At 38.9% G+C, this 72,089-nt stretch overlaps 4 protein-coding genes across 4 annotated transcripts; all 4 read left to right on the top strand.

Moving 5' to 3' along the window:
* The first annotated feature begins 20,914 nt into the window (after nt 1-20,914).
* On the top strand, nt 20,915-25,173 carry LOC104095933 (putative late blight resistance protein homolog R1C-3). Its single transcript, XM_009602184.4, has 4 exons — nt 20,915-21,166; nt 22,001-23,489; nt 23,581-24,765; nt 24,990-25,173. Exons 2-3 carry the CDS (start codon nt 22,036-22,038, stop codon nt 24,710-24,712), a joined length of 2,586 nt encoding a protein of 861 aa, XP_009600479.1. The 5' UTR covers nt 20,915-21,166; nt 22,001-22,035; the 3' UTR covers nt 24,713-24,765; nt 24,990-25,173.
* Nucleotides 25,174-37,581: 12,408 nt separating this feature from the next.
* LOC138909431 (putative late blight resistance protein homolog R1B-16) lies at nt 37,582-38,644 on the top strand. The gene is made up of 2 exons (XM_070200631.1): nt 37,582-37,613; nt 37,705-38,644. Exons 1-2 carry the CDS (start codon nt 37,582-37,584, stop codon nt 38,642-38,644), a joined length of 972 nt encoding a protein of 323 aa, XP_070056732.1.
* Nucleotides 38,645-57,244: 18,600 nt separating this feature from the next.
* LOC138909430 (uncharacterized) lies at nt 57,245-58,489 on the top strand. The gene is made up of 2 exons (XM_070200630.1): nt 57,245-57,969; nt 58,120-58,489. Exons 1-2 carry the CDS (start codon nt 57,245-57,247, stop codon nt 58,487-58,489), a joined length of 1,095 nt encoding a protein of 364 aa, XP_070056731.1.
* A 39-nt stretch (nt 58,490-58,528) lies between these two features.
* LOC138909429 (uncharacterized) lies at nt 58,529-65,982 on the top strand. The gene is made up of 4 exons (XM_070200629.1): nt 58,529-58,835; nt 64,946-65,033; nt 65,260-65,401; nt 65,563-65,982. Exons 1-4 carry the CDS (start codon nt 58,529-58,531, stop codon nt 65,980-65,982), a joined length of 957 nt encoding a protein of 318 aa, XP_070056730.1.
* The last annotated feature ends 6,107 nt before the right edge of the window (nt 65,983-72,089 follow it).

Raw genomic sequence — 72,089 nt, 5'->3', positions numbered from 1 at the left:
ACAAGTCCTAAATGACACCACGAACCTACTCCAATTCCCAGTAATCAAATCCGACATCGATATCAAATTTTCCACTGCCGGCCAAATTTGCCAATTCAAGCCTAATTCTACTACTAACCTTCAAATCACATTCCGGACTCGCTCCTAAGTCCAAAATCACTCAACAGAGTTAACGAAACTGATGAAACTCCATTTCGGAGTCGTCTTCACATAGCTCCGACTACGGTCCAAATCATAAGGCTTAGGCTTCCATTTTCGGGACTACATGTCCTAAAATACTCTAAAACCAAAAATAAGACCTCTCGGTAAGTTACATAAGTATAAACAGACACGGGGAAAGCAGAAAATAGGGGATCAGGGCTATTACTCTTAAAATGACTGGTCGGGTCGTTACATCTTCCCCCTCTTAAAACAATCGTTTGTCCTTGAACGAGCATAGAGACATACCTGAAATGGTGAAAATATGAAGATAACGGCTGCGCATATCATGCTCGGTCTCCCAAGTCATATCCTCGACCGTCTGACCCCTCCACTGAACCTTCACAGAAATAATATTCTTCGACCTCAGCTTTTGAACCTGCCTATCGAAGATCGCCACCGGCTCCTCAACATAAGATAAATCCTTGTCCAACTGGACTGAGCTAAAATCCAACACGTGAGACAGATCATCGTGATACTTTCGGAGAATAGAAACATGGAATACTGGATGAACTCCTGCTAGACTGGGAGGCAAGGAAAGCTCATAAGCAACCTCCCTAATACGTCATAATACCTCAAATGGACCGATAAATCTGGGGATCAGCTTGCCCTTCTTTTCGAACTTCATAACACCCTTCATGGGTGACACCCAGAGCAAGACCCTCTCTCCAACCATGAATGCAACATCGCGAACCTTTCGATCCGCATAACTCTTCTGTCTTGGACTGGGCCGTGCGTAATTTATCCTGAATCACCTTAGCCTTCTCTAGAGCCTCCTGAACCAAGTTTGTACCCAATAATCTAGCCTCTCCGGGCTCGAACCAGCCCACTGGAGACCTACACTGCCTACCATACATAGCCTCATACGGTTCCATCTAGATGCTCGACTGATAACTGTTGTTGTAGGCAAACTCCTCTAGAGGCAATAACTGATCCCATGAACCCCAAAACACCATCACTCACGCACTGAGCATATCCTCTAATATTTGAATAGTGCGTTCGGACTGTCCGTCCATCTGAGGGTGAAATACTGTACTCAACTCCACTCGAGTACCCAACTCATGTTGTACGGACCTCTAGAACCGTAATGTAAACTGCGTACCCCGGTCAGAGATGATAGACACTGGTATGACATGAAGCCTGACGATCTCGCGGATATACACTCGAGCCAACTGCTCGAAAGAATAGGTAGTCATCACAGGAATAAAATGAGCTGACTTGGTCAGTCGGTCCACAATCACCCAAACTGCATCAAACTTTCGCTGAATCCATGGAAGCCCGACAACGAAATCCATAGTGATCCGCTCCCATATCCACTCCGGAATCTGCAACTTCTGAAGCAACCTACTTAGTCGCTGATGCTTATACTTCACATGCTGGCAATTTAGGCACCGAGCTACATACTCCACTATGTCCTTCTTCATTCTCCTCCACCAGCATCTGTTCGCAGCACCCGGATGAATAGAATACTCGAACTGTAAGCCTCATGGAGAATCAGTTCACGCAAACCATCTATATTGGGTACACATAGCCCGCCCTGCATCCTCAATGCACCATCATCCCCAATAGTGACCTCCTTAGCATCACCGTACTGAACCGTGTCCTTAAGGACAAGCAGATGGGGGTCATCATACTGACACTCCCTGATATGATCATAAAGAGAAGACTGAGAGACCACACAAGCCAATACGCAACTCGGCTAAAAAATATCCAATCTAACAAACTATCTAGCTCCCCTTAAAAATATCCAATGCCAATGGCCTCTCTACTGCTGGAAGATATGCTAAGCTCCCCAAACTCTCCGCCCGGTGACTCAAGGCATCGGCCACCACATTGGTCTTTCAGGGATGGTATAAAATGGTGATATCATAGCCCTTAAGAAGCTCTAACCACCTCCACTGACGGAAGTTAAGATTCTTCTGTTTGAACAGATGCTGCAAACTCCGATGATCACTATAAATATCACAATTGACCGCGTATAAATAGTGCCTCCAAATCTTCAAGGCGTGAACATTAGCTGCTAACTCAAGGTCATAGACATGATAGTTCTTCTCATGAGGCTTCAACTGGAATGAAGCATAAGCAATCACTATACCCTACTGCATCAGAACATACCCAATACCTATCCGTGAGGCATCACAATACACTATGTAAGAGCCAGAAGCTGATGGTAGAATTAGAACTGGAGCCGTGGTCACATCAGTCTTGAGCTTCTGAAAGCTCTCCTCCGACCAACTGAAAGGACACCCTTTTGGGTAAAATTAATCAAGGGCGATGCAATAGATGAGAAGCCCTCCACAAAACGACGGTAATAACCAGCCAAACCCAGAAAACTCCGAATCTCCATGGCTGAGGACGGTCTGGGCCAACTCCGAACTGCCTCTATCTTATTCGGGTCTACCTGTATACCCTCACTGGACACCACATGTCCCAAGAATGCCATTGAACTGAGCCAAAACTCATACTTGGAGAACTTTGCATAAAGCTTCTCCTCCATCAATCGCTGTAACACAATCCTCAGATGTTGGGCATGCTCCTCCTAGCTACGAGAGTACACTAGGATGTCATCAATGAGTACAATAATGAACAAATCAAGATAAGGCTGAAACACGCTGTTCATCAGATGCATGAACGTTACTGGGGCGTTGGTCAGCCCAAAAGATATCATAAGGAACTTATAATGGTCATATCGGGTCCCGAAAGCTGTCATAAGAATATCTGAGTCCCGAATCTTCATCTGGTGATACCCTGACCTCAAATCAATCTTGTAAAACACCATCGCTCCCTGAAGCTGGTAAAATAGAACATCAATACGTGGCAAATGATACTTGTTCTTGATTGTGACCTTGTTCAACTGCCTGTAATCAATGCAGATTCTCATAGTACCATCCTTCTTCTTTATAAATAGATCTGGTGCACTCCAAGGTGACACGCTAAGCTGAATAAACCCTTATCAAGGAATTCCTGAAGTAGCTCCTTCAACTTCTTTAACTCAGTCGGTGTCATGCGGTACAGTGGAATAGAAATGGACTGAGTGCCCGGCCCGAAATCAATATCCCTGTCAGGCGGCTTGCCCGGCACGTCTGTAGGAAACACATCCAGGAAATCTCGTACCACCGAAACAAAATTAATAGCAGGTATCTCTGCACTAACATCCCTCACAAAGGTTAGATAAGATAAACATCCCTTCTCAACCATCTGCTGAGCTTTCAAGTATGAAATCACTATACTAGGAACATAGTCTATAGAGTCATTCCACTCAACCTTCGGCAACCCCGGCATCGCCAATATCATGGTCTTAGCGTGATAATCTAGAACATCATAACATGGAGACAACCAATCCATATCCAAAATCACATCAAAATTGACCATACTAAGCAACAAGAGATCCACTATAATCTCCAGACTCCCAATAATCACCACACATGACTGATATACACGGTCCACAATGATAGTATCGCCCACTAGAGTGGATAAATGAACAGATGAAACTAGAGAGTCACAGGGCATATCTAGATAATGAGCAAAATTTGAGGACACATATGAATAAGTGGAGAGGACACATATGAATAAGTGGAACCAGGGTCAAACAATACAGAGGCATCTCTACGGCAAACTGAGATAATACCTGTAATCACAGCATCCGAAGCAATAACATTTGGTCTAGCAGGAAGAGCATAGAAGCTGGCCTGACTGCCCCCTGATTGGCCTCCCCCTCTAGGGTGACCCCTAGCTAACTGAACCCCACCCCTAGCTGGTTGGACGGGTGGTGAAGCTGTTGGTGCTGGTGCCATCGGCCGAGAACACTACTGTGGAGTCCCACCCAACAACCTAGGGCAATCTCTCTTAATATGACCAAAATCTCCGCACTCGAAACCACCCCTCCTCTGATGGAACTGATGCTCCTGATGCCCCGAAGAACTACCCGTATACACCTGAGCTGATGAGGCAGGGTGAGAACCCTGCGCTGGTAGTGCACTAAATGAAGACTGTCTATGTTGATAGCTGTGTGAACCATGGCCAGATGATGCACCACGGTAAACTGGGTGAGCCGTCTGAGCATGTCTGAAAGGACTACCCCTACCATGGGGGAACTGCCCCCAGAAAAAACACCGCTGAATCCACCCTGGCCCCGATGCCTCTTGGCCTCCCTCTCAACCCGCTCTTGGCTGTGAACCATCTTAATCTGATACAATGTCGACAACCTCATTGAAAGTAGCACCAGACACTCTCTCTAGTCATAAGAAATCGCTGTTGAAAAGTGAGGCCATCTATGAACCTCCTGATCCTCTCCCTGTCTGTGGGAACCAGCCAGATAGCATGACCGGCCTACACCTCTCGTAAGCCTCCCACCAACTGAAGGAAACCCCATAGAACTGAAAAGTAGTGAATGAGACCCCACCGATCTCTAAAATACCTGATGTACGGAGTATCCTCTGACACCTGTCCAAGAAGCCCTATGCATCCTCTCCCTCGGTACAACTTAAAGATGGAGGCTGGAGTCTCCCAAATTTCTCCAATCGACGATGCTCATCATCAGGCATGACAACAACCACATAGTCCTGAGCAGCTACAACCGGTTGTGCATGTGGTGCCCTCGGTGTTTGGAATCCCTGTACCACCTGCTCTGGTGTGCGGGCGGTGGGAGTCTGAGCATCTCCCCCAGCATGAGAAGTGGCTGCTGCGGAGAGACCGCATGAGCAAGACTGGTACACACGGTCAGAATCTGAGCTAAGGCCTCCTGAAGGTTTGGAATCACAATGGTAACGGGTGGTGCCTGAGATGGCCAATAGACTCATCCACAACTGGAGCCTTCTCCTGAGCTAGGGCAACTGGCGGATCTGTAGGTGCTGCCCTAGCTGCGGTGCGAGTCACACCTCTGCCCCTACCGCGACCTCGGCCTCTCACGGCCCTGGCTAGTGGTACCGGTGGTTGTACATCCTGCCTAATAGTACGCGTCCTCACCATATGTGAGAGAATTAGAACAACAAAAATATAATTACCAGAATCAAAAGATTCGCACAACAAGAATTCAAGAATGTGAAATTTCCTAAGGGTTTGACAACCTACTAAACCTACCGATCCGCAAGACTCTACTAAACTTGCACATGACTCATGAGACCTATGTAACCTAGGCTCTGATACCAACTTGTCACGACCCAAAACTAACCCGTTGTGATGGCGCCTATCGTGGAACTAGGCAAGCCACAACTCAACAATTTCAACCTAGTAAAACACCTTTTTAGAAATAACAACGAAACAATTTATATTAAAGTAAAGCCATTTTAAAATATAATTTTTTAACCAAAATACGGCACAATCCATCCCAAAATCGGGGTGTCACTAAGTACATGAGCATCTATACCAGGAGCAGTCTAATACAACATCTAAGGAATAAGAACTTAAATGCGAATAAGATAATGAAGGAGAGCCAAGGCCTGCGAACGCCGTGCAGCTACCTCGATAGTCTCCGGAATTAGCTGCTCAAATATCAACACCCACTATGACCGGGAATACCTGGATATGCACACGAAGTGCAGGGTGTAGCGTGAGTATAACCAACTCAGTAAGTAATAAAAATTAATAAGGAACTGAGAAGGTAGTGACGAGCTATACAAATACAATTCATTTTCAATAATTCCAGCAAAGAATAGACATGCTTTCAAATTCGGAAGTTTAAGTCAAATCAGTTTTAAATGGTTAAAGTGCAGGTAATTCGGATATAGAATCTTTCAGAAATTTCACAACAATGACAGATAATAACTAAGTGCATCAACAAATGAAAAGTAAGTACAACCTCTCAAGGCAACAGTCACTCAACTCGTCACAATAGCTCAATCACTCGGCTTCAGCCCTCAGCACTCACACTCAATAGGTACTTGCGCTCACTGAGGTTGTGCAGACTCCAGAGGGGCTCCTTTCAGCCCAAGCGCTATATCCGCACGGACAACTCACGTGCTGCACTGACAACTTACGTGCTATAGTATCAATACGTGGATCCGCACGGACAACTAACGTGCCATAGTAACAATACCTCACAGATAGGCCCTCGGCCTCACTCAGTCCTCAACCTCTCTAGTCTCTCGGGCTCTCGAAAATCACAAAGATCAGCCCAAACAAAGATAGCATAGTGTATCAACAAGGATCAAGAAGCGACTGAGTATAAGACAACAATTAGCAAGTAATTCAACAAGTGCGCGACCTCTGCGGGTCCCAACAGTACCATCCCATAGCCTAAGCATGATTTTCAAACATGATTTACAGTCAAATTTCTATAATACAGGGAGAGCATATAGTTAACAAGAAGTTATTCAACTTTACAGTTTCACGGAATTGACCAAGTCCCAATCCCTACGGTGAACGCCCACACGCCCGTCACCTAGAATGTGTGTCACCTCCAAAATACTCACATAATCCAATAATATGGGTTTTCATACCCTCAGGACCAGATTTAAAACTATTACTTACCTTAAACCGCGCAAAATCCTACTCCGCAATGCCTTTTCCCCTTGAATCAATCTCCAAACACCCCGAATCTAGCCACAAGCAGTACGATACAATTAATATAGGCTAAAAGAATCAATTCCACAAGAACATGAAATTGTAAGCCAAAATCCGAAATAGGCTCAAACCGGCCCCCAGGCCCACATCTTGAAATCCGACAAAAGTCACAAAATGTGAACACCCATCCACTCACGAGTCTGACCATACCAAATTTATCAAAATCCTACACCAATTATGTGGGGAAATTAGTGGGGAATCAATTCTCCAATTCTCCAATCCACTCTCCAATTCTCAATCCCTAAACCCCCAAATTTCACTTAAAATCTCGCTAATTAAGTGGGGAAATCAGTTGGGAATCATGATAAAAAATGAGTACAAGAAGCTTACCTCAATATTCCCCTCGAAAATTTTCTCCAAAATCTCCTAAGTCCGAGTCCAAAATGTTGAAATAAGGCTAAAATCGCGAACCCTTATTTTTAAACCTTCTACCCAGACTTTTCACAGGTGCAGACATTCATCCGCACCTGCAGGGCCGCTTTTGCGGAAACATTCCTACTCTTGCAGAAGTCACCCATCACACCTCCGCTTCTGCGATCAAAGGACCGCATCTGCGCCTATCGCAGGTGCGGGAAACCCATCGCACCTGCGGCCTCTGCGGTGCCCACTCCGCATGTGCGGTTACACCAGTAGCAGCAGCACTTCAGCTGGTTCATCAACTCAAAATCAACTCCGTTAACCACCCGAAATCAACTCGAGGCCCTCGGGACCTCAACCAAATATGCCAACTACTCATATAAGCCAATGAGAACTTAGTCGAACCTTCAAATCACCTGAAACAACATCGAACGCAGATTACACCCGGATTCAAGCCTAAAGAATTGCTAAACTTATAAATTCCACAAACGACGCTGAAACCTTTCAAACCAGATCCGATTGACCTACTCCAAGTCCTAAATGACACCACGAACCTACTCCAATTCCCGGTAATCAATTCCGACCCCGATATCAAAATTTCGACTTCCGACCAAATTCGGCAAATTTCCAACTTTCGCCAATTCAAGCCTAATTCTACAACTGACCTCCAAATCACATTCCGGACACGCTCTGAAGTCCAAAACCCCCAATGGAGTTAACGGAACTGACAGAAATCCATTCCGGGGTTGTCTTCACACAGTTCTAACTATGGTCCAAATCCTAAGGCTTAAGCTTCCGTTTTAGGGACTACGTGTCTCAAATCACTCTGAAACCAAAAACAATACCTTCCGACAAGTCACATAATCATAAACAGACACGGGGAAAGCAGAAAATAGGGGATCGGGGCTATTACTCTCAAAATGACTTAGTCGGGTCATTACATTACATTCTCTACCTCTTAAATAAATGTTCGTCCTCGAACGGGTCTAGAATCATACCTTGCGTGCCGAATAAGTGTGGTTATCTACTCCGTATGTTGTCCTCAGCCTCCCAAGCTGCCTCCTCGACTGGTTGACCCCTCCACTGAAATGTTACCGCAGAAATCTTCTTGGACGTCAGTTGGCAAACCTTCCTGTCAACAATGGCAATTGGCGCCTTCTCATAACCCATGCTCTCATCTAGCTGAACCGTGCTGAAGTCTAACACATGCGACCTGCCGGCATGACACCTCTGGAGTATAGACACATGAAAAATCGGATGAACTTCAGATAGACTGGGAGGCAAAGCAAGCTCATAAGTAACCTCCCCAACTCGTCTTAACACCTAAAATAAACCTATGAACCTTGGGCTCAATTTTCCCTTCTTCCCAAACCTCATGATCCCCTTCATCGGCGAGAATTTCAAGAAAACCTTCTCGACCACCATAAATTATAAATCAGACACCTTCTGATCACACACCGTCTGGATTGTGCTGTCCGAAGTCGCTCCTGAATCAACTTTACCTTTTCCAAGGCATCCTTCACTAAATCAGTACCATATAACTTAGCCTCACCGGGCTCAAACCATCCGATGGGAAAACGACATCGCCGACCATATAAAGCCTAAAATGGAGTCATCTCGATGCTTGACTAGTAACTGTTGTTGTAAGCAAACTCGGCCAAAGGCAAGAATCAATACCACTACCCTCCGAAGTCAATCACACATGCTTTGAGCATATCCTCCAAGATATAAACCGTCCGCTTCGACTGCCCATCAGTTTGGGGATGAAAGTCTGTGGTGAGCTCTACCCGGGTCCCCAACTCACTCTGTACTGCCCTTCAGAAATGCAAAGTAAATTGAGGGCCTCTATCTGATATAATGGAGACAGGCACACCGTGCAACCGAACAATCTCCTAAATGTAAATCTGGGCCAAATATCTCTAAAGAATACATGGTTAACACGGGAATGAAGTGTGCCGACTTTGTCAACCTGTCAACAATGACCCAAACTGCATCAAACTTCCGCAAGGTCCACGACAACCCAACTATGAAATCCATAGTAATGCACTCCCATTTCCACTCATGTATAACCATCTGCTAGAGTAGGACACTTGGAATGTGATGCTCGTACTTAACCTATTGGAAATTAAGGCACCTTGCTACATACTCAATTATGTCCTTATTCATCCGCCTCCACCAATAATGCTCCCCAGGTCGAGATACATCTTCGTAGAACCAGGATGAATAGAATAACGAGAATTGTGTGCCTCCTCTAGAATCTTTTCCCACAACACATCAATATTAGGGACTAATAGACGACCCTGGAGTCACAGAACACCATCCTCGCAGGTAGTAACCTCATTGGCACCACCCTATAGTACCGTCTCTCTGAGAACCAACAAGCGCGTATTGTCGTACTGGGAGCCTTGATCTGCTCGAGTAGTGAAGACTGGGGAACGACGCATGCAAAAACTCCGTCGGGCTCTGAAATATCCAACCTCACAAGTCTGTTAGCTAAGGACTAAATTTCAAAAGATAGTGGCCTCTCCTCTGCTGAAATGAATGCCAATCTACCCATACTCTCCTCTTTTCTGCTCAAGGCATCCGCAACCACTCTCGCCTTGCCCGAATGATAAAGGATGATAATATCATAATCTTTTAGTAACTCAAGCCACCTGCGCTGTCTCAAATTGAGATCCCTCTACTTGAACAAATGTTGCAAGTTGCAATGGTCGGTGTAAACCTCATAGGACACCCGATAAAGATAATGCCTCAAGATCTTGAGAGCATGAACAATCGCGGCCAACTACAAATCATGTACTGGGTATTTCTTCTTGTGGGGATCTTGAGAGCATGAACAATCGGTCATATCAAGCAACAGAAGATCCACTCAGGTCTCAGAACCACATAAAGTAACAATGCAGGAATGGTAGATCCAATCCACAACAGTAGAATCGCCCACTGGAGTGGTCACATAAACATGAGTACCCAAAGACTCACGAGTAACACCCAGGAAATAAGAAAATAGAGATGAAATATACGAATACGTAGACCCTGGATAAAATAGTACCGAAGCATCCCTACCGCAGACAGAAATAATACATGTGATCACGGCATCTGAGGCCACTGCATCTGGTCTGGCCGGAAAATCATTGAATCTAGATGGATCGCCACCTGACTGGCCTCCACCTATCTGACCTCCACCTCTAGGACGACCCCTACCCACCTTCCCTTCGCCTCTGGGTGGCCGGACGACTAGTCCGACAGCTGGTGCTGTAATCATAGGTTGAAGAACCTGCTGTACTGCCTTGCCCTAAAGTCTGGGACAAAACCTCTTCATGTGGCTAGGATCCCCGCACTCGTAACAACCCCTCGAACCGGAGGACTACTGACCTGAAGTTTGATCCTGATGGCTAGAATACCCACTGGAGGAACCCTAAATAGCTGGTGGCTAGTAGACACTCTATGGCATGGCGCTGAAATAGGGCCGCACTATAGTACCCCGAGGAGGCGGCGGTGTTGGATATGTGGACCTGCTATACTGACGCCTTCTCTCGGCTCCGCTAACAAATACCCTCGATCCTCCGAGCTATCTCCACAACTAGCTCGTAAGAAGTCCCCATCTCAACCTCTCAGGCCATAGTGGCTTGGCTACCAGAGTGCTAACCTACAACAAACCCCTACACTCTCTCTACATCGGACGGAAGTATCATAAGTACATGGCGAGAAAAATCAGAGAATCTCGCCTCATAGTCGGTCACTGACATCTGGCCCTGTTGGAGCTGCTCGAACAGAAATCGCAACTCTTCTCTCTGAGAGGGTGGAATATATCTGTCCAAGAAGAGGCGTGTGAACTGGTCCCAAGTCATGAGTGGAGAACCAGCTGGTCTGCCGAGAAGATACGTTTTCCATCATCTACGGGCCCTGCCCTCCAGCGGAAAGGTGGTAAAGTCCACCCCGTGGGACTCCAATATCCTCATGTTGTGCAGTCTATCCCTGCACCGATCAATAAAGTCCTGGGGGTCCGTATGTCACTCACCTCCAAAGATAGGAGGATGTAGCATGGTCCATCTATCCAATAGCTTATGCGGATCACCGTCCGCAGTTGGTCTGGGCTCAGGTGTAGGTGCTGCAACTGCTGAGCTCCGCCCATAGGTAATGCGCCCGTGGTCTGATACACGGAAGCCGCATGCCCTGGAGCCTGAGCGATAGTGGTCTGTGCTCCCCCTCCCGCCTGAGATGTGGTTGGGTCTGCTAGAAATAAATCAGCCTGAGTCATAGAATCCATGAACCGCAACATACGGCCTATGACCTCCTAGAATCCTAGCGCGGACATGAAATCCGATGGGGCTGGCTCCACTGCAGGCACCTCAGCTCCTCAATAATAGGATCATGTACTGGATCCACTAGTGGCATAGCTAGGGCAACTCTAGGACGCCCTCGTCCTTTACCACGAGTTGGAGCCCCCCCTGGGCCTCTAGCAATAGGGGGAGGAGCCCCTCCATGATCGGGTATATCTGTCGTGCGCGTTCTCACCATCTGTGAGAGAATAAGATAAAGATACTTAGCACAACATCAACTGCACGATAGGAGATGGAGAAAGAGTAGTTTTCTAATACTCTATAGCCACTCGAAGATAAGTACGGACGTCTCCGCACCGATCCACAAGACTCTATTAGGCATGCTTATAACTTGTGAGACCTACGAGAACCTAGTGCTCTGATACCATGTTTTCACGACCTAATTTCCATATAGGACATGATGGCGCCCAGCGTCGCCGCTAGGCAAGCCAACAATGAACTAGCCATGCATTTATTCTTTTAACATTTTAGAAATAGTTTATTTTTAATTATTAAATAAGTAAGAGATGAGAAATTTAATAAAATAAAGTGTGAAATATTTTAAGAACATGTGTAGTGAAATAAATACTCTAAATCATCAAGTGTTTAATAGCAAAATTCCAAGACCTGGTGTCACAAGAATATGAGCTACTAGTAGAATATACAAAATACTGAACTACTGTTTGAAATAAAGTAGACAGAAAGTAAATACAAAACAAAGACTTCAAGTGTTGCAGAATGGACTCAGAAGGCAGCTCACTGCTAAGTCTCGAAGTATCAATAGTGCGCGTCGGGATGACTACCAGATGCACCTGCCTCAGATCCTGCACGGTTAGTGCAGAAGTATAACGTGAATACATAAACAATATGTACCTAGTAAGTATCTAGTCTAACCTCGAAGAAGTAGTGACGAGGGGTCGACATCAACACTCACTATGGGCTAACAATAAAATGCAGGAATTCTAAATAAGCATGGATTATGTGAATAATAAATACAACTCAGTAACAAGCAGTGAATAATAATTCTTTCACTAATAATAAATTTCAAGTCAATTTCTGTCATTAAATAATTATAACCGCTCAAGCCATAAAATAATATCAAATATAATTAGGCTTCGAGTATTATCACACACGATTTATGCCGAGGTCGTACGACCCGATCCAAAAATATACTGTGTGCACTGCCGAGGGTCGAACGATAAGAACTATAGATGCATCTATTAACCTGCCAAGGCGAACGATCCACTCCCATGAGAGTGGAGGAATTTACCTCGCTCGCGAAAATACTTGTGACGCGAGTGAACATGGAAATCCAAACTAGAGACTTTAAATCTTAAAATAGTTAATCTCAGCTCTATTTAAGACAATTAGTATGCATAATCAACATAACAGTGAAAACAAAGCATGATGTAAATCTAAGACTACCCGGACATCACATGGAATTTAGCTACATACGGACTTTCATCACCTAGTGCGTACGTAGCTCCCCACACAAGTAATTCACAACAAATACACCTAATGGGATGAGTTTCCACTTACAAGGTTAGTCAAGAGACTAACCTCATTCTCAAGCTCACTTCCGATCCACAAATATGCTTTAAATCCTCAACTCGGTGCCAAACAACCCGAAACTAGTCAAATATTATATAAATTAATCAATACATGTTCAAAAGTTCATAATGTAACTACTAGAGTAATTACCCCACCCAAATTGGAATATTCCAAAAATTCACCCCCAGGCCTACGTGCCCGGATTTTGAAAATCTTCGAAGATAGTTGTTACCCATAACCTCACGAACTCAAATATATAGTTTTTACCCAATACCATAAACATTTGCATGGTTAAATCCCATTTTGTTTTAATCAAAACCAAAGTTTTTCAACTAAACCCATAATTTGTCACAATTTTTACATGTTAAAATCCCCCTATAATCTATGTTTTAGACTCATATTGTATAGAAATCACTTACCTCAAAGTGCTAGGTAAAATTTCCTCTTCAAAGAGCTCAATATTCGACCAACAAATGAGGAAAATGAGCCTAAATCGTGACTTAAATGCAACCCTTTTGCCCAGCGGGTTTTTCGCTTCTACGGTTTATTGGCTGCATTTGTGTCTCCTCATCTGTGGAAGGTCCATCACATATGCGGTTCTCCCTTAGGTGGCCTAAATCCGCATCTGTGGAAAATGGCTCGCTTCTGCGAGCCCGATTCTGTGGAGCGCTGACCGCTTTTACGGTCGTGCATCTACACCCTCCATGTTAGCATCTGTGGTGCCTCACCTGCAGCCAATCCTTCGCAGGTGCGAACACACCAGAAGCCCTACTACTTCATCAGCTTCTCCAAGTCCAAACTTGGTCCGCACATCTTCCGGTTATCAACCAAGGCCCCCGGGGGCCCGCCCGAACACACAATAAGTTTGTAAACATAAAACAGACTCGCTCGCACCCTCAGAACACGGAAGACAACATTAAAACTAAGAATCGCAATCCAAAACCAATAGAATTAACTTATGAACTTCAAATTCTTCCAACTTACTTTGAACGCACCTAATCATACTTAAACTACTCATAATGACACCAAATTTTGCGTGCAAGTCTTAAATCAGTATACAGAACTATTCCCGGGCTCGAAATCTCAAACAGACCTCGATAACAGCAAAATCTACTCCAAATCAAATTTAAAGAACTTTTAAATTTTCAATAAGCTAACTTTCAACGTTAGGCACTGAAACGCTTGCGGGTCATCCAAAATCCAATCCGAACACACGCCCAAGTCCAAAATTATCATACGAACCTATTAAGACCGTCGAATCCTGATTCCAAGGTCGTCTGCTAGAAATATTGACCCAAGTCAAACTTAACCATTTAAAGCCAATATTGAGGAACTAAGTGTTCCGATTTCAACCCGAACCCTTCCAAATCCCGAACTAAGCATCCCTGCAAGTCTTAAAATAGTAAAAGCACATACGGGGAGTCTTATTTAGGAAAACGGGGATCTAGAAAGTAAAATAATTGGTCGGGCCGTGACATGCATGGTTCATTTTTTCGAACTTTGAATCGCATTTGCGCTTGGGCTCCTGGGTAGGGATTATTGCATTTGCGATTAATTGATCGCTTTTGCGGAAGGGGAGGACTTAACAAATGCAAAGTCTGTTGATTTTGTGACATCCCCTGGGTTCAGCAGGCGTCGCTTTTGCGATGCATTCTTCGCATTTGCAACTCTTGCAGCTGAACATAGGAGCTGGAAAATGGGACTTAACTTCATTTTATCATATTTTAGAACCTTAGACTCGGTAGGAGGCAATTTTGAGGAGGGATTTTCACTTACAACTATTGGGTAAGTGATTTTGATCAATTTTAATTATATTATATGATTATTTATGAGATTTAACCTCTAATCCATAAAATTTGAAGAGAATATTTGGGGAATTTTGTCTATGTTTTGAAAAATACAAATTTGAGATATGAGAGCCGAATTGGACTCGGATTTGTAAACAAAATATATATATGGACTCGTATGATTATGGATAGTCGAGATCTACCCTTGGACTCAAATTTTGACCAGGCGGGCCCAAGATTGATGTTTGTTGACTTTTGGAGAATTGTGTAAAGATCTTAACTTTATTTATTGAAATTGGTTTCTCTTGTATTATTTAATATTATTAAGTCAATTTTGGTTAGATTTGAGCCGAGCGGGGGTGAATTTTAAAGGAAAAGCCATGTTTGAGTGTTGGTTTATCCTAATTGAGGTAAGTACCTTACCTAACTTTGTGTGGAAGAAACTACCTCGTATGATTGAGTTTAATTGCACTATTTTATTTATGTGAAAGACGTGTACATGAGGTGGCGACTGTGTACATGGTCTTATATGAAAAATTGACAAGTTTAGACTCTTAGGTTTCTTATATGCTTTAATTGAAGTTGTTATTATATATTATATCTTTCATTGTCGAGTTTACTCTTATATGCATTTAATTGAGGTTGTTATTACATGTCATATCTTTTCTTGTTCTTATACATTTGATTGGAGTTGTAGTTATTGAGAGATATTAACATGTTTTAATTGAAGTTGTTGGTTTATGGAATATCTTTCATTGTTGAGTTATTTCCGTTTCATTGTGTTGTTGTTGAGACTTGTATACATTGTTTTTAAGTCGTGTTCTGTGTGTTGTTGTGATATTGGTACTGTTGTTTTGACAATATTGTGGCATATGGGCACGTGTGGTGTGAGTTGATATGTTGTGTTAATTGTGACTTTGGCATATGTGAAATTATTGAGAGGATTGTCGGGGTGTTTGCACGAGGTTTGACGTGCTATTGCGATTATTAATATTGCACATGCAGCGAGACAAGGGGGTTATCTATATATATCGGGTTTGCATATGTGGCAAGATAAGGTGGGATAATTATTGGTGCGCGTGTGGCGAAACAAGGTGGACATTGACTATATTATTGTGCACGCGGCGAGACAATGGGGGGCTATGTCAGGGATGATATGTGATGGCCTAGGGGCATATTATTTATGATATCAGTGTGGTGGTGTGACTTCCTTGTGTGTGTCATGCATATTGCGTGATTTATTGTGTTATTTCCAATGTGGTATTCAGTGCCTCTGATATTACTTGTTGACTTGAGTTGTGATCGTACACTTTCACATGCATACATCGTAACAGATCGCCTATACCAGTTCAGGAGTGTGAATCTTGATGTTCATTAATCATGTGAATGTATTCTTGTATATCTGCATTCTGTATGTGGATTAGACTGGTGGCACGTGAGTTGTCCGTGCGAATATGAGATATTATTACTTTTGGCACCTGAGTTGTCTATGCGGATATGATATATTGATATTATTGGCTCGTGAGTTACGTGAGTTGTCTATGCAGATATGAAATATTGATGTTATCGGCACGTAAGTTATCCGTGTAGCACGTGAGTTGTCCGTGCGGTTGTAATAGATAAAAGTGGGCACGTGATACCATGTGGATATGATTCGTGATTTAAGACTCGTGATTTGTGTTAGTCGAGGTGTGGTACCTCGGGGTGATTCTCGTTGTAATTCCTGTGGTGGAACGGTTGATGAATAGAACAGTCATAATATTCCCTTAATTGCTTTAACGTGTTTATTATCTGTGTTTTGATTATTCTGCTGTTTATCATCATGATTACCCTTCATTGTCATTTATTTACTTATTTTTTCGTTGTTAGGTTTATATTAATATTTTGTACACGTTATTTGACTAGTAGGTATCTTAACTTGAATCTCATCACTACTTTACCGAGGTTAGTCTTGATACTTACTAGGTACCGATATGGTATATTTATACTATACTTATGTACTTTTTTGTGCAGATCCAGCTATCTAAGTGTTCCAGACATTAGTTAGGTGCTTGTGATTTGCTGTAGAGACTTCAAGGTATACTTGCCATTGCGTTTGCAGGCCTTAGAGTCACATCCTGTTGTCTTTCATTACTACTGTTTATTTTCATTCCAGAACAATATTGTATTTAGAAATTTGTTCTGCACTCAGTAGAGCTTATGACTCTGTACTATCAGTTGGTGTCGTATGACTAATGTCTGGTTCAACTATGCTATTTCAATTATCAGTTATCATTTTGCAGTTAAATTGGTTAATTATGTTAATTCTCAACATGTGTTAGACTTACCTAGTACTAGGGACTAAGTACCATCATGACCCTTAAGGTGAGATTTTGAGTCGTGACAATTCAATAAATGGGAGAAGTTACAGCCTTGTAAGGGTGGTCAATTGACCACCCTTCTTCAAAACATTACACTATATATAGGTAAAATATTAGATTTTAGAGGTATATAACATATATTGAACACTCTTTGTCGGAGATTTTTTTTTTTACTTCTTTCAAATTTGAACACCCCCTAGAAATTTTTTTGGTTTCGCTACTAATTCAGTACACCGATGAAAAATTCCTACTAAATTGTTTCATGAACAACATAGATCTCATAGGCTTTCAATTAGTAGAGGCCTAAGTCTTGATTCGTACTTTAACTCACTTAGTGCATTTAGTTTCTGCAGCCGCATACTAGATCTAAATGTGTCTGATCTTTGAGATCTATAAGAAAATGATAATTTAATAGTTCAATTGATTGTTATCTTAACTTTTATCTTGTTGGTAAATGTTTGATTTCTCACGTTGTAATCTTTTCCTTCATTTTCCTTTCCCTCCCCTTGTATCTCTATAGAGATCTTTTATATTATTCGATTTTTATTTTGTTTTCTTAGTTAAAAGATTGTATAGTTGTAAAATATTTTATTTTCTAGTTTTACTAGCTTCAATGTATCATAAATACTAGTTAATTGTTATAGAGACAAGTGAATATCAATACAATATTCTTTTCTCTTATTTTCAAGTTGTTGAAAAAATAATTAGGTAAATAAAAATGTGCTTTCTCTAATAGCTTAAACTTTTAGATAAGTTGATCATATACTTCAATATGGTATCAGAGCATGAAAAGGTCATGAGTTCGATGAGTCTCACCGCCACCATTAAATGAATTTCTATGTGTTTGGCCAATGAAAAAAATATTAATGAAGCATGTGTGTGAGTGAGCGTGTTAAAGAAATAATTATGTAAATAAAAGTATACTCTCTCTAACAGTTTAAACTTTTTCAAATGAGATAGTCATACACTTAACTAATATGCAATCAGACAATTTCAAGCCCTCTTTTTGAATAGCAACAATTTGAACATAAACACACTTTTGACATGATAATTAAAAATAGCAACTTCTTTTTTAATGCTTTTATAATTTTTAGTTTGTAAAAGTTTTGACAGGGAAAAGAGATCAATTTAAAAGTAAACACAAATTAAGGAAGGAGTAACAAAACAAGAAATAATTACTCAATTATTTATTGTTTGGTTACATGAAGTTTCCAATTGTTACAGTTTTATTTTAGAAATTAGTATAGTGCATGAACAATTACTAGAAAACAATAATCCTTTTTACTTTTAGGATTCAGACGAAGAAAATTGCGAATTATATGGCGAATGTTGGACTAACCGAGAATATATATTTGCGCATATACATTAAAATATGGGGAAATCTCTTATATCTCAGCTATTCACTGCTATTTTTATGGGATCACAATAAATTAACTAGTTTAACTATCAACTTCGGATCAAAAACCTATATACAACAAATGAGAGGAGCCACCTCAAGTTCATCTCTTCGTTAACATATCAAGCTCGTGCCAATAGTTGAGCTGACTAATGAAAAAATGACTTTTGATTTAATGAAATAACTTTAACGCAATAATTGAGCGGAGTCGATTAATCATAATAAAGTCTACATTAAATAAATGAACTGGTCGACAGCTGGAAACCTTGCTTCCAATTTCTCATATTTTACTAAAAATAGTTGTCTTAAATTATTTGTCATTTTAGAAATTCAAGATAAAATTGATTGTTTTTTTTCGTTTTTACCCTTAGTAATAATTACTTCTGAAGGTAGAAATAACACATAAATAGAATAAATATTCAATGAATAGAGATTATATCTTAAATAAGAGTAAAATAGTCTAATTTTTTTCTTAACTAATACTTCTTAAAGGGCGTGTAAAAGAAAAATACGACACGTGGTATAAGATGAGGGAGTAGCTTCGGAGGGAATAAAAGACCTGAAACATGTGGAATAATGGAGAGAGGAGAGGGCTATATTTCTCATCTAAATTTATTAGTAAAATTAAGGTTTAGATCGAAGCACAAAGCTCTAGAGTCCAGAATCAAAGTGTGGTTCTTTTGGACACAAGAGACCGAAATAGGTGAAAAAAATATTGGTAACCTTCCTATATATAACGCCATTTTAAAGAGTGTTATGCTTTAACGTTAGTTTTGTCCGTTAAGGTATAATGCGGTAAATAACCGTGTTATACCCAATGTTTATTTTAATGCATAGCGCTCTAAACAAAAGTGCTATATGTGTTTGCATTTTCAGTAACACCTGTTATGTGCCCCCTCTCTCTCTCTCGCCATTGATGGCACTAATTTTCTTTTTCTTTTTTCTTTTCTGGTTTTTTAATTCATTTTTTTCTACTATGGCTACCCAAATCTATTTTTCGAGGGATAACTCGTAGAAAAAGGTTTTGAAAACTAAAAAGAAATAAATCTCCGATACAACTTGAAATAAAAGGAATATTATTTCCTCATAGGTGGGGCATGGTAAAAATGAATTAAAAAATATATTTGAGTAGCCATAGCGGAGCAAATGAATTAAAAAAGCCAGAAAAGAAAAAAGAAAAAGAAAATTAGTGCCATTAGGGCTGCTTATTGGGCGGATTGGGCGGTTATTTACTCTTAACAGTTTGACTTATCGGTTATCGACTTTTAAATGTATTAATCCGCTAGCCACCCGATAAGATATCAAGCGGATTGGTATCAGTTTAGCTCTTATCGGGCGGTTATCGGCCTAATTCAATCTATATTGCGTGCATTAATTGTTTGTTGACCGTTGTGACTCAAAATAAAATTCCTATGCTCAGCAGACTACATTCCAGTCTATAGAATATGGCACCTAAGAAGAGAGCTAAATAGAAAGAAATAGAGAGCTACATTCCACCGTATTTCCCAGTAGAATCATCACTGGGGATGAGCCTATTAAGAACTTATAATTATCGGAAGAAATAGAAAAGAACACTAGGTATTATATATGACATCAAAAATATCTAATAATAACTAACTGGAATAGTAAATTATAACTAAATGTCTAATAGTAAATTAGTAATAGAGAATAGAGATAGAGTATTGGAAGTGAAAAAAGGGTTTTTGATTATTTAATATATATATGGATAAAAATAAATTTTATATATATATATATATATATATATATATATATATATATATATATATATATATATATATATATATATATATATATATATATATATATATCTTAACAGGTTAACGAATTATCCGTTAAGAAAATTGAATAATCCGCCCCCAAACCGTTAAGCCGTTAATAAAAAAATTTCAATTCGTTCCCCGTCAGTTAAACCGTTAAACCGATACCAATAAGTCATTAAGCTTCGGTTTCGATTCGGTTTTCAGTTTCGGTTCGATTTTGAACACTCCTAAGTGCCATTAATGGAGAGAAAGAGGGGGCACATAGCAGGCGTTACTGAAAATACAAACAGATATAGTGCTTTTATTTAGAGCGCTATGCATTAAAATAAACAATGAATATAGCGCGATTATTTATCGCGCTATACTTTAACGGATAAAAGTAACAATAAATTATAACGCTCTTTAAAAAGACGTTATATATAGAAAGGTTACCAATTTTGTTTTCCACCTATTTCGGTCACTTATGTGCCCAAAAGAACCGCACTTTGTCAGTAGTAATACGGGCGAATCAATTGCCCGATTCTATATAGGAGTAATTGATACTGAAGAAATAGGCAAGTCGTCTGAGTTGCTCATCTGACAAACTGGACAGCATAGTAGTAAAGTGAATAGAAAAGTCAAAAAATATAAACAAAGAAGACCTCTGAATCAGCAAAGACTAAATAATGGCTCAGATCTAATCAATAAAAAGAAAAAGAAAACAGAAGAAGGTTCTATAAATCAAAGAAATCAGCTCTGTGAAAGCTTTCTTCCATCTTTCTCACATTTTACACTTGTATAAATCTAAGTATAATATATGCTCATGGCATTAATCTTTTAAATAAACTTCGAAGCTGTTCTAAATCGGGAAATTCAGGTAAGAATTAATTCGTATTTTCCTTTACAGTTGATAAGTATTTCTTTCTGCAAGTCAAAGAAAGGCATGCTTTTCACTATGTCGTAAAGCGTACAACTATTCATTGCCTGGAGTCAAATCTGATTTTCTGCCAATTTTTCTTTCATTTTTTTTATAGGTTCCGACTATTATTATGTTTGTTTTATCCGTATGTTTCACAGTTCTCAGATCGATTATCAACATAGATATTCTTCAGTTTACCTAGGATCCTTTGACCTTGTTCCTTCTTACCTTGTTCTTTCTTATCATTATGAATTCATTTCTTTTCTTTAGGGAAGCCGTGAAAATAACGAGAAAGATCAAACATGTGCTCCCTCCGGCCCAATTTATGTAGTGAAATTTCCTGATTACAGAAATTAAGAAAGGAAGAAACACTTTTGAAACTTCTGGTAAAAAACAAGTCATGTGTAACTATTAATAGAAAGTCTAAACTTAAATTATTTCTTAATATAAAGATGTTGGGACTGAAGGAATAATAATACAATTGATATTTGCTTGCTATAAATCATCAGGGTAAAAATTAAATATAGAAGTGTTCAAACAAAAGGGGGATAGTACTCGTCAAAGTAGCTTCTACTTTAAAGTAGTGATGGTAGATTAATTACCATTTTTATCAATTGATGTTATTTAAGTAACTTACAGTGATGTATAAATATTTTCTACAGTACAGTATTTAATTTTTTCAATGAAACACCCGCACCCTACGATCCCACATACATGCAACTTGGTGAACTTTCTTCTAGTGATTTAGTGAAGTTGTGAAGCTAAAGTTCCTTTTTCCCTTGCAATTTCCAGCTCAGGGACGATCTTGAAATCACGTGCAGAGAAATATGTCACTCGACATCCGAGAGTGGGTGCAATCCCATTTGCCTAAGAATGATGCTTTGGGTTTTTCCAGTTTCCTTGTTGACAGCTTGAAGGAGCTCTTGTCTTTCCATTCTGGTTCACTTGCATCTGTAAAGGACCAACTTGAGGTGTTCTATGAGGAGCTTGAGTCTTTGCAACCTTTTCTGAAGGGTGTAGCAGAACAAGGCAATAATGAACATGACGAAATTATTCACAATTTTGCTGAAAGAGTCATTGATAAGGCATATGAGGTTGAGTATATAATTGATTCTTTTGTAGTTGGAGATGTTCCTTTGACTTATCTTACAGAGTGGCTCTCAGAAATCATACGGGAGATTAAGCTTATCAGGGCAGAGTTGACCAGATATAGGGAAAAGAAAATGACATTTGCCTCCCCTGCTAGTAATGAAGAACTGGTGGGTTTTGACGATGTCAGAGAAACTATAATGGGTCGACTGCTTAGAGGATCACGAGAGCTGGATGTTGTTTCCATCGTTGGTATGGCTGGATCTGGTAAAACAACCCTTGCCCGAAGTCTTAAAAATGATCCGATTATTGTTTCTCATTTCGATATCCAGGCAGAGTGTCGTGTTACTCAGGTATACACGCGTAAAGACCTGCTACTTTCTATTTTGAGTAATATTGCTTATTATGAGCCTTCTGAACTTAGTAAAGGAGATGATTATGAATTAGCTGATAGACTAAGAAAAACTTTATTCACAAAGAGATACCTTTTAATCATTGACGATGTGTGGGATGTAAAAGCATGGGATCATTTGTGGTTATGCTTTCGTGATACTAATAATGGTAGCAGAATCATTTTGACCACCAGACTTCAAGAAGTTGTTGATTATGCTAAATGTGTTTCTGAACCCCATCACCTGCGGCTTTTGAGCGAGCAAGAATGTTGGTTGTTACTACAGAAGAAGGTATTCGGGAAAGAAATCTGCTCTCAAGAGCTAAAGGAAGTAGGGCAACAAATAGCCAAAAAGTGTAAAGGACTACCACTTTATGTTGTTTTAGTGGCTGGTCTTCTAGGACGCATAGATAAGACAAAACAATGGTGGAAGCGAGTGGAATTAAGGTTTGGTGAACTTATCCAGGTTGAAGCAAATGCGTTAGTAAAACTAAGTTACAATCATTTACCTGATATACTGAAACCATGCCTTCTATATTTTGGAGCGATTTCGGAGGGCAAGGAGATTTCAGTTGCAAAATTAACAAGCTTATGGATCGCGGAGGGATTCATAAAAAATGACAGAGAGAAGCACTTGGAGGACATTGCAGAACATTACTTAGAGGATTTGATCAGAAGAAGCCTCGTCATGGTAGTTAAGAGATCAAATAGGAAGTTAAAAGCATGTCGTCTGCACGATCAAGTGCTCGAGTTCTGCAAGGCAAAAGCTAAGGAAGATAATTTCCTACTGGGCCTCAAAAGGTATTAGCCTATTTCTATATGCTTATCTCATTTTTGATTAATTCAGACTTTTGCTCTTGTTCCTTATCCTACTTCAAATTTTCATTGCCAGAAACTACATTGCCAATCCTCCACAATTTTTTTCTGAGAAGTCTTCGCACCGCCGCTTATCATTTTGTTCTAATGGAGATGGTGAACTTACTGATTGGAGGCCATCATGCTTGCACGCTCGTACGGTATTATTCGGAGAGGTCAAGAATGGTACCTTACCTTCACTGGAACATGCCTCAATAATCTTTGGCAGCTTCAAGTTTCTTAGGGTGTTGGATTTGGAGTTCGTTGTTGTGGAATCTTTTCCCACTGAACTTAACCATCTAAGGTACCTCGCTGTTCAAACTACTGCGGATTCTATCCCGTCATCTATTGAAAATCTTCCGAATCTTCAGACTTTCATAGCCAAAAGAACTAGAGGACAACAGATACATTTGCCAAATAATTTTTGGAAGTTGATTAAGTTGAGACATGCAAGCATTAGTGATAGAGCTTCATTTAATTTGCACAACGCACAAGAATCTCTTGATGTGAGCACCTCAAAACTGGAGAATTTGGCAACACTTTGCTATCCATATGTTTCCAGTGCGGAAGATATGGAGAGGATAGTGAGCAAAACACCCAATCTTCAAAAGTTAAAATGTGTCTTTGCGGATTCATGGGGTTGGAAAAAGAATGAAAATGGATTCCCTGTATTACACTCCTTACATCGACTTGAAACGCTAAAGGTGCACTTCTTCAATTTTCCAAAAGTAGGTCCTTCAAGATTAAACTTTCCAATGAATCTGAAGAAATTGACATTAAGTAATTTTCCTCTGCCGCATGCTGAAATTTCAACCATTGCCAAACTTCCCAACCTTGAGATACTTAAACTGCAACAAGTTGCTTTTGAAAGGGAGGAATGGGAGGTGAGAGATGAAGATTTCCCTCAGCTCAAGTTGTTGAAGCTAGAAAACCTCAAACTCTCAAAGTGGAGAGCATCTGATGAAGTCTTTCAGAGCCTTAGGCGATTGGTCGTAACAAGATGTTTAAAACTCGAAGCACTCCCTCTTTGTTTCGCGGATTTGTGTAGTTTGGAGTGGATAGAGGTAAAGTCATGCAATCAATCTGTTGCCGACTCAGTCATGGCTATCCGAAATACACAGGTTGAAGATTGTGGGAATGATGATTTCAAAGTTTCTATTGAGCTTTGAAATAATGAGGCTACAGATCCGCAGCCTTAAGTTTATTTCAAGTCCAATGGCAGGTACAATCTTAAGCAACTACTGATATTTCTCTTAATCATATCTACTCTGTTGAATATATATATATATATATATATATATATATATATATATATATATATATATTCCTCTTTGCAAAATTTTCGTGCTATTAATTATAACTGATCAACCTCTTATTCCTTCTTCTTTTGTTTTTATAATGAATGATCGTGTGTGTTGATTAACTTCTTTTTCCTTGTTATTGCAGCTTTTCTTTGTTTTCGCTGTTTACTTGTTTAGTGTTGGCTGTCCCGGTCTCGGGGTTCAGTTGCTGCTGCTTAATGCTACTCAGTTTAACTACTTCGTTGTACTTTTGTAACATGTGAATGTACCTAATCTTATGACCTTTTAAAAAAAAAGATAAATTATGACTTTATTTCCTTTTAACGTAATGGATTGGTAGAACATTGTTGATGGTTCATAAAACATTTCGTTACACTATTTGACAAACTAGTCACTCGATATGTGCGCAGGTGTACGTTAGTACAAGTGTGTATAGAAAATAATGAAAATTTAAAGATGAAAGTTGCACATATCAACCAATATAAAAAATCGATTATTGTTATAATAAATCCAATGCATTTGATAGATGTCTATGTTGGGATATATACTATGTATTAACCATGGATTTGGTTTAGATATAGTATTTATTACGGGTGTACAAAGAAAATCGACAAATCCCACCAAACCGATAATCCGAGTCAAACCGAGAAAAACAAATTCGACTATGGTTTGGTGTTTGGGAAAAAAAACCCGACCATAATTGGTTTGGTTTGGTTTTAACTAAAAAAAGTCAAATCGAAACCAAACCAACCCGACATTACATTTATGTAAGTTTTAAATATATTTAATACATAAAAATATTTATTCTAGTGTAGTTTATCAATATTACTTAAACTTTTTCATTATTTTATCTTTTAACGTATTATTTCAAGTTTGGACTTATAATTTTTGAATGCTCCAATAAGTTTTATGGTCCATAAATGTTAGTAACTCAAACAAATCCCAAACCAAAATCAAATCAATATTAATATTAACAAAAGACATTCAATTCAGTTGCTAGGAATGACATATCGATTTATTTAGTTTTTAGATAAAATGCAAAACTTATTTTTTTTTAGTATTTAGTCATGTAAATAATAGTACTTATTAGTCGTACTTATTTTAGCAACTTAGTAATTTAAGCTTATGTTTATTTTTATTATATATGGCTTATTAATAATATTTATTTTATGCAATTTTATTATCTTTATTGTTGAATTTTTAGTACAATGCTATGACTTTATATCATATTTTATGTTAGTTTCTTGGAAATACCACATATAGTTATGTCTTACTAGGATTAAAGAAATATTTGGAGCACAAATTCTATGTTTTATGCTATGAAAATTATACGAAAAAGGGCCAAAACTACCCCTGAAATATTTAAATTCATACAAAAATGCCTTCCGTCCACTTATTTGAATAAAAATGCCCCTACCATTATTTTTTGGCTCAACATTACCCTTATCACTAACAGAAAATTCTTGAAAAAAAGAAAATTTAATTAATATCCACGTGTCACTGTCCTATTGGCCTAACTTAAACTTCATCCCAAATATAATTAAATTCACTCGTAACCTGTTCGAATATTGATCTGCTCCGATTTTAAAATACACCTCTCTCTCCCTGTCTCTTTATGCCTTCTTCTCCTCGTTGCTGCTTAGGCGGAATCCACCGGCGAATCCGTCGAAAAATAGCAAACAAACACAACAGCCCCATCTAATTGAGAAAATGGAACCCATGATAATAAAATAAAATTCAAAAGAAGAAAACAAATACTAGTGAAGAAATTAAATAAAAAATTGCCAACTATTATTAGTACATCATATGAACCAAGTGTATGTGAAATGTGATAATTGTACAATACCTGTTACACAGAGCAGAAAAGCTTACATATTAATAAAGCAAATAGCGAAATAGATTTAAAATAAAAATACACATTACATAAACAGTAAAAAAAAAACTAGAAAAAAAATCCTTAGATTTTCAAGGAGAAATAACAAAAATTAGTAAAGAAAACCCCCAGAAATTTTGAATAAAAAAACTTACACAATAAAGAATAACCATCAAACAAACAAAAATGAATCTAAACTTTTTGGCATAAAGAAGAATATGACACTTCCTTTTATCGTCCATAAAAATAATTAATAGAGAACTCAATTTTGGGTTTGCTTCATGAATAATCATAGATATATTCATAAAAAACGCTCATTAAAACTAAAATGGGAGAGAGAGAGTTATGCTTTAAAATTGGGACAGGCAAATATCTGAGCGGGTATCAAGTGGGTTTAATTATAATTTGGCTTTGGGTTTACGTTAGGCCCATGAGGCGGTGACATTTGGATATTAATTTTGTTTTTTTTTCCAAATTTTTCTGATAGTATCAAGGGTAATCTTGAGCCCAAAAATAACGGCAAGGGCGTTTTTGTTCAAATAGGTAGATGGGGGGCATTTTTGTTCAAATTCCGATACGTCAGGGACAGTTTTGGCCCTTTTCCGAAAACTATATGAAAAAACCCCGAAACAACCCGAAAACTCAAGAAAAATCGAGATTAAAAAATCCGACTTTTATTAGTTTGGTTTGGTCTTTAGATTTAATAACCCGACGCAATTGGTTTGGTTTGGTAATTAGAAAACCCGAACCAACCTGGTCTATGTACAACCCTAGTATTTATTATGGAATAATTATTTATTCAATTTTGATAAAGGTTTAAGTAGACCATATGTTCGTCTGTGTCCTTTACTTATATAGTAGATGATTTAGTGTATAGAGTTTAGCTTATACACGGAAGATTAAATCATCGGTTCTTATAAGTATAACGATTATATTCACAATCTAATAATGAAATTGGACAAACCATCAGGAATGATTGTATCACAAGATTAAATATAATTTATCTTGATTATAAGAATGGTTTAATTCTTATAATTCCGAGGTCGTTTACACATAAGTCAATATTCGGTCAACTTTTCCAACTTAAGTTTTTCAATTATGAGACTAAGTGTCTCGTTTCACTTCGAATTCCTTTCGGACCCGAACAAACTAACCCGATAAACCATAAAATAACTGTAAAACATAAATTGAGTAGTAAATGGGGGAACGGGGTTATAATACTCAAAATGACTGGCCAGGTTGCTACATCTGGATAAGATTTCAGTTGGTCAATGATGAACCTTAAGGTTCATTGAAAGTAGAGGCGCTACCAACTTGTGGATCCTGTTTAGAAGGAAATATGACTAAAATATATGTATGCTCCAAAGGAAAGAGAGCTGGTGATAAGTTAGAACTAATCCATTTTTTATTGTACTGTCTAATGAATATATAGGCAAGAGGTGATTTTGAGTATTTTATGACATTATAAATGATTACTCAGACTATGAATATATTTATTTGATGCACCGTAATTCTGAATGCTTTGAATAATTTCAGGATTTTAAGGCTTGATACTGAGAAGCATAATGAAAATATATTAAATTACTACGATCTGATCGTAGGTATCTAGGACTTCTCTACAAAGTTCATTAGTTACTTATCAAAATAGAAGTTTGCATCTCAATGTTTATACCAGATACTCCATAATAGAGTGGTGTAGTATAAAGAAAAAATATAACTCTTATGGAGATATTTAGATTAATGATGAGTTATTCTGATTTATTTCTGTTTTCGTTATGGATATGCCTTAGAAACTGCAATTACATTCTTATTTTAGTTCTTTCTAAGTCAGTATCTTGGGCCCCATAGAATTGTGGACTTAACGTAAGTCCGGTTTGGGGCAAGTTCGGATATAGAATTGTCCAATATATATATATATATATATATATATATATATATATATTGAAAGGGAAAATGGATAAGATAAAATCAAGGATGAATGTTTGCGCGTTTATTGGATATCCAAGGGAACGAAAGGAAGTTTATTTTATTTTCCTAAAGAAAAGAAGTTAATTGTTAGCACAAATACCAGTTCTCTATAATAGGATTATTTAATAAACTATGTTCCTAGAAGTAAACTAGATTTACAGGAACCAAGCAAAGAAATAACAAATAAATCATCTGAAAATTCAAACGCTCAAGAACATACAACTCCATATGTCGGAATTGATGTTCCATTGCATTTAAGTAGTGGGAGAAATGTTAATAGACAAAAAGAAATTTACTACCTCCAAGTAGTGGGAGTGATGCTGAGCAGAGAACACTACAGGAAGAAGTCATTAATATTTCAATATCGTAAGATAATGAAGATAATATTAGTAGTACTTCATCGTAGTGGGAGAATAGTAAGGAAATCATAGTTTGGTATGTGCTCTTGGTAGAGTTTCATAACAAGATCCCTAAAGAACTTAATACCAAACTAGTTAGTTACGGCAAAGCACTACTAGACAAAGATTGCATTTGAAACTAACTTGGCAAGTTCTTTTTAGCAAAAGCTTATTGATAGAGACTTTTAATAGTTGTGCAAAAGGATAGCTGTGAAAGTTATAGATACATGGTTATGAGTCTAAGTGGGAGATTATTAGGGCATATACTATTAACCATACATTTAGATATAGTATATTCTAATACTTCATTATCATGATTAAAAGTCTAAGTGGGAGATTGTTGGGATATATACTATTAACTATGGATTTGGTTTGAATATAATATTTATTATGGAACAATTGTTTATTCATTTGTAATAAAGTTTTAAATAGATCATATGTTCGTATGTGTCCTTTACTTATATAGTAGATGATTTAGTGTATAGAGTTTAGTTTATACATGGAAGATTAAATCATCGGTTCTTATAAGTATAAAGATTATGTTCACAATCTAATGATAGAATTGGAAAAACCATCAGGAATAAATCTAGTACAAGATTAAATATAATTTATCTTGATTATGAGAATGGTTTAATTCCGACTTCTTGTGCTAGTATATATTAGATGTATTGAACGAACTAAGTAGAGATAAGTATTTTATACTGACTTAATAAAATAACTTTTCTAGCCATTAAACATACTTATACTCTTAATCTTGATATAATTACTATTAGTTGTGTATATTATTTATTGTTTTGATTTATTAAATTGCAAGATTCTTTTGTGGGTCAATATGCCTGGTAAACTGGACAATGATGATATACATTGGCGAAGTAATAGTTAGTTGTTGGAATCCATGTCTCGGTCTAGAGATTGATGACACACCTTTATGAAAGCTTATAAGTTTTTATGTGTAAACCCTGCAGGTGAATTTTGGATCCGTCACATGAAATAAATTAAGCAAAAGTCTAAAGAAAATAATTAATGAATTAAACTGTCAGTAATTTGATTTATTTGATTAGTATCTGAATCTTAACATGGGGAGTTAAATAGGGTTTAATGTAAGAATTTCGAAATTGAACTGAGGAGTGCAGTTACGAATTTTTAGTGGAATAATTATGATAGTATTAATTCGAATATTTCGAATTAAGTTCATAATAGGAAGCTCCGTTAATTAAATATTGTGGTCCCTGTTGTGCTTGAATAATTAGAAATTAAATGGAATTCTATTTCTTAGTGGAAAAGGAAGACCCAACTGGTTTAGGAAAATGTTTTAAACCCTAAAACCTATGGTTATATAAAGGAGGTCTTTTTCCATAAGGAGGCAATGGTTTTTACCATACGATTTTTCTAGGAGAAATTCGCCCACACGAATTTCGCTAATTCCGGACATTATTGGGTCACACAGCAGAAGACTGTGGAATTAGAGAATGATCTCGTGGACGGTTTCACTCTTACCTGAATGCTCTTTTCTCGATCGTGGTCACGCTTCAATAGATAAGTATCGATTTTATGTTCGATTAAAATATGTGATTATGTGTTGTCTATATTACATGCAAGTGATCTTGGCTATTTGCTTTTCGTTGTATATACATGTTTCCCATCATTCTATTCAATGAACGGTTTACTTATTATGTACCTAATTAATATTAGGCTTAACATTTGTAACGCACGGGTGATTTTTCATCCTATTAAAGGTGTTCTACCTTTTGAATTATAGTACACACTTGAATGTGAAATATTATTACATTATCCCCTCACATTTCTTGTCTAATTTCTTGCTTTATATTATTCTATTTGCTCTCCATTCACAATACGTTATGAGCACGATTCCTTATTGTTATCACAATCTTTCAGCTGTCCGGATACCAAAACTTCAGTAGCTGATGCAAAATTGGCACACCATTAGATTCTGTCACCTTGATGCAGTTTTACGGTATTAGAAGCTTGATATTTTGGTATAGTATTCATCTTATAATTGCATTATGAGCATAGAATGAGGTATGTCCCTTATTTATTTTACTGTGATTTGGCTGGTGGGATACAGTAATATCATTTTGGAACTTTCCTTTATTTACCAGCCTAATTTTTAATCATACGTTGGGTTCTATGGGATAATACATAATTACCCTTGTGGTTGAATTACTTTTCTAGATACACCATTTATCTTTGCGGAGATACTATGCTCTTGGACGATTTTGTATACGGGTAAAACCGAACCCACGAGATGCCTCGTCTTCCGATGAAGCAAATTGAGCAAGAGACATGACGGTAGGGAACCTGAGTCGAGACCAGGAGCTCCTCGAGTCGGGGTCCGGGCAAAGCGCTCGACCTCGAGAAGTATAGGGGTCATAACCCGGAGTTCGGTTCGAAATCCAAGGCCTCGAAAAACACTACCAGGTAAGTGAGCACGACCAACAAAAGGCCGTGATATCCATGACCAGCCGCGTATCACGGCGTGGATATCAGCAAGAATCGTCACAGAACCAGTGATCGGTTAAACAAAAGATTTTTTACCTTTCATAGAATTGTACTTAGGATAAAACTCTCCTACTATATAAAGAGAGGTCTAATTATTTATTAAACACACTGTAACACGCATATCAAGACAATATATTATTATTCTATGTTACTCAAAGTTCTAGTTCTTGTTCATCAGTGCTTGGTAAGGGTAGCAAGTGGGCCGGTCCAGGCCCGGGACCGCGGGCCAAATGGTCTAAACGGGCCAGGACCATTTGGCACAGTTTTAGTGGGCCTGGGCCGGTCTCGTGGGCCGGTTCTATGATTTGGGCCCACAAGGTCCGGGACCATTTAGCCCGCCAGGTAGCGGGACCGGACCGGTCCCTTAGCGGGCCAAACGGTCCCAACGGCTATTTTTTTTTTTTTAAAAAAAACTTTTAAAAAAAATATAGTCTTTGGCTATTTATAAAATAACCATTTAACCCCCTCCAACTTTTTTTTAATCCCAAACTTTTTATACATTTAATATATATACTATACTATATATACATCTTATATATAGTAAATAAGATATATATATATCTTATCGAATATAGGTTTTTTTTATATATATATATATATATATATATATATATATATATATATATATATATATATATATATATATATATATATATATATATATATATACATCTTATATCGATAGTATAGTATCTTAAGATGTATATAGTATAGTGTGTATATATATATAAGAGTTATATTCGATATTAAATATTGAATATTAAAATTTAGGATGTTAAATAAAATTTAGGTCACAATTCTATAATAAAATTTACAAAGTATTGCCTTAGATATTTTTTTTTAATATCCTTTTGTTTCTAATATCTATTTAATTTTTTTTTTAAAAATATGTTAGCCCCACTTAGCCCACTTAGCCCATTTAGCCCGCGGGCTAGAACCGTTTAGTCCGGGACCAAACAGTCTCGGTCCCGGGCCGGTCAATACAAAAAGTCCGTTTAGTCCGGGACCGTTTGGCCCGGCCCACTTGGCCCATTTAGGCCCGGGACCGGCCCACTTGCCACCCCTAGTGCTTGGTCATTGTGAGTCCTCGATCGATGACGTATATTTCATTGAGGTTGTTGTTAAGTCCAGTATCACCCTCCTCAAGTGGTTTGATAATTTATTACCCTTTTATCTGTTTAATTATACGCAATTTATTGTTTGTATCGAATTAACCCACGTATCCTTAAAATCGCAAACAAATTTAATTGTTATCCGTTTTCAAGGATAAACAGTTTGGCACCCACTGTGGGGTTAAGGATAATAGTAAAAATTTGATACGAATTTCCATAACACACCCTGGTTTTCACTTGTTCTTTGAAGTCTTTAGTTTCAGGTAAAGGCTTAAAGTGTCGAACTCCCAATCTGCCCCTTTGAACGTGGATGTTGAGTCTCGATACCATGGCAAGAACAACGATGTGGCACCCAGTAATGAGATGCCCCCTGTTGAACCCAATGGAGTTCCATCCGCTGACCCGATCGATGCTAACTCACATGTGGCTATCAATGTAAACTTGCCTACTGATCCTGAGAACAACATCCGTGGGGGAGTCCGACCGGTAGCCCAAAATACACACGACGGTGAAGGTGATGGGATCAACTTACGAGTAATCTTCGAAATGTTGCAGGTTCAACAAGAGGCAATAGGCTAGTTGCAAAACCAGAGCCGCGCCCCCAACAGAGTCGAGCCAGAACCAACCCGGGAAAACGCTCGCAGAAATGAACCAATTGTAGAAAGGCCGAGTGAAACTGAACCCAGGACCAACCCCGAGATTATAAAAATGCTTGAGAAACTAACAAAACAGGTGGAATCGGGAGAAATAAAGATCGAAGCCAATGACAAAAAAGTAGAAACCTACAATTTCAGGGTCGACCAAATCCCAGGAGCACCACCGATACTGAAGGGCCTGGAATCCAAGAAGTTTGTCCAAAAACTTTCCCTCCGAGCACAACTCCGAAGACGATCCCAGAGAAGTTTCGCATGCCCGAAATTCCTAAGTACAATGGAACAACTGATCCAAATGAACATGTAACCTTCTACATGTGCGCCATCAAGGGGAACGACTTGGAAGATGATGAGATCGAGTCCGTCTTGTTGAAAACATTCAGAAAGACCTTGTCAAAAGGAGATATGATATGGTATCACAGCTTATCCTCTAATTCTATTGACTCATTTGCTATACTTGCAGATGCCTTCATGAATGCACATGTCGGGGCCATCAAGGCCGAGACCATAAAGTCAGACCTTTTCAAAGTTAAACAAATAGATAATGAGATACTCAGGGAATTCGTGTCCCGATTTCAAATGGAACGAACGGACCTGCCTCCGGTCGCGGATGATTGGGCCATCCAAGCCTTCACCCAAGGACTCAATGCTCGAAGCTCATTGGCTTCGCAGCAGTTAAAGCAAAATCTGATAGAATATCCGGCAGTAACTTGGGCCAACGTCCATAACCGGTACCAATCAAAAATCAATGTTGAAGATGATCAGCTTGGGGCCCCTTCCGGGTCCATTTATCCCTTCAGAGCCAGTGATAGATCAAAAAGAGGCGTTGATCGTGAACCAAGATCAAATAGAGACCGGTATCAACCATACAATAGAGATCGAAGAGGTAATGTGCCGGGATGAAACCTTGTGAGAAGTGAAAGGAGAGGCGATAGAGGATAAAATAACCGGGGCCTCATGAGCAAAAGTGGTTTTGATAGGCCCATTGGGCATAAAGAAGCGCTAAGGTTATCGGAATACAGCTTCAACGTCGATGTTGCTGCCATCATATCTGCCATCGGATGCATCAAAGACACCAAGTGACCTCGACCTTTACAGTCTGATCCTGCCCAAAGGGACCCCAACTTAATATGTAAATATCATGGCACTCATGGCCACAAAACTGAAGACTGCCGACAACTGAGAGAGAAAGTAGACCGGTTATTCAACAACAGACACCTCCGATAATTTCTAAGCTATCGAGCCAAAAATCATTTCAGGAATAGAGACTCCAATAAGTAGATCGAACAAGAGGAACCTCAACATACATGATTATCGGTGGGGTCGACGTCCTCCAGGGGTCGATGTTAAAGAGCACCAAAGTGTCCATCACAAGGGAGAAACAGACTCGAGATTACGTGCCAGAAGGAACTGTATCTTTCAACGACGACGACGTTGAAGGCGTCGTACAACCGTACAATGATGCACTGGTAATATATGTACTCATTAATAAATCTCGAGTTAAGCATGTGTTAATTGATCCAGGTAGCTCGACCAATATCATCAGATCAAGGGTCGTGGAACAACTGGGTCTACGAGACCAAATTGTGCCTACAGTCCGCGTTCTAAATAGATTCAACATGGCATGTGAGACCACTAAAGGAGAAATAACCCTACCAGTGAACACCGCCGGAACCATTCAAGAAACAAAGTTCTACGTGATCGAAGGAGATATGAGATACAATGCTCTATTTGGGAGACCATGGATTCATAACATTAGGGCAGTGCCCTCGACACTACACCAGGTGTTGGAATTCCCGACACCGGGGGAGATTAAAATAATTTACGGAGAACAACCGACCGCAAATGAGATGTTTGCGGTCAACAAGATGATCCTGATATCCGCACTCTCGACATTAAAGAATCCGAGTTCGATCACCAAGGAAGGAACCAAATAGCAATCACCGATACCGGTCCCGACCAAGCCAAAAATCAAGTAACGGGCGAGGATGATGACTACGGAGTTCCCAGGTCTTTCATAGCGCCCCACGATAGTGATGCCACCAAATCAACGATCAAGGAGATGGAGCAAGTCATATTGATCGAGCCCCTGCCTGATCGGAAGGTATACCTGGGCATGGGGTTAAGTCCCGAGCTCAAGAAAAAACTGATTGATTTTCTTTTAGCTAACATAGATTGTTTCGCCTGGTCCCACCTTGACATGATAGGGATCCTACCAGAAATAACTACTCATAAGCTGAGCTTAGAAAATGAGGCCTCATTCCTAAGTCAAACATGCATTCATCAATGATGAGGTATCTAAACTCCTTAAAATAGGATCCATTCGGAAGTTAAATACCTGGATTGGTTAGCAAACATAGTAGTAGTCCCTAAAAAGGGGAATAAATTAAGAATATTTGTAGACTATAAAGACTTGAACAAGGCATGCCCCAATTGACTCTTTTTCTTTGCCAATATAGATCGCATGATCAATGCGATGGCCGACCACGAGATCCTCAGCTTTCTCGATGCCTATTCTGGGTACAACCAAATTCGGATGGACCCGCGCGACCAGGAAAAAATATCCTTCATCACTAAATACGGCACCTACTGTTATAACGTAATGCCATTCATATTAAAAAATGCTAGTGCCAATTACCAACGCCTAAAATCGGATGTTCGAAGATCAAATAGGAAAATCAATTGAGGTTTATATTGACGACATGTTAGTTAAGTCTCTACGAGTAGAGGACCATTTGAAACATTTGCAGGAAACCTTCAACATATTGAAGAACTATAATATGAAGCTGAACCCTGCGAGATGTGCATTTAGAGTTGGGTCTGGGAAATTTCTCAGATTCATGGTGTCCAACCAAGGAATCAAGATGAACTCCGATAAGATCAAGGCCATAGAGTACATTACCGTGGTGGACAATGTAAAGACCGTACAAAGATTAACCGGGTGCATATCCGTCTTGGGTTGATTTATTTCAAGATCCTTCGACAAGAGCCATCAGTTCTTCTCATTATTGAAGAAAAAAAATAACTTCTCACGGACCCCAGCCCGTCTTTGCTTCACACTCCGAAAGTAGACGAGCAGTTGTACCTGTACTTGGCGGTATCCGAGATAGCGGTAAGTGGAGTCCTTGTTCGGGAAGAAGAAGGTAAGCAATTTCTTATCTATTATGTTAGCAAGACTCTATGCGAGGCTGAAACTAGGTATCCTCACCTGGAAAAATTGGCGCCCGCTTTGCTAAGCATCTCTAGGAAGTTAAAACCATATTTCCAATGCCATCCCATATGTGTCGTAACTACTTTCCCGTTGAGAAACATAATGCATAAACACGAGTTTCAAGCCTAAATTAGCTACAAACCTCAAATTCACAGTCCGGACACGCTCCTCTACCCAAAATCACCCAACGAAGCTAACGGAACCGACATAACTCCATTCCGAAGTCGTCTTCACACAGTTTCGACTACGGTCAAAATCCTAATACTTAAGCTTCCGTTTTAGGGACTAAGTGTCCCAAAACACTCCGAAACTAAAAATAAGACCTCCCGACAAGTCACATAAGCAGAAACAGATACGGGGAGTAATAAATAAGGGATCGTGGCTACAACTCTCGAGATGACCGATCGGGTCGTCATAGTGGACATATGTGGAAAGTAGAATCATAATCAAGAACCCAAGAATTCTGCCCATGACTAGAACTAACAGCAAAATCTTCCCCTACATAGCCACTATTATCAGAATTATTGCCAACGACAACAATATTTATCGAATTATCTATTTTTTACTTTCCTCTTTTCTCCTTCAGCTTAGGACAATCTCTCTTGTAGTGACCTTGCTCCCCACACTCATAATATTTTTGCTTCCTTGCTCTAGACTTTGATCTGACGGTTGACTTTTTCCTGTTAAGGTCCTTTTGTTGTGTTCTTCCTCTAATCACAAGACCCCCGCCCTCAATTCTGCTGTCTAGAAAGCTCTTTTTTAACTCTTTAGATTTTAGTGCATTACTAGCATCTTCCAGTGAAATGTTGTCTTTCTCATATAGTAGCGTATCAGCAAAAGTATCATAAGACGGTGGTAAAGCACATAACACAATCAAGGCGTGATGCTCACTCTCAATTTTGATGAGAAGAAGCCTCGTCATGGCATGGAAGAAATCATTCGGAAAGATAAAATCATGTCTTCTGTCATGACCACGTGCTCGAGTTCTGCAAGGCAAAAGCTATGGAAGATAATTTCCTACTGAGCCTAAAAAGGTATTTAGCTTTTTTCTTTGTCTTCTCTCAGTTTTTATTAATTCAGACTTTAGCTCTTGTTCCTTGTTTTAGTTAAACTTTTCATTGGCAGAGATTACCGTGCCAATCCTCCACAGTTTTTTTATGAAAATCCTTCACATCGCCGCGTATCATTTTGCTCTAATGGGGATTATCTTGCTGGGTGGAGGCCATCATGCTCACATGCTCGTTCAGTATTATTCAGGGAGGTCAATAGTGGCACATTATCTTCAATGGGACATGCCTCTATCATCTTTGGCAGCTTCAAGTTTCTTAGGGTGTTGGATTTGGAGTTCGTGGTTGTGGATTCTTTTTCCACTGAACTTAATCATCTAAGGTACCTCGCTGTTCAAACTACTGAGAGTTCTATCCCATCATCTATAGAAAATCTTTGGAATTTTCAGACTTTCATAGTCAAAAGAACCGAAGGACAGGAAGTACAGTTGCCAGATACTTTTTGGAGACTGATTAAGTTGAGACATGTATGCATTAGTACTAGAGCTTCATTTAATTTGCATAACGCAGAAGAATCTCTTGATGCGAGCCCCTCAAAACTGGACAATTTGGCAACACTGTCCTCACCTTATGTTTCCAGGGCGGAAGATATGAAGAGAATACTGAGCAAAACACCCAATCTTCGGAAGTTAAAATGTGAATTGGGGGATTCATGGGAAAATAGATTCCCTGTGTTAGTGTCTTTACATCGACTTGAAACGCTAAAGGCGCACTTCTCCAAGTTTCCAAAAGTAGGTCCTTCAAGATTAAATTTCCCATTGAATCTCAAGAAACTGACATTATGCAATTTTTATCTGCCGCCTTCTGAAATTTCAATCATTGCCAAACTTGTCAACCTTGAGATACTTAAACTGCAACAAGTTGTTTTTGAAAGGGAGGAATGGGAAGTGATAGATGAAGAGTTCCCTAAGCTCAAGTTGTTAAAGCTAGAAAATCTCGAACTCTCACAATGGAGTGCATCTGATGAAGCCTTTTATAACCTTAGGCGATTGGTTTGAAGAGGATATTCATATCGCAAAGCAATCCCTTATTGCTTTGAGGACCTTCCTTATTTGAAATACATTGAAGTACAATCATGCAGTGAAGATGTCATCCACTCAGCCAGGGATATCACATAAATGTGAGTTGACATGGGGTTCAAATGTGACATTAAAGTCTTTACTTAGCATTGGAATAATGCTTCAGTTTCTTTGCAGTCCCATTACAGGTACAATATTAAGCAAATACTGGCATTTATATTGCTCACTTATACTCCCTTGATTATATTTCTTTACTGACTAGCTCATTTATTTATTTAAATTGCTTTCACACTTTAATTGTGGTAGTATTTCAATATTTTTGGGGACAAGTGACTACATAAATGGTTATGTGGCTTGATCTCCTTTATGCAATTATGGCCAAGTATGTAGAGCACTTACCAAATGTCTCTTTGCATGGAAATTGTTTGACACGTAGATGAACACTTGTCATTTTCTTACACAATACTTACAACTATAAATACTCACTTCCTATATCCTACGAAAACACACCAAAATATTTTGTTCTCTCATGATTGATAATGATTAGTAATCATCACTACAAGCCTTTTCATTTTCAATTACACCTAGCCTTTTGTGTAATCCAATTTCTTTTATAATCTTTGTTTATTTCCTCAGCCCAAACTTGCTGGTATTATTTAATTTTGCTGATTTTTGTATCCTCTAAATAAATAGAGGTATGCTTGTTTAATCATGGAAAAATATTTTACATTGCTGAAATAGTTTCTTAGGACAGTGCCCAACACGACTCAAGCCAATTCGTGTATTTTCGCTCAAATATATTATTGCAATGTTATTGTTTTTTTTTCTCGTGTCATTTTCCTACAATCTAAGAAACTATGGAAAGTAATACTACTACGGAAATTTTTGATGGTGCTACCAATTTTGGTATTGTCTCCGCCGCAACTGTTCCAGTTTTCCTGTCAGATATCCATGGTGTTGCAAATACGTTATTACATCCATAACTTTGGCAGGCACTAATGTCAAAATAAAGGTATGTGAATAGACATGGTTACATAATTGTTGGGATAAATGATAATCTTGCTAAGTCAAAATTAAATTTGACTAAAGCGGATAATATAATTATTGCGGTCATTTTCCAAATAAATAATGTGGTCAGTGTGAGAGATTGAGTGATAGACTCTGGTGCTACTGGGAACATTTGTACAAACAAAAATGAATTTTGTCTTACACCCAAGTTGAGGAAGGAGAATAAAAATGATGTATCTTTGTGACTCAAGAACAACTTACGTTCTTGGGAAAGAAAGTTTTTTTCTCAAACTCACATCTGATAAAACTCTAGCATTAAGTGATGTGTCGCATGTTCCTAATATCCAAACCAATTTGGTGTCTGTGGGATTATTAGAAAAAGTTAGAGTGAAGGTTTATTTTGAGAATGATGAGGCCGTATTGACCAATAATAATAATTTTGTGGGCAATAGATATTGTAACCATGGTTTATTTATGCTTAATATTTCCAACACTAGCAATAAAAATGCATCTTCATCTGCTTATATGGCTGAGTCAATTTCTTTGTGGCATGCTAGATTAAGACATGTTAATGTCGCGTATATAAAGAAAATGCATTCGCTAGGATTAATATCTGGTTTAGACTTAAATAATATTAACAAGTATGAAATATATGTTGAAGCTAAAAGTACTAGAAAGACTTGTATTTTTTTCTGTAAATAGAGAAACTGAATTGTTTTCTTTGATTCACACTGATTTAGGCGATTTAATGTAGACTATGACTAGAGGTGGTAAAAATATTATGTGACTTTTATTGATGATCATTCTAGATTTACTAAGTTGTATTTGCTTAGAAATAAAGATGATGCATTTAATGCTTTTATTTCTTATAAAACTGAGGTTGAAAATCAACTTAGTAGAAAAATCAAGAGAATTAGATTTGATAGAGATGGAAAATATTTATCTTTAAATAATTTTTGTAAAAAGAATGGAATTATTCATGAAGTAACTCCGTCTTATTCACCCGAGTCAAATGGAGTACCTAAAAGAAAAAACATAACATTGAAAGAAATGATGAAATCTATGTTAGTTAGTTCTAATGCTTCTAATAATTTGTGGGGTGAAGCTATTTTATATGCATGTCACTTAACAAATAGAATACCACATAGAAGAACTGGCAAAACTCCATATGAATATTTAAAAGTGTGGGGGTGCTTTTCTAATATTTTTTTGCGTGAACCTAAAAAGAGAAAAATAGGTTCTAAAACAACTGACTGTATACTTATTGGATATGCTGAACATAGTGCTGCATATAGATTTCTTGTTTTAAAAAGTGATGTGCTTGATTGCAATATTATAATTAAGACAAAGAATGTTGAGTTCTTTGAATATATTTATCCACTATCTGATAAAATTTCTTATACACTCGTTAAAACAAATAATGAAATTACCTCTAACGAGGAACTGAGAAGGAGTAAAAGCTCTAGGAAAGAATATTTTTCTTATGGAAATGATTTTCAAACTTTTCTTGTCGATAAAGAAACATAAAATTATTCTGAAGTTATATCTTCTTCAGAAGCTAATTATTGGAAAGCGGCAATAAAAGTTGAAATCGATTCTATTTTGAAAAATAAAACATGAATTTTAATATATTTACCTCCCGGTGGAAAGCGTATTGGTTGTAAATGGATTTTCAAAAAGAAATTTAATCCTGATGGATCTTTTGATAAATATAAAGTTCGAGTAGTAGAAAAATATTTTTTTCTCAAAAATAAAATATAGATTATTTTGATACATTTGCACGAGTGACTAGAATTTCTTCTATTAGAGTTTTAATTACCTTAGCTTCAATCCGTAAACTTTTTATCCATCAAATGGATGTCAAAACAACTTTTTAAAATGGTGATTTAGAAGAAAAAATTTATATGGTTCAACCTGAAGGCTGTGTCATCCTGGACAAGAAAATAAAGTTTGTAAATTAATTAAATCTCTTTATGGCCTTAAAAAAGCTCCTAAGCAGCGATATGAGAAATTTGAACAAGTCTTACTGAGAGACGATTTTTTTTTTAGTGGAGGTGGATAAATGTGTTTATACTAAAGTGGTAGACAATGATTATGTGATAATATGTCTATATATTGATGACATGCTTATATTTGGTACAAGTTTAAATATTGTGGAAAGTACTAAATCATTTATGTCTGCTAATTTTGATATGGAAGATCTGGATGAAGTAAATATAATATTGGGAGTTAAAGTTATAAGGAGTGAAGATGTCATAATGTTATCACAAGTACATTATGTTGAAAGACTTCTAAAGAAGTTCAAATATTTTAATATCACACTTGTGAGTACTCCTTTTGATGCTAACTCTCAGTTGAAAAAGAATAATGATGACCAAGTTGCTCAGTCTAAATATGCTCACATTATTGGGAGTCTGATGCATTTAATGAATTTTACAAGGCCGGATATAGCCTATGTTGTGTGACTGAGTAGATATACTCATAATCCCAATAAAGAGCATTGGTCTGCATTAGTTAGACTAATGAAATATTTGAGAGGAACCATGAATTACGATATCCTATATAGTGGATTTCCTTCTACTTTAGAAGGGTACAGTGAAGCAAACTGGATCTCTGATTCAGATGAGACCAAATCCACCAGTGGTTATGTACTCACCCTTGGTGGTGGTGCAAAATCGTGGAAATAAGCTAAACAGTCGGTCATTGCTAGATCGACTATGAAATCAGAGTTTGTGGCTCTGGAGTTAGTTGGTTCTGAGATTGAGTGGCTAAGAAACTTCTTAGCTAATATCCCTTTAATAAAGGACGTATTGCCTCCTATGTCTATGCATTGTGATTGTCAATTGACAATAGCTATTACGAAGAATAAATCTTATAATTATAAAAGTAGACACATGAAACTAAGTGTCACGACCTGGAATTTCCACCGTCGGGACCGTGATGGCGCCTAACATTTCACTTGCTAATCAAGCCACATTAGAGAATCATTAAACCAATTATTATTATATTCAGTAAATAACAGCCAATTAGCTAAGGTGAAATATAATGCGTGTAGAATAATATAAAAACTGCATTAATTACTACCACCCAGATCTAGAGTCACAATTCACGAGCATTCTAGAATTCACTACAAGTAATAGTCTGAAAGAAATACAATTGTTTGAATGAAAGAAACAGTAGAACAGAAAAGATAGACGAGCTCTCCAAGGTCTGTGAATGCCAACAGATATACCTTGAGTCTCCGGATAGCGGTCCAATAGCAAAAATCTCGATCAACCCGAGCCGGTACCAATATCTACACAGAAAGTGCAGAGTGCAGTATCAGTACAACCGACCCCATGCATTGGTAAGTGTCGAGCCTAACCTCGACGAAGTAGTGACGAGGCTAAGGAAAGGCACCTACAAATCAACCTGTACAATTTAACAGTGTATATACAAATAACAGTAATGAAGGACTAGATAGAAAATATCGGGAGGGGGAAACATATTGGGGGAAATATGAGATAAGGAACTACAGTAGAATGATAACTGGAACAACCAATATACTCTAAATCAACAGAAACAACGAATACAGTAAAGAAAAAATGCACGACATCACCCTTCGTGCTTTAACACCCAATCTCACCATAAAATCAACAGAAACGGCACGGCATCACCCTTCGTGCATTAACTCTTATATCATGACACGACATCACCCTTCGTGCATTAATACTCATAATATGGCACGATATCACCCTTCGTGCTTTTACACTCACAATATGGAACGACATCAGTATTCGTGTATTAACACTCACAATATGGCACAACATCACCCTTCGTGTATTAACACTCTCCCTTACCATAATGCAATGTATAAATAATAACGGGAAGATAGAATAACAAATACAAGCCTTATTTCAATATTTGGTTCCACAATATCAATCGCAACTTTGAAATAAATACTTAATTATCACTAGAAAATCCGTAAACATGATAAGAACGATCAATTTAACAATACTAGTATAAACACGTAGCAATTATGCATAGGAAAGAGACAATATAAGAAAAATAGGAGAAACAGGGAAAATAGGTAAATTGGCGACGCATAAGTACTCGTAACCTCACATATACACCGCTTACATGAATTACACATAACAAATAGTCTTAGGTTCCTAATTCTCTCAAGTCAAAGTTAGACACAACACTTACCTCTCTCTAAAGGCCACTCAATACTCAATCACAGCTTTTCCTCTAAAATCCACCTCCAAACCACTCGTATCTATGCACAAAAAACTCAATAATATCAAATATTGCTAAAGGAATCAATTACATTGCATAAATTTAGATTTCCCAAATATTCCTCCAAAGAGTAAAAAATCGACCCCGCGCCCGCTTAGTCAAAACCCGAGGTTTGGACCAAAATCTATTTACCTATTCACCCCCGAACCCAGTTATATAATTAATTTTGGAATCCGACCTCAATTTGAGGTCTAAATTCCCGAAATTCCTAAATCCATAGTTTTTACACAAACCCCTAATTCTACCATGAAAACTCTAGATTTTAGGTTAAACATTTATGAAATAAAATGAGTAATTAAAAGAAAATAGTTTAGAATCACTTACCAATACTTTGGGGAAGAAAAGATCTCTTGAAAATCACCTCTAGTCCGTTTGGTTCTTGAGTATGTGAAATAATGGCTAAATCACGTTTTTGATTCTGTTTTAAGTGCTGGGCGACAGGGTTCATCGCGTTCGCGATGACACTATCGCGTTCTCGAAGAGTATATGTTGCCAAGCCTTCGCGTTTATGAGATCTTGCCCACGTTTGCGAACGCTACTTCACCCGGCCTTCGCGTTCACGAGACATTGCTCTTGTTCGTGATGAAGGAAAGACCAACCCTCCCCCAGGTCCCAAATGCTTCGCGTTCGCGATCAGCCGGTCGCATTTGCGAAGGGTAAATCCCCCCATCACTTCGTGTTCGCGACCAGGCCTTCGCGTTCGCGAAGAGTAAAAATCAGCCATCCCAGTTTCTACTTCGCATTCGCGAGAGTGCCTTCGCGAACGCGAAGAAGGAACCCAAAAGTCACCAGAATCTGCAGAAAATCAGATTTTCCCGAAGTCCAAAATATCCTGTAGCCTATCCGAAACTCACTCGAGCCCTCGGGGATCTAAACCAAATATGAACACAAGTCTAAAAGTATCATATGAACTTGCTCGCGTGATCAAATCACCTAAATAATACCTAGAACTATGAATGGAACACCAAATCGAATGAAATTTTCAAGAAGGCTTTAAAATTTCTATCTTCACAACCGGACGTTCGAATCACGTCAAACCAACTCCGTTTCTCACCAAATTTCACAAATAAGTCAAAAATATTATATCGGACCTATACCGGGCTTTGAAACCAAAATACAGGCCCGGTATCAACAAGGCCAAACATCAACGAATTCTTAAAAATAACTAAATTTTTACACTTTTAATTTTCATCAAAAATTCATAACTCGAGCTAGGTACTTTTGAATTCGATTCTGGGCATATGTCCAGGTCCCATAATTCGATACGGGCCCACCGAGATCATCAAAACACGCATCCGAGCCCGTTTACCAAAAATATTGATTGAAGTCAACTCAACTTAAGAATTTAGGCAAAAATTCTTACTTTTATCGGTTTTTAACATATAAGCCTTCAGGGCAAATACCCAGACTGTGTACGCAAATCAAGGAGGGTAAAATTGAGATTTTTAAGGCTTAAGAGCGCAGAATAGAGGCTGACTTGGTCAGCCTATCCACAATGACCCAAACAACATCGAACTTCCTCTGAGTCTGTAGGAGTCCAACAACAAAATCCATAGTGATACGCTCCCACTTCCACTCAGGAATCTCTAACCTGTGAAGTAAACCACCAGGTCTCTGATGCTCACATTTTACCCGTTGGCAATTGAGACACCGAGCTACATACACAACTATGTCTTTCTTCATTCGCCTCCACCAATATTGTTGCCACAAGTCCTAATACATCTTGGCGGTGCCTGAAAGATTAGAGTACCGGGAACTGTGGGTCTCCTCAAGAATTAACTCACGAAGTCCATCCACATTAGGCACACAAATATGACCATGCATCCTCAAAACTCCATCATCTCTAATAGTAACCTACTTGGCACCACTGTGCCACACTGTGTCTCTAAGGGCAAGCAAATGAGAATCGTTATACTACCAATCTCTGATTCGCTCAAACAACGAAGACCGAGCAATTGTACAAGCTAGAACACGGCTGGGCTCAGAAATATCCAACCTCACAAGTTTATTGGCCAAGGCCTGGACATCCAATGCCAGTGGTATCTCACCAATTGGAATATATGCAAGGCTACCCAACTAGCTTACTTTCTACTCAAAGCATAGGCCACCACATTGTCCTTCCCGGGATAATACAAGATGGTGATATCATAATCTTTCAATATATCTAACCACCTCCTCTGCCTCAAATTGAGCTCCTTTTGCTTGAACAAATACTGCAAGCTCCGATGATCCGTGAATACCTCACATGGCACGCTGTAAAGATAGTGCCTCCAAATCTTCAGCGCATGAACAGTGGCTGCCAACTCTAGATCATGAACATGGTAATTCTTCTCGTGAACCTTCAGCTGTCGTGAAGCATATGCAATAACCTTGCCACCCTGCATCAATACCACACCTAGACCAATACGAGATGTATCATAATATATTGTATAAGATCCTGAACTTATGGGTAACACTAATACCGGTGTCGTAGTCAAAGTTGTCTTGAGCTTCTGGAAGCTCGCCTCACACTCGTTTGACCACCTGAACGGGGCACCTTTCTGGGTCGACCTGGTCAACGAGGCTACTATGGAAGAAAACCCATATACAAACTAACAGTAATAACCTGCCAATCCTAAGAAACTATGGATCTCTGTATCTGATGGGGGTCTAGGCCAATTCTGAACTACCTCAATCTTCTTAGGATCCACCTGAATACCCTCTACCGATACAACATGACCTAAGAAAGCAGCTGATCTCAACCAAAACTTGCATTTTGAGAATTTAACATATAATTGGTTGTCTCTCGAAGTCTGAAGAATGATCTGAAGGTGTTGCTCATGCTCCTCTCGGCTGTGGGAGTAGATCAAGATATCATCAATAAACACAATCACAAAGGAATCCAGGTAGGGCTTGAACACCAGGTTCATCAAATCCATGAACGCTGCTGGGGCCTTTGTCAGCCCAAATGACATAACTAGAAACTCATAATGCCCATACCGAGTCTGAAAAGCTGTCTTAGGGACATCGGATGCCCTAATCCTCAATTGATGGTAGCCAAATCTCAAATCAATCTTTGAAAATACCTTGGCACCCTGAAGCTAATCAAATAAATCATCAATCCTCGGCAATGGATACTTGTTCTTGATGGTGACTTTTTCAACTGCCGATAATCTATACGCATCCTCATCGATCCGTCTTTCTTCTTCACAAACAACATAGGTGCACCCCAGAGCAAGACACTAGGTCTAATGAAGCCCTTATCAAGCAAATATTGCAACTGTTCCTTCAATTATTTCAACTCTGACGGGGCCATGCGGTATGGAAAAATTGAAGTGGGTTGAGTGCCCAGAGCCAAATCAATGCAGAAATCAATGTCCCTATCGAGTGGTATCCCCAGCAAGTTTGCAGGAAACACCTCTGGAAATTCACGAACAACCGGCACTGAATCCATGGATGGAATCTCCGCACTAGAATCGCGGACATAAGCCAAATAAGCTAGACACCTCTTCTCGACCATATGCCGAGCCTTCACATAAAATATAACCCTGCTGGTAGAATGGCCAAGAGTCCCTTTCCACTCTAATCGAGGCACTCCCTGCCAGGCTAAGGTCATCGTCTTGGCGTGATAATCTAATATAGAATGATAAGGTGACAGTCAATCCATACCCAGCATAACATCAAAATCAACCATGTCGAGAAATAGAAGATCTACACGAGTCTCAAGACTCCCAATGGTGACCACACACGAATGATAAACATGATCTACAAAAATAGTATCTCCCACCGGTGTGGACACATATACAAGATCACTCAAAGAATCACCAGGCACAACCAAATACGAAGCAAAATAGGATGACACATAGGAGTAAGTAGACCCCAGATCAAATAGAACTGAAGCATCTCTACTGCAAACTAAAACAGTACATGTGATAACAACGTCAGATGACTCAGCCTCAGGCCTGGCTGGGAAAGCATAACATCGTGGCTAGGCCCCACCACTATGAACTACGTCCCTGGGACGGCCTCTAACTGGCTAGTCTCCACCTCTAATGGTCTGACCTCCACCTCTAATAGTATGTCCTCTACCTCTAGCTTCCTGACCCCTTCCTCTGGCTGGCTGAGCAGATGGTATAGCAAATGGTGCCGAAACCATGTCACGAGAACTTTGATACTATGAGATGCCCACTACCCGAGGGCAAAATCTAGCAATGTGCCTCGGATCACCACAAGTATAACATAACCTCTGATGTTGTGACTGATGACCCTGAAACTGATCCTGTCGTCCTGAGTAACCAACCTGATAACTCTGGAATGGAGGTGCACTAATAGGAGTTGGTGGTGCACTGTAGGCTAGCTGGTCGGAATAAAGCCTATGAGGACCACGACAACCCGAGGCACTGTGGGATGCCTGGAGTACTGAATAAAACGGCCTGGGAGGATGGCCTCTACCAATATTATCCCTGCCTCTAGATGAGGCACCGCTGAACTCACCAGAATAACGAGGTCTCTTGTCAGACCCCTGACCTCCTGAGCAAGAACCATCTCAACTCGTTTGGCGACATTAGTAGCCGCCTGAAAAGAAATCTCACTTACAGTCTCCTTAGCCATCTACAATTTGATAGGCTGATCAAGTTCGTCAATAAACCTCCTCTCTCTCTCTCTCTCTCTCTCTCTCTCTCTCTCTCTCTCTCTCTCTCTCTCTCTCTCTCTCTCTCTCTCTCTCTCGGTGGGAAGCAGAAGAATAGCATAATGGGCCAAATCTACGAAATGGGTCTCATACTGAGTAATAGTCATACTGCCCTGCTGGAAACACTCAAACTGACGGCGATGCTCCCCTCTCAATGTGATAGGCAGAAACTTCTCTAGGAAGAGCTGAGAGAACTGGTCCCAAGTAAGAGCGGGCGACCCAATTATCTAAAATACAGCAAAATCGACCCATTGGTTTCCACTATACCCATGTTCTATGGAACCTCATGACAGCTGTCAAGATACTCCTGGGGATCCTCTGTAGTAGTACCACTGAAGTAAACTGGGAAGAGCATGGTAAACTTGTCCAATCTCCATAAAGCCTCAAAAGACATAGCTGGCCCATCTCTGGCTTGTGCAGCAACAACTGGATGAACTACTCTGACTGACTGAGCTGCTAGAGCCTGATACTGGGGAGCTATCTGCTCCGGAGTGGGAGTAGTGGGAGTCTGGGCTCCTCCTCCAACCTGAGAAAGGGCTAGTGCCATGGGAAATGCGCTAGTCTGGGCCACACTCTCAATAAGGCCCACCAAACGGAACAAAGCGTCCTGAAGTACTGGGGTGGCAATGAACCTCGCCGGAACCTGAGCTGGTCCGGTAAGAATAGTCTGGGCTAGGACCTCCTCGTCAAGCTCTATCTGAGGCTCCATCGCTGAGGCTGCTGCTCGGGCTCTAGGCTGAGCCCTGCCCCTGCCTCGGCCTCTGGCACGACCTCGGCTTCGACCTTTGCCCCGTGTTGGAGCTGCAATTGGAGGCTATGACTACTGCTCAGCTGAGGAAGTGGTACGTATTCTCGCCATCTGCAAGAGAATAAGAGTAGAAGAGTTCAATCAGTATTGAGAAAATAAAATCGCACGATAGAGGAGAATAGAAGTGAAATTTGTTCCTAAACATCATAGCCTCTAGAAGATAAGCACAGATGTCTCCGTACCGATCCTCTAGACTCTACTAAGCTTGCTCGTGAATTGTGATACTTAGGCAACCTAGTGCTCTGATACCAACTTGTCACGACCCGAAATTTCCACCGTCGGGATCGGGATGGCGCCTAGCATTTCACATGCTAGGCAAGCCAACGCTAGAGAATCATTAAACCAATTCTTATCACTTTCAATAAATAACAGCCAATTAGCTAAGCTAAAATATAATGAGTGCGGAATAATATAAAAACTGCATTAATTACTACCACCCGGATCTGGAGTCATAATTCACGAGCATTCTAGAATTCACTATAAGTAATAGTCTGAAAGAAACACAACTATTTGAATGAAAGAGACAGTAGAACAGAAAAGATAGACAGGGACTTCAAGGTTTGTAAATGACGACAAATCTATCTTGAGTCACCGGATAGCGGTCCAATAGCAAAAATCTCGATCAACCGGAGTTGGTACCAAAATCTGCACAGAAAGTGCAGAGTGTAGTATCAGTACAACCGACCCCATGTACTGGTAAGTATCGAGCCTAACCTCGACAAAGTAGTGACAAGGTTAATGCAAGGCACTTACAAATTAACATGTACAATTTAACAGTGTATATATAAATAACAGTAATGAAGAGCTAAATAGGAAATATCGAGAGGGGGAAACATGCTAGGGGAAATATGAGATAAGGAACTACCTCAAAATGATAATTGGAACAACCAATATACTATGAATCAACAGAAACACCGAATATAGTAAACGAAAAAATCACGGCATCACCCTTCGTCTTTTACTCTCAATCTCACCATAAAATCAATAGAAACGGCATGTCATCACCCTTTATGCATTAACTCTCATATTATGGCACGACATCACCCTTCGTGCATTAAGACTCACAATATGGCACAACATCATCCTTTGTGCTTTTACACTCATAATATGGCACGACATCACCCTTTGTGCATTAACACTCACAATATGGTACGGCATCACCCTTCGTGCATTAACACTCTCCGTTACCATAATGCAACGCATAAATAACAACGGGGAGATAGAATAACAAGTACAAGCCTTACTTCAATATATGGTTCCACAATATTAATCTCAATTTTGAAATAAATACTCAATTATCACCAGAAAATCCGTAAACATGATAAGAACGATCGATTTAACAACACTAGTATAAACACGTAGCAATTACGCATAAGAAATAGACAATATAAGAAAAAAAGGGAGAAATAGGGAAAACAGGTAAATTTACGGCGCATAATTACTCGTCATCTCACATATACGTTGCTCACATGAATTTCACATAACAAATAGTTTGAGATTCCTAATTCCCTCAAGTCAGAGTTAGACACAACACTTACCTCGCTCTGAAGGCCACTCAATACTCAATCACAGCTTTTCCTCTAGAATCCACCTCCAAACCACTCGTATCTATGCACAAAAAACTCAATAATATCAAATATTGCTAAAGGAATCAATTACATTTCATAAATTTAGATTTCCTAAATTTTCCTCCAAAAAGTCAAAAAACGACCCTCGGCCCGCTTGATCAAAACCCGAGGTTCGGACCAAAATCTATATACCCATTCACCCTCGATCCCAGATATATAATTAATTTTGGAATCCAACCTCAATTTGAGGTCTAAATTCCCGAAATTCCTAAATCCATAGTTTCTACCCAAACCCCTAATTCTACCATGAAAACTCTAGATTTTAGGTTGAAACTTTATGAAATGAAATGTGTAATTAAAAGAAAATGGTTTAAAATCGCTTACCAACACTTTGGGGAAGAAAAGTCTCTTGAAAATCACCTCTAGTCCGTTTGGTTCTTGAAAATGTGAAATAATGGCTAAATCTCGTTTTTGATTCTGTTGTAACTGCTGGGCGACAGTGTTCATCGCGTTCGCAAAGAGTAAAGGTTGCCAAACCTTCGCGTTTGCAAGACCTTGCTTGCGTTCGCGAAGGGTACTCCCCCTGGCCTTCGCGTTCGCTAGAGATTCCTCGCGTTTGCGATGAAGGAAAGACCAACCCTCCCCATGTCCCAAATGCTTCGCGTTCGTGGTGAGCCGATCGCGTTCGCGAACGAGAAATCCCTCATCACCTCGCGTTCACGACCAGGCCTTCTCGTTCGCGAAGAGTAAAAATCAGCCATCCCAGTTTCTACTTCGCGTTCGTGAAGGCACTCTCGCGAACGTGAAGAAGGAAACCAGAATACACCAGAATCTGCAGAAAACCAGATTTCTCTCAAGTACAAAACATCCTGTAGCCTATCCGAAAATTACCCGAGCCCTCGGGGCTCCAAACCAAATATGCACACAAGTTTAAAAATATCATACGAACTTGGTCGCGCGATTAAATCACCTAAATAACACCTAGAACTACGAATTGAACACCAAATCAAATGAAATTTTCAAGAAGGCTATAAAATTTCTATCTTCACAACCAGACGTCCGAATCACGTCAAACCAACTCCGTTTCTCACCAAATTTCACAGATAAGTCATAAATATTATATTGGACCTATACCGGGCTCCGAAACCAAAATACGGACCCGGTATCAACAAGGCCAAACATCAACCAATTCTTAAATATAATTAAATTTTCAGTCTTTAAATATTTATCAAAAATTCATAACTTGAGCTAGGGACCTCCGAATTAGATTCCGGGCATGCGCTCAGGACCCATAATTCGATACGGACCCACCAGGACCGTCAAAATATAGATCCGGGCCCATTTACTTAAAATATTGATCGAAGTCAACTCAACTAAAAGTTTTAGGCAAAAATTCTTATTTTTATCAGGTTTTAACATATAAGCCTTTCGGGCCAATACCCGGACTGCACACACAAATCGAGGAGGGTAAAAATAAAATTTTTAAGGCTTAAGAGCATAGTATAGAGTTCTAAAATATAAGTTGACCTTTTGGGTAATCACACTGAGACATGATGTCATAAAATAGTTGTTAAGAGATGGAATAATTTCCATTGACTATGTGAAGTCAGAGATAAATTTGGCCGATAATTCTTCAAACCTTAATAGAGATGGTAACCCAACTTATGTGATTAGAGATTCTATAAAGTAGGTTCATATGGGTAATAACAAGTCGATATTGAAACTGAAACACTAAAAGAGAGTGCTTAACTGCTGCTAATTGAGAGGATGAGTTATAACTCTTAATGAAATTTATAGTCTTTATGGATGGTGTATTTAAAAGCAGTATACACTTGATGAATTCACCTATATGAGAGTAGAGTGGGGCCGATCATATGAGATTTTGGCCTAGTAACTAGAGTTCTCATGAATAACCAGGCACACACATGGCCTAGTGGCGCAAAACCGTGTTGAACAGCAAAATTGTGAGGGTCGAAATGTGATTGATAAAATCTCTGACATACAATATGCATTATTGGTTCATAGAAATATTATATTTCACCAGTAATTCTGTGGGTTAAGTTTTATTGGTATAAGTTTGGTTCATAGTCCTGAAGACACCAAACCTACTGCATTTGGACCATGCAAATCCAACAAGTTTTACTCTTCTATCCATTACTCTTTTATTTGTACAACAAAAAATTGAAATAGTAGGGGACTGGTAGTATTTTAATATTTTTGTGGACATGTGGCTACATAAATGGTTATGTGGATTGATCTCCTTAATTCTATGGCCAAGTGTGTAGAGCACCTACCAAATGTCTCTTTGCAAGGAAAGTTTTTGACAAGTAAATGAATATTTTTCACTTTATTATACAATACTTACAACTATAAATACTCACTTCCTATACCCTCCGAAAATATACCAAAAATATTTTGTTCTCTCATGATTGCTAATGATTAGTAATCATCACTACAAGCCTTTTCATTTTCAATTATGCCTAGCCTTTTGTGCAATCCAATTTTTTTTATAACCTTTGTATTTTCTTAGTCCAAACTTGCTGGTATTATTTAATTTTACTGATTTCTATATCCTCTAAATAAATAGAGGTAGGCTTGTTTAATCATGGGAAAACATTTCACATTGTTGAAATAGTTTCTTAGGAAAGTGCCCAACACGAATCAAGACAATTCGTGTATTTTCGCTCGCAAATATTATTGCAGTGTTATTGTTATTTTTTCTCATGTCATTTCCCTATATTAATTAGTTGTCCTTGAAAATTCTTTCAAATAAACTTTATTTACACCTCTTACTTTGTTCTTTCTTCTTCTTCTTCTTCTTCTTCTTCTTCTTCTTCTTCTTCTTCTTCTTCTTCTTTCTTTAATGATCTTATGTTTTTTCCTTTATTTGATTATTGCAGCTATTCTTTGTCACATAGTTCTGATTGGCGTTACTTGTTGGTCGCTGACGTGATGGTGCAATGATAGTAGGCTAGAACTATGTAGTTTAGCCACTATATACACTCTAAATTTTCTGCACTTCACTAATGTTTGAGCGTTAAATGATAGTAAATTACTTTGATTGAGTATTTTTATGCTTTGCAGGAGCAATTCCGGGCTATAATGAGGTTAAGGAGTATTTTGAGATAATATGGAGCGTTGAAGGCCTAGAGTTTGTTTGAGGATCGAAGGAGGTTAGCGCATTTAAAAAGAACAAAGAAGAGTGTAGAAAATTGCCCAGGTGCGCGACCGCACACTGGGCCGCGTAAGTCAGGCAGAAACTGGCCAAAGTACGTGGCCAGATGCACGGTCACCTGCCCAGGTGCGCGGCCGCGCACGTTCCTCCGAGAAAACTTATTCCAGGGCTAAAATTGTAAGTTCAAAGGCGACTGTCCTTGACCTATATGAAGCCCAGCTCGCCCAAAAAGAGGGTATCTTGGTTTTTAGGAGAATTTCGAAGGCAAGAGCAGGCAAGGAGCAAAACGGAATATTCGGAAACGAGTTTTTATCTTTCTTTCTACCTTTTTTATCATTGATGATGAATTCCTATGTTGTGATTGTTAAAACAATTATGAGTATCTAAACTCTTTATACTAGGATTTGATGGAACCTCTTGGAAGATGAATCTTTGTTGTGTTTAATATAAATTTTCCATTGAAATTTTCTCTACTTGTTCAACTACGGGATTATTGTGGTTGATTGAAAGGCCCTCAATCGGCTATGCCTATTTAGTGTATATTACTCAGAAAAGGGTACACGTTTAGGTAGTTGTTGAACAACATCACTCCTAACATATATGAGGGATCAATACAGAGTGTTTAAAGGTGGGTTTAGGAATAACGAAACCTTGGTTCGTTTGTAGTGAGCGGTAAACTAGTGCTAGTTAGCGTAATTAGGAAGAATACGTTTAGTCAATTGTTGTATTTATTCGAAAGAGAATTACGACACCTAAAGTGCTAACGATCGGTAGAGAGTATCTAGGCGAATTTGTAGCAGACGTAGCAGGGAGGATTCCGATAAGAGGGGAAATCATAACTCTAGATCTTCCAAATCTTGTCTACAACAGTTGCTTTGTTAGTAAAAAAATTTACAGCTTTTTAATTACCTTGTTAATTGTTAGTAAACACTCAAGTCATTATTCAATCTTGTTGGAAGTTGATTATTTGGATTCTTGCTGAACTAAAAGTTGTGATTAGTACGTTAATTCCCTGTGGTATTCGACTCCGAACTTGTAAACTGGATTATATTTACAATGACCGCTTAGTCCTTTTTATAAGGCATAGTTGGGCGTGATCAAATTTTGGCGTCGTTGCTGGAGACTTTAATGGCATTATTAATTACAGCAAAAAGAAGTTCTAGAATTCTTAGTGTAGTCAATTTTCTTTATTTTAAACTAAATACATTGAAATTCTAACATTTGCAATCTTGGGTGCTACAAGTGTATGCCTAGAAACGCCTCAAGAACTGGTGAATTATTCGAAGCATTATCAGATCCTGAGAAAGTTTTCAAGGCATTGAATTGTGCAATCAAGAAAGACAAACAACAACAGAACTTAACAGAACTAACCGGACCAGACATGGAAAATGTAATAGAAAATCCAAACAACAGAAACAATGTGAATGACCCAAACAACCAGGGTGTGGTGCTTCTTGTGCCAGAAGTATCCTTGTATGATTGGGCACAACCCACCGCCATAAATCTGGCAACCACAATTGCAGTCCCTCAGATACAAGCGGAATCATTTCAAATCACAAACAACATGCTACATTTGTTGCAGAACAAGGGACTATTCTCAGGGTCTCACATTAAAGATCCTCATCAGCATTTGAAAAATTTCCTGTCGATATGTGTCACTGGAAGCAATAAGGCTATTGTTATTTCCATTCTCGGTGACGGGAGAGGCTCAGACTTGGCTCAATTCACTCCCCGTAAATTCCATCACTACTTGGGAGGAATTAGTCAAGCAATGTTTGAACAGGTTTTACCCACCTAATAAGACTGCCAAACAAGTTGACGAGATATTGAGCTTCAGGCAGAGACCAACAGAGACACTACAAGAAATGTGGGAGAGGTTCAAAGTTATGCTAGTTAAGTGTCCTCATCATGGCATTCCAGATCAGATGTTGGGGCAAAGGTTCTACATGGGATTGGCAGACAGCTTGAAGGTCAATGTTGATGCTTAAGCAGGAGGATCATTTTTGAGCAAATCATTCAGAGAATGCAAGATTTTACTCGATAAAATGGCTCAGAACTCAGGATGGATGACAAGAGACTCTACGATCACTCCTGTTGTTCACTCATTGGCTTTGGATCCAAAAACCTCAATAGCTGAGAATATGGCCACTCTGATGACGCAAATAAGTATCCTCACCAAAAAGATTGATGAATCAGGCTAGAAGCAGTAGGTACACATAGTTGACACAACTAATGGGGTTTATGTACACCATGCATCAACCAACCATATGTATGCTCGTGGAGTGTGGAAGGTGACAACCAGAACTATCATGAGAATATGAACTATGTGGACAACTATGGAGGACGGTGGCAGGGTGGTCAGAATTGGGGGCAACAGAATCAGCAGTATAGACCAGCACAACAGCAGTATAATAATGATAACAATCCTGGAGCAATGAGACCACAGGGTCAAGCTGTGCCTTACCAAAGACAACAAGGCTACAATCAGCAAAATCAACAGCTGGCTTATCAACAGCCTCAACAACAACAGATAGTGAGACAAGATGGTGGGTTGTCCGAAATTAAAGGAAAGTTGCAACAACTGATTGAGTCCAATGGAAAAATGCAAAAGAAGGTCGAAGCATATGACTCAGCGATAAAAGGCATTTAGATTCAATTAGGGAAGTTGTCCATGGCTCTGAATAATCACACTCAAGGGATGTTGTCCGCATAAATGCATGTTAATCCAAAAGAGTAGGGCCCGAAGCAGCTTATGGCGGTGAGTTTAAGAAATGGTAGAGATCTTGATCTAGAGCAAGAAATTGGTCGCGAAAGCCGACCAACTGAAACACTTGTGCCAGTACCAATCGAGGTAGATGATTCGACAGGGTTAACAGAGGTGACGGCTCAACATGCACCAGCTGAATCTAGCAAAGAAGAAGAGGCTACGAAGGAAACTGAGCTAGTGAAAGAGAAGGCAGTAGAAACAGAGCCCGAGCAGGTTCAAACTTAAATCACAGGAAAGAAACGACCTCCAACACCCTTCCCCCAGATATTGGCCAAATATCATAAAGATGAGCAACATAAGAAATTCATGGAGATGTTGAAGCAAATCCAGGTGAATATTCCATTGATTGACGCCTTGAAAGAAATGCATGGTTATGCTAAAATGATGAAGGACTTGATGTCTCATAAGTTCGACTGTCAAGACTTGGCCACGGTTACACTGACTCAGACATGTAACGTGGTTATGACAAGACCCATAGCTGAGAATCTGTCTGACCCAGGGAGTTTCACAATCCCATGCACAATAGGCAACTATGTTTTTGCTAAGGCACTTTTTGATTTGGGGGCGAGCATAAACCTGATGCCCTTGGATATTTATAAAAGGTTAGGCATTGGAAGAGCAAGACCCACATCCATGTTACTACAGCTAGCCGACCGAACTGTGAAGAGGCCCTCAGGTATACTTGATGATGTGCTGGTGCAAGTTGAAAAGATCGTGTTTCCGACAGATTTTGTCATTCTGGACTGCCGGGTTGACGAGGAAATTCCCATAATTTTGGGAAGGCCATTCTTGGCCACCGGGAGAGCTTTAATTGATTGTGAAACTGGGGAGCTAAAGATGAGACTGAACGATGAAAAGATAACGTTCAATGTGCAGAAATCTATGCAGGGACCCAGTGAGTTTGCTAACTGCTCTCTGATAGAGGCTGTGGATGTGATTTTGGAGGAGGAAAATGAGACTCTGAACGCAAAAGACCCTCTAGTAGCCTGCCTTATGAACTTAGAAGAAATGGATGGTGAGGACTTGGCGGAGTAGGTTTTGGCCCTTGAAGGGTGAGGGTACTGGAAAAGAGAGCTCGAATTTGAGACCTTACACTTAGAAGAAAGAAAAACACCTCCAGCTAAGCCATCAATTGAGGAGCCACCACAGTTGGATCTAAAACCGTTACCGTCTCACCTCAGGTATGCCTTCTTGGAACCTAAATCCACTTTACCTGTTATTATCTCATCCAGTTTGTTGGATGTGCAGGCAGAACAACTTTTGCACGTGTTAATGGAATGCAAGACTACAATTGGCTGGACCATTGCAGATATTAAGGGGATCAGGCCGGCATTGTTTTTGCATAAGATTCTACTGGAAGATGGGCACAAACCTTCCAAACAAAATCAAAGAAGGCTGAACCCTAACATGAAAGAAGTGGTGAAGAAAGAAGTGATCAAGTGGTTAGATGCGGGAATCATCTTCCCCATCTCTGACTGTAACTGGGACAGGCCAGTTCAGTGTGTGCCAAAGAAGGGTGGACCGACTGTAGTGCAAAATGAGAATAATTAGTTGATCTCAACTCGTACAGTCACGAGTTGGCGAATTTGCATGGATTACAGAAAACTGAACACAACCACCCGGAAAGACCATTTTCCCCTGCTATTCATTGACCAAATGTTGGATAGATTGACAGGGAAGTTTCACTTCTGCTTTTTGGATGGATATTTGGGGTACAATCAGCTTTCAATAGCCCTTATGGTTGTCCAACGAGACAGGACGGGACGACATTTAGCCGGGACAGTGGCGGGACGGGATGAAACGGGACGGGACAAATGGGACAAAACGACAGGCATATACCGTCCAGCTAACAAACGGAATGGGATGGGACGGGATGGAACGGAACGGGACCTGACAGGTTCACGGGCCTTAAGTGCCGTTTTAAAAATAAAAATAAAATTTATTTAAGCATTAAATTTGGCAACGACTATTCTTTTGACAATAAACCTAAAAGTTAAAAAGAAATTAGGAAACTAAGTAAAGAATTATAAAATATTAAAACAAAAGACTTGTAATGAAATATTCTAGTAATTATAAATTTATAATAGAGTTATAATTTATTTAATATAATTTCAAGCCATTAAGTAACTAAGTAAGCGTGTAAGACAATTCATAAAAATAATTCAATGCTTAGAGCCTTTTATTTTATTAATAGAACTTTCAAATCTCACATACAAATATAATTCTTTTGAAGAGCATCTAATCTACGCAGCCACCTTCTAGGAAGGGTTTTATTTGAACTAGGCCTCCTAGTAGCCAATTACAAATTATCATACTAATATTTGTAAGCTCCTATATAACTTTGTTGTAACTTATCTATAATTTCTCTCGTACATTGTTCTGGAATTGGCAATTTTGATTGATGTTCCATGAGTTCCATCCCGTCATCGCTCCCAGTGCTAAGTATCTCATTGTATTCTTCTTCTTCTTCCCCAGTGGTTAAATTTTCAAAACCAAGATTTTTTCTTTCTGAATTAATCCAATCTCTGAATAATACGAAAATCTCGCTGTCCTCCGCTAATGAATGTCTTTGATCTCCGATTTGAAATCTTGCCGCACTAAATGCACTCTCCGATGCTACTGATGATGCTTGAATAGCCGAGATATCTCGGGCCATTATTGAAAGTGTTGGAAAATACTTGCCACCTCCCTCCACTATGCCAAAAGTTGTTTGTTGCCTTCTTCGTCTTTAATACTTTTCAATACTTGATTAAGATAACAATCAAGTTCATCATCAGTAGAAGAATCAAAACATGTTATACCATACATATCTTCCTCACGATCTCTATCTTTGTTACAGGGGCGTAAAACAGTACCAGAAGCAGGGTCAAGCTATTGTTGTAAAAAAATTAAAACCCCTGCTAGATCCTATCACGACCCAAACTCCCACCACAGGAGTCGTGATGGCACCTAGTCTCTAAGACTAGGTAAGCCGATTTTCATTGCATTTTTAAGCCATTTCTTTTTAATTAAATAAGTAATCAAACTAACAGCGGAAATAATTACAATATACAACCTCCCAAGACTGGTAGTACTGAGTCATGAACTCTAACTAAATACATAGAATGATCACGAGGACCGAATATACAATACTGTTTGATTACAAGTTAACAATACACTGAAATGAAAGGACTCCAAATAATTGTGATGATCAAGAAGCTCTACCTTGAATCCTTACGATCCTGCTTTAACTCTGCTCAAGTCCGTTTTCTTCAATACCTGGCTCTACACAAAAATGTGCAGTTTTGTGCAGTAGTGTAGAGTGAGCACACCACAGCGGTGCCCAGTAAGTATCAAGACTAACCTCAATGGAGAAGAGACGAGGTACAGTCAAGACACTCACTAGTCTAATAACATGTGCAATATAATATACAAAATAATAGGAAATAAATAATAATAATAAAGGCAGGATAAAACAACCCGTGATATGCACAACAGACAACAAGAATACCATTAATATCATTCAACAATTAATATGCACAATTACACCCAATTAAATCAAGCCCTTCAAATAAATGTCTTTCACATAGTTCTTCCAGATAACTCTCTTTCAAATATAATTTTCTCAAATAATTATTTTTCAAATATAGTTCTTTCAATAAATCTTTTCAAATACAATTTGCTCAAACAAATATCTTTCAAAATACAATTCTTTTATATAATACTTTCTAAGTAAAAATCCTTCCAAATAAATATTTTGAATATAATTCTTTCAATTAAAAAGTCACCATGTGACACCTCATTTCAAAATCATCAAAAATACGGGTCTCGGCCCATTTTCATACTTTTCGTAAATACGGGTCTCAGCCTATTTTCATATTTCCACGGCACCTCGTGCCCATAATTAAATCATCATATTTGCCCGGCACCTCGTGCCCTCAATTCATCTCACAACTGCACGGACAATTCACGTGCCAAATATCATTATCATTTCATCACAGCACCTCGTGCCCATATTTTATATCACAACTGCAAGGACAATTCACATGCCAATATCCCCATTTCAAATCACAATTCACTGTACCTCGTGCCCACATTTCATTTTATAAACCGCCTGACAATAGTCACAGGCTCCCAATTTCAACACAAATCGGATTATTATCAATTTACTAACAACAAGGCAAGTTGCACAAGGCATAAAAATAAACACACAAACATCACAACATCACATGAAAATTGTCAACACCAAAACCCCACATCTTCACATATCGTCCCTGACAATAGCATCTCGTATCGCTCCTATTGCCACCTATATCGCTCCTATAGCCACCCTTATCGCTCCGCCCACACAATATCAATAGCCACCATTATCGCTCCTACTGCCACCCTTATCGCTCCTATAGCCACCCTTATTGCTCCGCCCAGACAATATCAATAGCCAACAAACACCGCAGTGAAATGCCACCCTTATAACCACATAACATCAACGGTGAAATGCCACCCTTATCTCCCCAAAATAGCAACTCACACAACACAACAATTTACACGGAAAATTATAACAACATAACAAAAATCAATTCATATCACAATTTGTCCAATGGCCACAACCAAATTTCAAAGCTACAACCAAGTCAATTAATTTCACAGCAAATAGCCAAATGATCCACACAATGTGTAAAACATCCAAAAACAATCAATAGAGATAGAAATTACTCAACATAAAGCAAAGTCTTCATAAAAGATCAAATTTTTAATAATTATATAAACACCTCTTCTTAAGCTCATTTAATTAATTATTTGCATAGGGGAAGATCCAAAATAGAATTAAATTCCTATAATTATCAAGCCAACAAATTCACGAAAGTTCATAAATAATCAAATAACAATCACATCACATTATCATATAACAACAGAGTCAACAACAAGAGTTTAGGCACAACAAGTAGATGATTAAATATATGCCAACCATTATTCAATTTACTACACAATATGTTCAAGACTTTAACTCCATAAAATTTGCACATATAAACCAAGTACGTACTCGTCACCTCGCGTACATAGTTTTCAATTACCCAAGTTGCATATAAGACTCAATGCCTAAGGGGAATTTCCCCCACTCGAGGTTAAGCAAGACACTTATCTCATTGAAGTTATGCCGATATTCCAAAATCGCCTTCTTTATTGAATTGACCTCCGGGCCGTTCAAATCTTTCCAAATTAATTATATAACTTCATTAAAATTCATCGAAAATAATTACGGATAATAATACTTCGACTTAAAAATTTATTCCAAAAGGTCAACAACAGTCAACGCGGGACCCCCCTCTCGGAACCCGACATAATGTTCATGAAATCCGAACACACATTCCGATACGAGTTCAACCATACCAATTTCATCAAATTCTGATACCATTTCATCCCTCAAATCGTGATTTTTCATTTTGAAACATTTTCTTCAAAAACCACCCTTTTCCTCAACTCAAAACACAATTTAAATGATAAACATAAAGATAGAATCATGGAAATAAATAGATTCTAGGTGAAGAACACTTACCCAATCGATTTGCTTGAAAACCTCACAAGGAATCGCTCAAAATCGAGCTCTATAAGTCAAAATATGATAAAAATGGCCTAACCCTCGATTTGGAAATCTTATATTCTGCCCAGGTGATTGTGCATCGCGAACGCAGAGAAAGGATCGTGTTCGCGAAGAAGAAAAATGAACTTCCCAGTTCTGCTTCGTGAACGCGATGGATTGTTCGCAAACACGGAGAGGAAAAATCTAATGGCCCACGACTGACTTACGCGAACGCGAGCAAAGGGCCGCGAACGCGAAGAATAAAAATAGGAAACCTTCGCAAATGCGAAATGCTCTTCGCGAACGCGAAGAAGAAACATGAGGCTGCCATGAAGAGCTTCGCGAACGCGAGTGTCTAATCGCGAACGCGGTGGAGGAAAAGACAAACCTTTACGAACGCGATGGGCTGAATGCGAACGCGAAGAAGAAGTATAAGGTGGTCAGCAGTAACACTTTGCAAACGTGAGGTGATCCTCGTGAACGCGAAGAAGAACACCAGAAAGCAGAAACAACAATTCAAAAATAGAACGAAATGGTCTATAGCCCATCTGAAACACACCCGAGGCCCCCGGGATCCCATCTAAACATACCAACAAGTTCCACAACCTAACACGGACTCGCTCGAGGTCTCAAATTACATCAAATAATGCCGAAAATACAAATTGCACCACGAATCGAACTTATGAACTTCCAAAACTTCAAACTTCTAAAACTTGTGCCGAAACCTATCAAAACAACCCGTAATGACGTCAAATTTTGCAGGCAAGTCCCAAATAACATGACGGAGATGTTTCAACTATCGGAATCACATTCCGAACCCGTTATCAAAAAGTCAACCCCCGGTCAAACTTTCCAAAAATTCGACTTTCGCCATTTTAAGCCTAAATTGGCTAGAGACCTCAGATTTACAGTCCGGACACGCTCCTAAGTTCAAAATCACCCAACGGAGCTAATGGAACCATCGGAACTCTATTCCGGAGTCGTCTTCACATAGTTCTGACTACGGTAAAAATCCTAAAACTTAAGCTTCCGTCTTAGGGACTAAGTGTCCCAAATCACTCCAAATCATCCATAAATCAAACTCGACCACACACATGGGTCATAATACATATTGCAAGGCTGCTCGAAACCTTAAGTCACTGAACGGGACATAAATTCTTAAAATGATAAGTCGGGTCGTTACAGATCCACTAGGAGTGCTAGCACCGGTGCTATTTGTCCGGCTTCTATTTTATCTTGTATCCATAAAGATTTGTGATCCCTACCTAAGTGCCTAGTTAAACCCCCCATCCCACAACTTTTGGTGTGCGCAAATCGTTGCTTACATATTTCACATGTAGCACGTTGATTGACTTTATAAAGTTACATAATCTAGTTGTTCTCCAAAATTAATATTATAACATGCGGGGGGTTAGAAAAATGAAGTTTCATCAACATGAGCCATTTCATCTATATGTTTTTTAATTCTAGGAGAAGGGTTAAGATTAGGATTAGGACTAGGATTAGGATTACTACTACTTTCACCTTTACTACTTTTTTACTAGTTTTTTTAAATACGCCAAATACATTTTTAGGTGTCATAACTTAAATACGAAATTAAATAAAAAAGTTAACACAAAAATTAAAAACACAAATGAAATAAAAAAAATAGAACACGTAAAATAAACACAAAAATTAAGCACTTAAATGATGCGCAAAAAAATATATATTAACATTAGGAGATGGAACGAGTGAACCGTGATTAAATATTGAAACTTGATGAAATTTCCCAAACTATTGCTCCAAATACTTGACGAATTAATTTGAAGCTTGAAATTTGCTCCAAATATTTGCCCCAATACTTGAAACTTATCACTTGATTGTGAGAAAATTGAGAGAATAATATAGATAGAATGTAAGAGATTTGAGAGAGAATGATTAATTTTTATGAGAAAATATGAAGAAGGATGGGGGTATTTATAGTAGAAAATAGGACCAAAGTATAATTTAATAAACTTAGGGGTTATATTAAAAGTTTGGGAGGGGGGCAATATGGTCGTTTTTGGCCATTGGTAACGGCTATTTTTGTAGTTGTAGTCGTTGCCCAACGACTATAATTCAAAAAAAAAAAGGATGCGGGACGGGACAGGATAAACGGGACGAAATGGCCATCTCATCCCATCCCGTATCTTATTTGACATGGGGCCATCCCGTTTAGAATTAAGTGGGATGGGACCAGGCCGGGACGGCCCGTCCCATTGGACAGCCTTAATAGCCACCGAGGATAGAGGGAAAATGTCATTTACTTGTCCGTATGGCATCTTTTCCTTTTGGAGGATGCCGTTTGGCCTATGCAATGCACCGACCAACTTTTAGAGATGTATCTTAGCCATTTTCACTGATATGGTTGAAGATATTATGGAAGTCTTTATGGATGATTTCTTAGTGGTGGGGGATTTATTCGAAGACAGTCTTCACATTTAAGAAGAGTGTTGAAAAGGTGTGTGGAGACAAATTTAGTGCTGAACTAGGAGAAGTGCCATTTTATGGTACAAGAAGGTATAGTGTTGGGACATCGAGTGTCAAGTAAGGGTATTGAGGTCGACCATGCTAAGGTTGACGTAATTGAGATGTTGCCATCGCCCACTTCGGTCAAGGCAGTAAGAAGTTTCCTTGGGCACGCCGGTTTCTACAGGCGGTTTATAAAGGATTTCTCTAAAATTGCTAACCCATTATGTAAATTCCTTAAAAAGGATCATTCCTTTGTGTTTTCTGATGACTACAGGTTAGCATTTGAGGATCTGAAGAAGAGACTAGTGACTGTACAAATCATTGTTGTACCCAACTGGGAGCAACTGTTCGAGCTCATATGTGATGCGAGTGACTATGCTATAGGGGCAGTTCTGGGGCAGCGAAAGGACAAATCGGTGCACCCAATTTACTATGCAAGCAGAACATTAAGCGGTGCACAACTCAATTATACCGTGACTGAAAAAGAGATGTTACCAGTGGTGTTTGCATTCGACAAATTCAAGTCTTATTTGATTGGTTCAAAAGTGATTGTTTATACTGACCATGCAGCACTTAGGTACCTGATAGCAAAGAAGGAGTCAAAGCCACGCTTGATCCGTTGGGTTATTTTTCTACAAGATTCGATTTGGAGATCCGCAATAGGAAAGGGGCAGAGAACCAAGTGGCAGACCACCTTTCAATGTTGGAGGGAGCTGAAAAGAAAGTAGATGTAAAAGATATAACTGGGACATTCCCGGATGAACAATTGCTAGTAGTGGCAATAGAAGAGGCACCATGGTATACAGACATTGCAAACTACCTGGCGAGCGGTATTGTCCCCTATGACCTTTCCTCTATCCAAAAGAAAACGTTCTTTCGTGATTGTCGTATGTATTATCGTACCGCTTTCAAAACTTCGATTGGCATGTCGCCGTACAAATTGGTATTTGGGAAAGCGTGTCACTTACCAGTGAAGTTGGAGCATAGAGCCTTGTGAGCATTGAGGGGGTTGAATTTCGACATAGAAGAGGCAGGTACAAGTAGAGTCTCTGAGTTGCACGAGTTTGGTGAGTTTCGCTACCAGGCTTTTGAGAGCGCAAGACTTTATATGGAGAGAATGAAGATGATGCACGACAAAAATATTATTGAGTGGAACTTTAAACTTGGAGATATGGTATTGTTGTACAATTCAAGATTGAGGTTGTTTCCAGGCAAGTTGAAGTCAAGATGGTCGGGACCATTTTGTGTGGTAGAGACGCATCCAACTGGAACCGTCGAGATTACATCGGAAGATGGCTCCCGCAAGTTCAAAGTTAATGGACAAAGGCAAAAACATTACCAGGGCATGGTTGAGGAAGACAAAATGATCTCGACCGTGTACTTGAAAGATCCATGATAACGGATAACACGAGTCATGTCGCGGCATTAAATCAGACACTTCTTGGAAGGCAACTCATGAGTTGGTTGTAATTCGTCATGTCGCGATGTTAAATCAAGCTCTACTTGGGAGGCAACCCAATATGTTTTTGTGTTTTCATTAATTTTCGTGTTTGATTTTGAATTGTGGAAGTATTAACGGGTTTTTCAATGTGCATGGATGAATGTGTGCGGGCTGGAATGATTCGGGTGAAGAAATCAATTTGAAGAGGGGCTAAAAGTGGCATAAGTCAAGAAGTTGATACTTTAAACGTGCGCGGCCGCGCACTGGCCGCGCATATGGCCGTACATATTTGGACCTTCACTGCCACACGTGCGCGGCCGCGCACTGGGTGCCGTGTTGTAGGGTATTTAATTAGTTAATTTTATTTTGTTTATTTTTCTTTTCTCTTTTCTTTCTTATTAATTTGTTTTTATTTTAATATACACGCCCCTCCCCTCCTCCCCCCCCCCATTCTCCTCTCCTAAATCTGACCCACCCTTTAAACACAAGAAACAAAACGCCCAACCCTTCCCTTCCCTTCTCCCTAATTTAAAAATCAAAACCCTACACCCTTCCCCTCATCTCTCCTATTCCATCACCTCCCAACCCAAATCTTCACAAGTTCTCTCAGCTAAGTGTCATGTTTCTGTTTCCCTCTTAATTTAGTTCATTTTTTCTTTTTTCTTTTCTTTGTATTGTAGTAGAATTCATTATTGTTCTTTTCTTTTCTTTGTATTGCTAGTATACTTGTTTGTATGTGAGGTGATAGTTGAATTTCACCTTGTTGGGTTGGATTAGACTTTGGTATATTTGTGGTTGAATTGTGGTTATAATTGGGTGTTTGGGGAGTTTGGGTAAACTTGCGCATCAAGTGTTTGTACAAATGCCACAGTGAGTTCAAGATTTTAATTTTGTGACCAAGTGTGCTGGTGAAGTATGAGTAACCACTCTTGGTTCATACATCGTGCCTTTTACTGATAGGGGCATTTGTTTCAGGTAGTATGATGCACTCCAAGAAACGAATAACCATAAATGCCTCTTCTAGCGGTCACACAGGCTCATTCTGGTCGCGGGCCTCGACCAATGCGCCCTAGTATAAAAGTACCAAGTTCGTATCAAGTGCGGCCCAGGAACGTTTTGGTCATAAGGCTCCCAAGAAACCCATACCATAGAGGGGAACTAATATTGGGTCCCTCCAAAATGAATGTCCCAATAGATATCGTGAATTGGATCGGCGCGGGCTGGGTATATTCTTTGAAGAACCTGATGAAGCCAATTTAATGATTGTGCGGGAGTTTTACGAAAAATGCCCGGAACATGTGAACCATGTCTGCACGGTACGACAGAAGAGTGTGGATGCATCCATCAAGGCCATTAGGGGGGCTTATCGGTTGCCAGTGTTTGGGATAAATCCTGAAGCAGAAGACTAGTATGACACCTATAGCAGAGAATCAACCTCGTGGAAATTGTTCTTTAGAACAATATGTGTGCCCAACAAGGAAGTAGTGTGGATTAAGCAGGGGCGAAAGTTTCATTCGGCATCCCTCACCTTTGAAGGGAAGTGTTGGATCTATATCATCAATAGCCGCCTGCTGCCTTCTTCTAACACCGCTGAGGTGAATGGTACCGGGGCTGCACAGATCTGGTGCTTTATCAATGGCCATGAAGGAAAGGTAATTCTTGACCTCTGTGTTAGAGTAAGTGAGTAAGTTGTAAATAATGCATGATGTTTGTGAGTCAATTCTTGAGGTGAAGATGTTACACTACTGTGCTTGGTATTTGTGAAATATTCTTGGTATGATGAGTTAGGAAAGTCGCTTAGTGACGTTGTTTCTATGTAAAGTATGGTTTGTTTGTTAGGGGACGAGCAATGATTTAAGTGTGGGGTATTAATAGTAGGCTAGAACTATGTAGTTTAGCCACTATTTGCACTCTAAGTTGGATGTACTTCACTGATGTTTGAGCGTTAAATGATAGTAAATTGCTCTGATTGAGTATTTTTATGCTTTGTAGGAGCAATTTCGGGCAACAATAACGTTAGAGAGTATTTTGAGATAATATAGAGCGTTGAAGGCCAACTAAAGGCTTATGGAGTAAATTGGCAGTTTGTTCGAGAATTGAAGGAGGTTAGTGCATTTAAAAAGAACAAAGAAGAGTGCAGAAAATCGACCAGGTGCGTCGTCGTGCACCGACCGCACACTGGGCCGCGCAAGTCAGGCAGAAATTGGCCAAAGTGTGCGGCCAGATGCGCGGTCACCTGCCCAGGTGTGCGGCTGTACACGTTCCTCCGAGAAAAAAATATTTCAGGGCTAAAATTATAATTTCAGAGGCGACTGTCCTTGACTTATATGAAGCCCAGCTCGCCCAAAAAGAGGGTATCTTGGTTTTTAGGAGAATTTTGAAGGCAAGAACAGGCAAGGAGCAAGACGGAAGATTCAGAAACGAGTTTTTATCTTTCTTTCTCCCTTTTTTTATAATTGATGATGAATTCTTATGTTGTGATTGTTAAAATAATTATGAGTAGCTAAACTCTTTATTCTAGGGTTTGATGGAACTTCTTGGACGATGAATCTTTGTTGTGTTTAATATAAATTTGCCATTAAAATTTTATCTACTTGTTCAACTACGGGATTATCGTGGTTGATTGAAGGACCCTCAATTGGTTATGCCTATTTAGTGTGTATTACTGGGAAAAGGGTACACATTTAGGTAGTTGTTGAACAACATCACTACTAACGTATATGAGGGATCAATACAGAGGGTTTAAAGGTGGGTTTAGGAATAACGAAACCTTGGTGGGATTGTAGTGAGCGGTAAACTAGTACTAGCTAGCGTAATTCGGAAAAATACGTTTAATAAATTATTGTATTTACTCAGAAGAGAATTACGACACCTAAAGTGCTCACGATCGGTAGAGAGTATCTAGGCGAATTTGTAGCAGACGTAGCATGGAGGATTCCGATAAGAGGGAAAATCGTAACGCTAGATCTTCCTAATCTTGTCTACAATAGTTGCTTTGTTAGTAATAAAATTTACAGCTTTTTAATTACCTTGTTAATTGTTAGTAAACACTCAAGTCATTAGTCAATCTTGTTGGAAGTTGATTATTTGGATTCTTGCGGAACTAAAAGTTGTGATTAGTACGTTAATTCTCTGTGGGATTCGACTCCGAACTTGTAAACCGGATTATATTTGCGGCAACCACTTAATCCTTTTTATAAGGCATAGTTGAGCGTGATCATGCAGTCATTGATTTGTGTTACTTCGTTTTTCCACTCCATGTTGTACTTCTGGGGCCATGGCAATATTAGTTTTATGTTCATTTTTTGGATAATACATTATTTCCCGGGGTTGAACCATTTTATGAGATGCACCTTTTATCTTTATGGGATCGACCCCCTTAGTGAAATAAATATCACCTTCAATGCTTATGTGACGTAGAGAGTGCATTTTTCCAACCCAACACGCGTCAGTAACAATAAAAACAAGACAAAAAAGGTTTAGATGGGACCCAACATCTTCATTTTGACTCCATATCCACTCATTTTCTTTATTTTCTTCTTCCACCCTACTAATAGTCATTGAAGGCAAAACTCAAGCTTTTGATAGTAGCAAACCTGTTGTTGAATGTGAAAGAAAAAAAAGTAGAGAAAACAAAAGAAAAAAAATAAAAAAGAGATGAACTTATGATATAAGCGCTTACATCGGCATTCGTATGATGTAAGTGCTTACAACGACATTCTTATGATGTAAGCGCTTACCTCGGCAGGGAATTCAAATGCCTATAAAAGGTGTATGTATTTTCATTTGCATATCATCCCTCAACTTCTTATTTCTCTCTTCAATTAATAATGAGTTATTTTTTGTGTGGCCATGGAGTAGGCAAAATTGCCGAACCACGTAAATCTTGTCTTGTCTTGTCTTATGCAATTTATTATTTTTCTTTTTTGAATATTTTTTCTTCTATTAGCCTGACACATTTCCCAACAGCTTTCTCATTCCGATTTCATCAAATTTTCCTTTTCATCTCACATCTACATTCCATCTCTAATATCACTTTGCATCATTTTTGGAGCCATAAGAAAGCGCACACACAAAAAAAAAAAAAAAAATTGCTTTCGAATATCCACAATTAAATCCACCAAAATTTTAATAAAATGTTAATTTATAAATTGTTAATAAAAGAACCTTCCAGGCATTATTCTACTATCACAAACCAGCCCACTTCTTCATTCTTCATTTGAAAATTCCCCCTATCATCCACTGTTATTTGCAAACAAATTTACAAATAGTTAATAAATTTACTTGCAAAAAACGCAACGGAAAAATATAATCTCTTTATACCCCTTACATCGTGAAGCTTATTAGATGTAACCAAAAGATATTTGAATATAGTAGCAAGAAATTTTTATGGCCGAGATTTGAGAAAGTGGGCAAAATCTATTTTCAGGTTAGTTGATCCTTTTTCGACCGGTCTACCATATTAATGGAGGATCTCACCATTTATGCATACATATTCTTCAAAACATGTGACAATATAAGATTTGGTCAATAAAAAGGGAAAGGAAAGAAAAAAAAAAATTGAAAAGAATTTTGTGAAGGTCACTTTCTGGGAAGAAGGAAACATGAGGAAGATAAAGGAAAGAAAAAGAAAAATATTAAAACAAAAAAATTTAGGGAAAGAATATGAAAAATGAATATTTGTTTTAAATGTACACGTTCCAAGCTCGTGTACTTCACTGGTCAACACAACTGTGGTTTTGGCTTAGTAAGGGTGTAATAATTCCGTTTTGAAATTTGTTTACCATTGAAAATAAATAACAATTAAATTTATTTGCGATTTTAAGAATGAATGGGTTAATTCGATACAAACGATAAATTACGTAAGATTAAACGGATAAAAGGGGTAATAAATTATCAAACCACTTTAGGAGAGTGATACTTGACTTAACAACAGCCTCAATGAAATATCTGCCCTCGATCCAGGACTCATAATGACCAAGCATTAGAACTTTGAGTAACAGAGAATAATAATATATTATATTGATATGCGTGTTACAGTATATTTAATAAATAATCAGACCTACTTTTATATAGTAGTGGAGTTTTACACTAAGTACAATTCTATGAAAGGTAAAAAATCTCATGTTTAACCGATCACTGGTTCTGTGCCGATACATGTAGAGATCTACGTCGTAATACCCGGATGTTCACGGATATCACGGTCTTTTGTTGGTCGTGCTCAGTTACCTACTAGTGTTTTTCGAGGCCTTTGGGATTTGAATCCAACTCAGGGTTATGACCACGATACTTCTTGAGGTCGGGCGCTTTGCCCAGACCCTGGCTCGATGGGCTCCTAGTCTCGACTTTGGTTCCCTGCCGTCGCGTCTCTTGATCTGTTTGCTTCATCGAAAGACGAGGCATCTCATGGGTTCGGGTTTACCCATATACAGATAGTCCCCTCATTTCTCGAAGAGTAATTTTACGGATACGATGAGAAACGACATGAGCACCTTGATTCCTTCCCCAACACGACGTAGCAGAAATGACAAAAGATTTGTCATAATGACTTCAAAAGCGTGTCAACCGTCGGCAGAATGTCCTTGGATACGAAACGGTGCGAAGCCCCTACAAATACTCCCCTCTTTCGTTCATTTTTTACTTTTTGACCAAGCTTCTACCCT

The sequence above is a fragment of the Nicotiana tomentosiformis genome, chromosome 4, assembly GCF_000390325.3.
Source record: "Nicotiana tomentosiformis chromosome 4, ASM39032v3, whole genome shotgun sequence".
NCBI lineage: Eukaryota > Viridiplantae > Streptophyta > Magnoliopsida > Solanales > Solanaceae > Nicotiana > Nicotiana tomentosiformis.
The sequence above is the reverse complement of the archived record's forward strand: the minus strand, read 5'-3'. Positions and strand labels throughout refer to the sequence as shown.

What these genes read in the sequence shown, in the direction of transcription:
- LOC104095933 (XM_009602184.4), top strand. Translation starts at nt 22,036, where the DNA reads ATGTCACTCGACATCCGAGAGTGGGTGCAATCCCATTTGCCTAAGAAT. An exon ending in TTCCTACTGGGCCTCAAAAG is followed by an intron (nt 23,490 to 23,580) that starts GTATTAGCCTAT and finishes TTTCATTGCCAG; the next exon opens with AAACTACATTGCCAATCCTC.
- LOC138909429 (XM_070200629.1), top strand. Translation starts at nt 58,529, where the DNA reads ATGGATTACAGAAAACTGAACACAACCACCCGGAAAGACCATTTTCCC. An exon ending in CCATTTTATGGTACAAGAAG is followed by an intron (nt 65,034 to 65,259) that starts GTATAGTGTTGG and finishes TGATGACTACAG; the next exon opens with GTTAGCATTTGAGGATCTGA. An exon ending in GGCAGCGAAAGGACAAATCG is followed by an intron (nt 65,402 to 65,562) that starts GTGCACCCAATT and finishes TGCAGCACTTAG; the next exon opens with GTACCTGATAGCAAAGAAGG.
- LOC138909431 (XM_070200631.1), top strand. Translation starts at nt 37,582, where the DNA reads ATGGAAGATAATTTCCTACTGAGCCTAAAAAG. An exon ending in TTCCTACTGAGCCTAAAAAG is followed by an intron (nt 37,614 to 37,704) that starts GTATTTAGCTTT and finishes TTTCATTGGCAG; the next exon opens with AGATTACCGTGCCAATCCTC.
- LOC138909430 (XM_070200630.1), top strand. Translation starts at nt 57,245, where the DNA reads ATGGAGATGTTGAAGCAAATCCAGGTGAATATTCCATTGATTGACGCC. An exon ending in GATGGTGAGGACTTGGCGGA is followed by an intron (nt 57,970 to 58,119) that starts GTAGGTTTTGGC and finishes GTCTCACCTCAG; the next exon opens with GTATGCCTTCTTGGAACCTA.